At 44.3% G+C, this 72,089-nt stretch overlaps 1 protein-coding gene across 1 annotated transcript; it reads left to right on the top strand.

Annotated features, from left to right (window-relative positions):
• Positions 1-16,297: 16,297 nt before the first annotated feature.
• Positions 16,298-58,856, top strand: MATN1 (matrilin 1). Its single transcript, XM_077837930.1, has 8 exons — positions 16,298-16,385; positions 21,259-21,605; positions 43,886-44,108; positions 47,559-47,684; positions 49,928-50,335; positions 55,700-55,852; positions 56,768-56,848; positions 58,807-58,856. The coding sequence occupies exons 1-8, from the start codon at positions 16,298-16,300 to the stop codon at positions 58,854-58,856; spliced, it is 1,476 nt and encodes a 491-aa protein (XP_077694056.1).
• Positions 58,857-72,089: the final 13,233 nt, after the last annotated feature.

The following is a 72,089-nucleotide window of genomic DNA, read 5'->3' as shown; positions in this document are numbered from 1 at the left end:
ATATTTCTGCCAGGGTTCACACCAGAAAGTGGCCAGCAACCTCCTTTCAGCACTGTGGGAGGGAAGGGACAGGAGTGGCTTCCAGTCTCAGGGGAGGAGGGGTGGGGAAAGGGTGACCTAGCTCCTGTCTTTGCAGAGCTGATCTCTGCACCCCCCCCTCCTCTTGCCCCTCCCCGCCACCCCCACCCCCTGCTGGAAGCGGCTTGTCTCTTCCTGCCCGCACAGTGTCGAAAGGCAACTAACACCTCCAAGTTGCTGCTGGCTGCCAACATTACCCAGCCTCCTCCGGCTACAGTATGGGCAGGAAGGGGTTAAGCCCTATGGATCTATTGTGCACCAGGGCCCAGGGAATCTGACTGCAGGGGCTTCAGCAAACCTGGCCAGAGAGGTGTCTCAGCAGGGAGGGGCAGGTGCTTACAGGAAGGAGCAGCCCCACGCTTCCTGGCGGCAGGACCCAGGGTAAGTGGGAGGGGCAGGTGAAGAGGGTGCTAAGCCCCTGCCCCGGGGGCTGCTGTGGAGCCTGTAGGTTCGGGGCATGAACAGGCTGCAGATCAGTTCCCCACCACCGCTCCACTCTTAGTTGAGGGGCAGAGAGGCTTCCCTGTGCCAGCACTGTGCGGGGGCTTTGGCACACGCAGGGCTTGGCGCCTCCTGGCCAGCGCCCCAGGCTGGAGGATCTTGGGCTTTCCTGGGGTGCCAACCCAGCCAGAGGCAGTGGGGGAAGGAAGGAACTGCCGGGCAGGCTGTTGGGGAGTTGAGTGCTCTGACCAGGGGCTGGTTCTCCGCACAATGCTGGGAGCAGGACATGCTCCACTGGGGTGGGGTGATATGGAGGAGCAGCAGGGTTGGGGCTGGGGGTGAAGGGGCAAGACAGGAAGAGGACTGCAAGAGGGGGAGCACATAAAGTGCCGATGGGTGGGCAGCAGAGGCGACCTGTAACCAGCCGCCACCTGGTACCTGCCCACACTCACCAAACTCGCAGCGCGCAGCCAGTGCTGGCCAGAAATAGGATGGGAGTGGGGTCCTGTTGGCCAACAGCTGGCATGTAGCAGGGGCTGCGCTGGTGGACCAGGAGGGGGAGCAGCCGGCCCAATGTGCTGCATCTTTGCCCCGCCTCCAGCCTTACACACCCACCCCCACCGTTGGTCACTGGACCCCCAACTCACAGCTGGCGAGGGGTCGGCTGGCAAGCAGGGATCCAGTCAGCAGCAGGACCCACCAATACTAATGGGGGAGAGATAGAAAATATGGGACAATTTGCGCATTTTAAAGAAAAAATCGGGACATCTGCAGGAGAGCTTAAATACGGGACTGTCCCTTTAAAAACGGGATGTCTGGTCACCCTACCAATGTTACAGTGGCTGCCTGCAGAGTTGAGATACATTGATCCATGAAGTTAGAACTGCCGCAGCCTGCTCTATGTCCGTTAATGCTAGAAATTGACAACTGCAATATTGCATCAAGCAAACCCCTTTTTATGTAGCCATCTATGGTATTTCTATGGTCCCCATTGCCAGAATGTGTCTGGACACAAATGTTGCAACCATTTCTGTGAGCATAAGTTGCTCCATAATGCTTCTTCTGTGCTTTTGTGACCCTGAGCCCATTTAGTATTGCGTCTTCCTTCCAGAACATCATTCTTCTTATGATGTTTGCTCCCGTTCGCCTGGATTTAGCTGGTATGGTGTCTCACGCACCTTGCAGAAGAAGAAGGGCTGCTCGAATAGGGAGTATCAATTTTAAAAAGAAAGTTCTTTCGTTGTTGTTGTATTAAAAATAAATCTAGAAAAATCCGAAGTGTGAGACTGTAACTCAGCCTTCTACATTTCTTTTCATAACCTTACTAAAAGATTACATGAAAATTCAAATTCCCTATGAAGAGTAGGAGGACTTGTGGGACCTTAGAGACTAATAAATTTATTTGAGCATAAGCTTTCGTTAGCTACAGCTCACTTCATCGGATGCATTCAGTGAAAAATACAGTGGGGAGATTTTATATACACAGAGAACATGAAACAATGAGTGTTACCATACACACTGTAACAAGAGTGATCAGGTAAGGTGAGCTATTACCAGCAGGAGAGCGGGAGGTGGGGGGGAACCTTTTGTAGTGATAATCAAGGTGGGCCATTTTCAGCAGTTGACAAGAACATCTGAGGAACAGTGTGGGGGGGGGGGTGGAAATCAACATGGGGAAATAGTTTTATTTTGTGTAATGACCCCTCCACTCCCAGTCTCTATTCAAGCCTAAGTTAATTGTATCCAGTTTGCAAATTAATTCCAATTCAGCAGTCTCTCTTTGGAGTCTGTTTTTGAAGGTTTTTTGTTGAAGAATTGCCACTTTTAGGTCTGTAATAGAGTGACCAAAGAGACTGAAATGTTCTCCAACTGGTTTTTGAATGTTATAATTCTTGAAGTCTGATTTGTGTCCATTTATTCTTTTATGTAGAGACTGTCCAGTTTAGCCAATGTACGTGGCAGAGGGGCATTGCTGGCACATGATGGCATATATCACATTGGTAGATGTGCAAGTGAATGAGCCTCTGATAGTGTGGCTGATGTTATTAGGCCCTATGATGGTGTCCCCTGAATAGATATGTGGACACAGTTGGCAACGGGTGGTGTTACAGCCAAGATCTACAGCCAAGCTCTGCGATACAACCGCATTTGCTCCAACCCCTCAGACAGAGAGAAACACCTACAAGATCTCTATCAAGCATTCTTACAACTACAATACCCAACTGCTGAAGTGAAGAAACAGATTGACAGAGCCAGAAGAGTACCCAGAAGTTACCTACTACAGGACAGGCCCAATAAAGAAAATAACAGAATGCCACTAGCCATCACCTTCAGTCCCCAACTAAAACCTCTCCAACACATCATCAAGGATCTACAACCTATCCTGAAGGACGACCCATTACTCTCACAGATCTTGGGAGACAGGCCAGTCCTTGCTTACAGACAGCCCCCCAACCTGAAGCAAATACTTACCAGCAACCACACACCACACAACAGAACCACTAACCCAGGAACCTATCCTTGCAAGAAAGCCCGTTGCCAACTGTGTCCACATTCACATATCTTAGTCTCTAAGGTGCCACAAGTACTCCTTTTCTTTTTGCGGATACAGACTAACACGGCTGCTATCTGAAACCTATGAAGAGTGTATCACATATACTAAGAGTATCAGCTAATAAACACAGTGGGCCAAATTCACTCTGGTATAATTGCTCTGGATCTATATTGGGGATACATTTGGATGGCTGTGTCACCTAATATATTGTGACAATATGATCATGACTTTGTGTCCCAGTACGGTATTGTATCTAACAGCGAATTAATCATGCTCACAGCTACATGGGGAAAAGTCATGCCTTTTCATTTCTCATTATGCAAAGCACACAGAATCAGGATTATGTTCCACATTAAATGCTCCCCACAAAAGTCGAGGAGAGGGAATACATGATCATTCTGGGTAACAGCATGGAACGGTTAACATGACAATGACTCGACTGCTTCAAGCATTGCAAGGTGAGTTCCAAAGGAAGGATAGGTGGAGTGGAGACACCGGAGTAGGACTCGGACTCAGGACATCTCAGGTCAATTCTTGGCTCTGCCACAGACTTGCTTGGTCAATCCACTTAATCTCTCTGGCTCAATTCCCATTTGTGAAGTGAAGAAAATAATCTTCCCTCCGACCCTGTGTCTTTAGACCCTTTGTATTTAGATTGTAAATTCTTTGTGGCAAAGACTGTTGGTCTCTGTGGCTACGTCGGCACCACAAGCTAGGGGTGTGATTCCCTTGCTCACGTACACATGGTCACAGTAGCTCTCATGGAGCTAGCATGAGTACAAATGGCAGCACAAACATGGTAGCAGCAGCGTACTCATGGCTGAGTCGTGCTGAGGACATATTCACTGGTTTCAGGCGGGTTTGTACTCATCCCCACACAGCCAGGCCTCCACTACCATGCCTGTGGCTACACTGCTATTTATACCCACAAGTATGTATACACAAGCAGGGGACTCACACCCCTAGCTAGCAGTGTAGACATAACCTGTGTGCATTCAGCTCCTACTACCAGAAGCCCTGATCTCAGCTGGGATATTAAATAACATTCATGGCCCAAATGACCAATAAAAGCAACAATTTTACCAGCTACGAATTCAGGCAGGTTTCTTTAATGTGCAAAGGGTTAACTTCTCTTTAAAAAACCTGATCTGAAAAAAGAAACGTGATTAAGTGGAGGAGGGATATTTTAAGCGCTACATTGCATGTTGGATCTGTCACTGGAAGACGCGTTTACTGAAAGCATGAGATACTGGTGGTTTCTGTTCCCATGAGCTTGTGTGAATATTTATGCACCTGTTTTGACCTGTTTCTGCTCAGACCTGTCCTCCAGCCCAACTGATCAGATGGTGGAGTGGATGAGGGAACCCCATACATAATATGGGCTGCTCCGAATTTATTGAATAAAGAGCCATGGTGTGGACCTATGGTTGGGAGTCAGGCCAAATATCTGTCCATGTTAAAAAGTCACAGTTATGGAAACAACCCTGATAAAAGAGTCTGTCTCAATTAACCAGCCTCTCTGTCTCACTTAGCCTCTCAGAATCACTGAGTCAACAACAAATGAATTTGAACGGCGGTATGAAGGGGTGTGGGAGATCATCGCCTGAAACAAGAGATCCTAACAGCTAAAACTAAAACTAAAATTGGCTTCTGGAATGTGAGAACCATGTGGGACACTGAGTAAAGTAGTTAGAGAAATTACTTGGTTCAATATTAATATTCTCGGGCGAGGAAATGAGCTGGACTGGTTGTGGACTCCATTCAGATGGGATCACAGTACCCTGTTCAGGAAGGCAAGATGGTCTCACAGAGGGAACTGGAGTACTCCTCGACAAAAAGGCAACTCAAGAGCTACAAGAATGGGAACCCATGCTAAAGTAAGTGTCGTCAGATGTTCAGCTGCAAGTGTGTGTTCTCCCCGTGTGCTGTCCCACCTCTGCACAGACAGCCGAAACAGCAGACCTCGAGTGAACCGCCCAATGACTACAAGATCCGTTAAAGGTATGAAGGCAGCCAGCCAAGTTTATTGTCAACGAAGCAAGATCCTAACTCCCCGGATCAATGTCTACAGTTACGCTAGCACATGGATGCCTATGACAATGGACGCAACTCAGTGAATGGCGGGATTTTCCATTCCACCTACACACCTTCCAATGAACATGCTGAACAAGTAAAAGATGTTCTACAGCAAGTTGCAAGATGTATTAAACCAGGCCTATGCTTGTGATATCATTCTGGTTATGGGTGAGTTGAATTGCCAAGTTGGTAACAATAACCTCGGATATGAGCATTGTTTGGGTAAACGTGGAATTGAGGGGTACACAGACAACAGTGAAAGAATCATAGAATCATAGAATAGAATCATAGAATATCAGGGTTGGAAGGGACCTCAGGAGGTCATCTAGTCCAACCCCCTGCTCAAAGCAGGACCAATCCCCAATTAAAGATTTACTAAGCTGTATAGTATGTATAACCTGTGCACTGGAGGAGACACTTTTCCCTCAACACGGGAAACACAAACTAACATGGAAGTCAGATGATACTGAGAAACAACTGGGTCACATTGCCATCAGCAGATGATGGTGATCACTGCTGGATACATGATCGCTTACAAGGGCTGATGTAGGAAGTGATTGTCATTGGAACAGTTAGAATAAAGCTCAAAAGGCAAACTAATAAGAAAAGAGAACTGGAATTTGATGTGACAAAACCGTCTAACCCAGGAATCGGAAGGGACTTTAAAATCCAGCTCTCAAATGGATTCCAAGAGCAGTGGGTAATGAATGATGACATAGAGGAACAATGGGCTCACTTTAGCAATGTCTGCTGAGAAACTGCCGCATCTTCACTAGAACCAACAGGATCAAGGAAACAAGAGCAGATATAGCCACACACATGGAAATTGATTGAAGAAAGAAAAGCCTTAAAAAGGAGGCAAACACAGGTGAGACAAGAAGAGCGATGCATTCTGCTACAGGAGTATGCAGAGGAAGAAAAAAAGATAAAGAAGTTGTGTTGGAAAAATAACAGCTCCTGGCTTGACAAAAAACATGAGAGAAGCCAAAGAAGTGAGGAGTGACTCGAAGAAGCTGTTCCAGGGTATGTAAGAATTTGTCATCACAGTTCCAGAGTCAAGGTGACATCATAAAAGCTAAAGATGAAAGACTGTTAACAATGGAATCAGAACAAAAGGAGAGAGGGCCTGAACATTTTAATGACATACACAACCAACCAGAGCCAACAGTTCCAGTCGATGGATGTGAAGAAGAAGGTGAAGAAGGACATATCTCACTGATCGGCATTTCAGAAGCAGAAATAGAGGAAGCAGTTAAGCAGTTAAAAATGGCAAAGTGCCAGGTCAAGATAAGATCACTGCTGAAAGGCTTAATGCCAGGGAAGAAGTGGTAGTACGTGAAATATGCAAACTTTGTAATATAGTCTGGGAGAAAGAATGCTGCCCAGAGGAGTGGAAGAAAGATATGATCTGTAAATTACCAAAGTAAGGAAACCAGCTCGTGTGTGATAACATCAAGGCGTAATGTCACTGCTCCATACCCAGACAAGTGTTCTGCAGTTTACTACTGAAACTGGTTCTAGATGAAAAACTACATACCGAGCAAGCAGCCTGTAGTTTGAAAAGACTGTGTATAGATCACCTCTTTACCCTGAGATGAATGACTGAGAAAGAGCTTGCTTACCAGAGAAGATTTGTCTTGAACTTTATAGATTTTAACAAAACTTTCGACTGCATTTACAGAGAGGCTCTATGGAAGATCTTGTGACAACAAGGCCTTCCTAAAACCACAGTGTCACTAGCTAAGATGCTGTATGAACGTTCAAAATGCTGTGTAATGACAGAAAGTGGAGAGACTGACAGATCTGATATTATCACTGAAGTGCAACAAGGGTGCATTTTATCACCTCTTCTTTTCTGAATTGTGATAGATTATATGATGCAAAAAGCAACACCAAAGGAAGATAAAGGAATTAGAAGAAAATATCAAGTTATCGACTGTGCAGATGACATTGTTCTGTTGGACACAGATGATCAAGCTATGAAAAAGACCATTAGCAATGTCAAACATAGGGCGCAAACTAGAGTTAAGAATCAACCAGAAGAAAATGAAGGTCATGACTGTTGAAAGAGGAGTCAGCAATGAAGGTGCCAGTGAGGAATATGGCATGGCTAAAGAGTTTGTGTATCATGGAAGCACAATTAGTGCCAATGACCAACTCAAAAAGAAGGTGGAAGCAAGAATTGGGAGGCAAGTGGAATCTTCTTGAGACTGGCAAATATCTGGAAAACTAGGACATGCGTACAAGAACCAAGATAAAGTTAAACAATACCATTGTGATACTCACATTGTTATATGCTTCTGAGTCTCGCCAAATACTAGTAGCCCACTGAAGGAAACAATAGATTTCATAGGAGATGCTTGCAAAGAAAACTTTGTGTCTGCTGGTGGGATAAAGTACCAAGCGCTGATGTGTTACAAAGGACTGGTCAGCAGACTGTAGAGACAAAGATTTGATAAAGAAGGCTGGTGTGTTTGGACATGTTGTACAGATGTCAAAAAACTGTCTTTCTAGACAAGCCCTGGATGGGATACCAGCTGGTGGAAAACAGAAGAGAGGAAGACAACAGATGACATATAAGAAAACCACTGAGACGCATGCTGCTGTCCTGGAAACAGACTCTAATGGAGCAAGAAATGTGGCATATTAGACAGATGGAGGTGGATCTGGACTGCCACATGTGTCATAAGGAATGAGAGCATATACTTAATTAATTAATTAAAATAATAATAATACCCCAATGCAGGTTAAAGGGCATAAATACAATGGGGCATTCTCCTGCACTTAGTTTGGAGGCGAGCTACCGTGACTGTGGCATCCTATTAACTCTTATGAATCATGTCAACTCCTTTGTCCTCATATAGCTCCTGTCTTCCAAGCTTCTTGGGAGCTAAGGAGGCAGCATCCTTAACACAACCTACCCAGCAACAGCAGAGCCTCTCTGTGGCAGTACCACATGCAGACCATCCCCTCCATTGGTGGGGGGAGGTGACCTATGGATCTGTATAGTCATGGATCCACCCCCAGAAGCCAGCCTCATTCCTCCCCAGACCCGGTCTGGGCAGTCGTGCTCCATAGTGCAGAGAGAATATGACTATCCAGCACAGCTGTCCTAAATCCTGCCTTCTCTGTGCAATGGACCTGTACCGAGTTCACAAAATCCAAGGTCGTCTGTGCACCTACCTCTTAAGATAGATAGGCAAGTGTTACCATTGCCAATTCACAGATGGGGAAATTGAGGCCCAAAGAGAGGCAGTGACCTCCCAAGGTCATACAGTAGGTCAGTGGCAGTGCCAGGAATAGAACCAAGGTGTCCTGTTGATTCCTAATCCCCTAGAGGGGATGTGGCTAAACTGAGAATATACGGCAATTTTGGTAATTAGAATTGATCCCTTTGAAATGAACGTGACCTATAAAATACATAAATAGTTGTTAGCTGTAAAAAGCATTTCCCATTTCTAGCATCAGAGCTAAGTAATATTTACCAGCTATTTAAAGCATAAAGGATAAACATTCACTCGCTGTTTTGGTCGTAAAAGTTATTCAAAAGGTCTATATTTAAGGCCATACATTTCTCCCCAGCTTCCCGCCTTTCCCATTGTTTGTTTAAGCCTTACAGATCCCACCCTGCCAAAAACAGTATTAATTTCCTGAGGAAAGTGGTTTGACAATAAACATTCTCCCTGATAAAAAACCAGACTAAAAGTGGCTGCTCCACTCCCTTTAAACCAGCAGTGAAACAGAATCATTGTGGGGAGAAAACATTGGAATTTGATTTTGGGTAAATGGAAGCATCAGACACAAAATTTCCCCGTGTATTTTTGAGGCTGAGTCAAGCTCAGTAACACTGAAATGGGAACATCAAAGGAAGCCTTTTTTTAAATTTAACAGTTAAAAGAGTGCGAAGGTGTTTTGCTAAAACAGTCACGTTTTTCTGGTGGCTTGAGGGGAAGTAAGTTATGTTTACCAGAGGAACCATATTTATTTTGACTAACATAAAAATCAACAGTAAACTACTCAGTGTTTTGCTGGCTTTCCCAACCGGAGCCTTCTCCTTTACTCCACGACTTAGGTGGCCAATTAACATGACTTTAGCCACATCTCCGGATTCCTTCTAGAAAATATTTATGTTAGAGGACTCAGAACACAGGCAACCATGTGTAAAATCTAGCTCTGAGGGGACAGTTCCCTAAACATTGGGGAAGTTTGGATTAAAAAACCTACAGCTTAAGCCAGCGCTTCTCAACTTTTTCAGCTTGATGGTGACCCCTTATTTGAAGTAAAAAAAAATTCATGGTGCTTTTACATTTACTGCAAAAGAAAAATAACATAAATGATAACAGTGCTAAGCCTACATCATGTATTTGTGTGTGCATTTCAAAAAGGTGACCGAGAAGTCTTAATCTTGAAGAGTCAGGGTCTGTGGAGAATGGGAAAGCAAGATTTTCTTTGCTTAAAACTGGATGGAAATCAGAAATGTCCATTTTATGGAAAATTCCAGTTTTTTGAAAACAGATATTTGGTCTGAACCAGAATGAAAAGCTAAATTTTATTAATTTCCTGCTAAATAGAAATTGAAAAATAAATTGATTCAAGACCATCAAAACATTGGGTCTTTCAGCGATGTCAAAATGATTCACGTCAATGATGTCAAATCATCTCATTGCAGTAATGTCTAAATGTTTCATTTCAATAAGGTAAAAATGTTTTGTTTTGACTTTATCATCTTCAAATCAGCAGGGCCTGGTGCTATTGACACGGTCTCCCACAGTATTCTTGTCAGCAAGTTAAAGAAGTATTGGCTGGATGAATGCACTATAAGGTGGGTAGAAAGTTGGCTAGATTGTCGGGCTCAACGGGTAGTGATCAATGGCTCCATGTCTAGTTGGCAGCCGGTGTCAAGTGGAGTGCCCCAGGGGTCGGTCCTGGGGCCGATTTTGTTCAATATCTTCATAAATGATCTGGAGGATGGTGTGGATTGCACTCTCAGAAAATTTGCGGATGATACTAAACTAGGAGGAGTGGTAGATATGCTGGAGAGCAGGGATAGGATACAGAGGGACCTAGACAAATTGGAGGATTGGGCCAAAAGAAATCTGATGAGGTTCAATAAGGATAAGTGCAGGGTCCTGCACTTAGGACGGAAGAACCCAATGCACCGCTACAGACTAGGGACCGAATGGCTAGGCAGCAGTTCTGCGGAAAAGGACCTAGGGGTGACAGTGGACGAGAAGCTGGATATGAGTCAACAGTGTGCCCTTGTTGCCAAGAAGGCCAATGGCATTTTGGCATGTATAAGTAGGGGCATAGCCAGTAGATCGAGGGACGTGATCGTTCCCCTCTATTCGACATTGGTGAGGCCTCATCTGGAGTACTGTGTCCAGTTTTGGGCCCCACACTACAAGAAGGATGTGGAGAAACTGGAGAGAGTCCAGCGAAGGGCAACAAAAATGATTAGGGGTCTGGAACACATGACTTATGAGGAGAGGCTGAGGGAACTGGGATTGTTTAGTCTGCAGAAGAGAAGAATGAGGGGGGATTTGATAGCTGCTTTCAACTACCTGAGAGGTGGTTCCAGAGAGGATGGTTCTAGACTATTCTCAGTGTAGAAGAGGACAGGACCAGGAGTAATGGTCTCAAGTTGCAGTGGGGAAGGTTTAAGTTGGATATTAGGAAAAACTTTTTCACTAGGAGGGTGGTGAAACACTGGAATACGTTACCTAGGGTGGTGGTAGAATCTCCTTCCTTAAAAGTTTTTAAGGTCAGGCTTGACAAAGCCCTGGCTGGGATGATTTAATTGGGGATTGGTCCTGCTTTGAGCAGGGGGTTGGACTAGATGACCTCCTGAGGTCCCTTCCAACCCTGATATTCTATGATTCTATGAGTCTATTCACCTGAGGGTACAGAAGGAATTCGCTGAAGAAATTTCAGAGCCACTGGCAATAATATTGGCAAACTCATTGATGACAGGACAGGTCCTGGAAGACTGGAGAAGGGCTAACGTAGTGCCCATCCCTAAAATGGATAAAAAGGAGGAGCCAGGGAACTATAAACAGGTCAGGCGGACTTTGATATCTGGGAAGCTACTAGATCAATGTATAACATATTTCATTTGCAAATACGTGAAGGATGAATGGGTGATCACTAGCAACCAGCATGGATTTACCAAGAACAAATCATGCCAAACCAGCTTGATTTCCTTCTTTGGTTTGGCGGATGGGGGAATGCTGTGGACTTAATATATCTGGACTTCAGCAATGCTTTTGACACAGTCTCACATAACATTCTGATAAGTAAACTGGAGAAATGCGGGCTCAGCAGAACTGCCATCAATGGATACACAATTGGTTAAACAACTGCAAATGAAGAGTAACTATTAATAGAATGATGTCAGATTGGAGGGAGGTCTCAAGGGGGGTTCCACAGGGATCTGTTCTGGGTCTGGTGTCATTTAACATCTTTATTAGTGACCTGGATGTAGGTCTAGAGAGCATACTGATCAAGTTTGCAAATGACACAAAGCTGTGCGGGAGTGGGGATTGCCAACACTTTGGAGTATAGAGCTAAAATTCAGATGGATCTTGATAAATTGGAAAACTGGGCTATAGACAACAAAATGAAATTCAGCAAAGACAAATGTAAGGTGCTACACTTAGGGAAGAAAATCCAAATGCACAAATACAGAAGCGGGGGGGAAACTGGCTTGGCAGCAGCACTGCTGAGAAGGATCTGGGAGCTGTGGATTACAACCTCAACATGAGTCAGCAATGCGATGCTGCTGCTGCAAAAAAGCAAAGGCATTGCGTGAAAGTCAGAGGAAGTGATAGTACCACTCGGCGCTGGTTAGGCCTCAGCTGGAGGACTGTGTCCAGTTTTGGTCACCAATGTATAGAAAGGATATAGAGAAACTGGAAAGGATCTAGAGGTGAGGGACAAAGATGATCAAAGAGGTGGAATGCAAGTCAGATATGAGCAAAGGCTGAAGGAACTGGGTATGTTTAATTTGGAATAAAGGAGATTAAAAGGGGACAAGATAGCAGTCTTCAAATACTTGAAAGGCTTTCATAAAAAAGATGGAGAAAAGTTGTCCTCTCTTGCCACAGAGGGCAGGACAAGAGGCAGTTGGTTCAAACTACAGCCTGGCAGATTTAGATGACTGGAGAAACTGGATTCATTGGCACGTCTCAAGGGAACTTGATGACTGAAGGAAACAGGAGCAAATCAGAAACAGAACTGTGTAAATGAACTAATAATGATCATACTTACAAAACTCTTGTGCAGCTTTTTCCATCCACAAATCTCCATGTGCTTTACAAAGGAAGGGGAAGTATTGTTATTCCCATGGCACAGATGGAGAAACTGAGGCAATGAATGACTGAATAAAATCCAGGTTTCTCGACCGCCCCCCCCCCCCGCCCGCAGCTAATGCCCTATGCTTTGAGCCACGCTGCCCCTGTGAAGTTCATTCTAATTCAGTCTCCCATTCACTTGTGAGAAGAAATCATGACAATGATTATGCAGAGGGTGGGATTGCTAGCTATGGACATGCCTGGGTTCCACAGCCTTACTAGGAACTTTTCATGATTATTATTATTTTTATTACCACAGCACCTAGGAGTCTTAGCCATGGACCAGGACCACACTGCACTAGGCGCTGTTTAAGCACAGAACAAAAAGACAGTCCCTGCCCAAGAGAGCTGACCATCTAAGTATAGGGGAAGAAACAACAGATGGAAACAGGCAGTGAAGTAGAAGGCAACAATGAGAGTCTGCATGATAAGCTGTTGTCTCAGCACACCACAGGCCTAACTGTTGACAAGATTTTTGCAGGCATCGCAGCATCGGAGAGTTTTAGGGAGGGATTGGAAGGTGGAGAATGAGGTGGCTTTGTGGATGTTTATGGGGAGCTCCCCCCACAAGCGTGAGGGACAGCAGGGGAGAAAGCACGAATATGCTTGTTGCAAAATTTAACAAGTGGACAATGGAGGCTGACGTCACAGGTAAATTGTGTGGTGTGACCAGGATTTCCCATGGGTCAGCTGCAACGTTAGTGTCTTTAGGCAAATACAGCTTGAGATCTCTTTGGAACAGAGATATTGGCCCCTCTGTAGAAAACTTTATGCAGGAGATGTAAAGGGGCCATGTCACCATGTGCCCAGCTCATTGCTTCTGCTTTTGTCCCTTCTCCAAGGAGCCCAGGGTAGAGGTTAGAAACATGTATCAAAGTTGCTGATCCCCTCTTGCCTGGTTGCTTGAGGAACTTGACACTGAATTTTGCTCCTGAACTGAACTCTTGAGTAAGATCTACAGGGACCCCTAAGACTGAGACACTGGGCAATGTATTTCTCTTTGCCATTTCCCACAACCTTCACACTCTGCTTTCTTTGGTAAAGAGGGGTTAACACATATGAACTTTGCCATTACCTCTAAACAGTTGACTTCAAAGAGGGCAGGGTTGGTCCTGATGTAGTACCTTGATTCAAAGCTCCTTGGACATAGAAGGAATGAGCCGGATCTAGTATTTGAAACAAGTGCTTCTTCAGTAAAGAGGAGTGTGTATGTGTATGTGTATGTGAGGGAGAGAGAGAACAATCTTCTATGCTTCTGGAAACATGAAACCTACAATAGCTGCCCTACAGAATGGGGCCAGCTTAATCCTTTAATGGTTTATCTATTTGTGTTGTGAGTGGCCTTGGGAAGAGCCCTAAATGCATATTTTCCTCTGGAAAAATTGGATCCAGTGTTTTAGTTTTCTGAGGCCCGGGGAAAAATTATGGTTCATATTTTAAAAATAAACATTTCTTTTAAAGATCTATAAATGCAGACGTATGGTATCCAAAATGCCTCTGCCCTTACCCTGTTTTCAAAGCTTTAATGTTGTGTGTGTGCCCCAACCTCCGTAGTGAAAAATATCACCTGAAATGTATTTATCTTTCTTTGCTAATTAGCAGAAAAATGACACAGAGAAACCTTATATTTTCTTCGGCAAGAACGGCCATAGAGACTTCATTTATGGAGGGATCTGAATGATCCCCATTCATGGCCAGCAATACCGTCTGCACCAATAGTTCTTTGTGTGCCAAGCAGAGTGAAAGGAAAAAAAGCCATATTTTACATATATATATATATATATATATATAAATGGGGGTGGAAGCAAAAAACACATGTATTTTAATTCCATTTTGTTCCCTGATACTATCTGTAGTTATGTGGGGGTGGGGGTATATGTGTGCGTCTGCAAGTGTGTGTATATGTGTTTGTGTGTATGTGTGTGAATGTATATATGAGTGTATAAATGCATTTGTGTGGATGTATATTTGTGTATGTGTGCCTATGTAGATATTATAATAATACCTAGCTCTTATATATAGCTTTGTGTGTGCACGCATATGTATATGTGTGTGTGTTTTCCCATGGTAATCTGCAGCCAAATTCTCCCAATCTTGCTCACCTTAAATAGCAATTCCTCTGTGAGTCAGCCTCATTTATCTCAGTGGAGCTACCTGTGAAATAAGATGCCACTCACCATGAGCAAGAGCAGTAGATTTGGGGCCCCAGGGTATGGCTACACTGAAAATAAAAAGCCCACAGCAGCAAGTCTCGGAGCATGGGCCAACTGACTTGGGCTCACGGGGATCGTGCTATGTGGCTAAAAATAGCAGTGCAGATGTTCAGGCTGGGGCTAAAACCTGCCGAGATGGGAGGATCTCAGAGCCCAGGCTTCCTCCTGCAAAATTTTGTTGGTGAGTTTATCCATTTCTCATCAAGATGTTGATGGCTTTGAAATGTTCTGGCCAGCTCTTCTAAGGCCAGCTTGTGCTTTCCTTACTCACGACTCACTTGAGTAGCACCTTGTTCTGTGTGATGGCCCATTGATTTCATGGGGGGGGGGCACTTGTGGAGTAAAGTGCTACTCAGCATAATAATGGCGGAATTGGCCTCCTCTGGATCTGAAGGTGGTTTGCTGAGGCTCGGGGATCATACAGTGTCAGTGAAATGAATGAATGCTTAAGGTGGTGAATGGATGGCTGGATAGATGAGACTGGCAGATCACTTGCAGCCTAAAGGCATTTATCAACTAACATGCAAGCATTGTTATGTTACTTTGTGATGAATGCATCTACTTACTATTAATGTATTAACATAGCCCGCTAAATCTGCATAGTGCTTTATGGATACTGAAGACATCTGATTCCTATTCACTCAGCGCATCATGGGTTTTATTTGTCTGTTTAGATTGTCAGCTGCTTGTGGCAGTCACTGTATCTTCTTCTAGGTTTGGGCAGAACCTGCTAAAAACAATAAATCATACAGTATTCTAATCTATCGATTTATTTAGTTTTACTAATCTATCTATCTATCCTTTGCTGTTGATATCTCCTGGTTTACTTCTCTCGCTCTCTATTTTCAGTATCCTAAAGAGTACAATTTTTATAATGGATGTAACAATTTACCCCTGAAGTTAACTCATTCTGTTTCACATTACTTTGACTGTGTCTCACTGAGCTATGATTCCAGTCCTTTCATTCCTCTCTGCTCCCTCACTCCTACTTTAGCAGATTGATATTTTTGCCTGCAGATTAGTAAAAAGAAGTGGGGGGGAGGGGCCCACCACAAGGCAGATGTTTCCTAAACCCTGAGGTCTGCATTTCATGTGCCGAGCTGGATATCTAAGGGTTTGTGTGACCTGGTTCTTGCCCCGCTCTCCCACCCCCTCCAGTCTCAGGAAGGATGCTAGCCCCATACACCGCAGACCATTGGCTTAGTGCAGCAAACACCGGGCTAGGCAGATTAAAGCCCGCGAATGACAGGTTAACCCCTTTCCCCAACCTGCTTTCACTGGCCCCACTGTCAAGGTCTCAGATTCTCCACATTCCGGGCAGTTGCGGGTCCCCTTTATTACTTCCCATCCCTAGCCGAGCAATGAACCCCTTGTGGAAAGCCCCAGGGGCTGGGCAAAGCCAGGAGACCCTTCGTGTCATTCAAAGTTTTCTTCTTCTTTTCCTCCCTCCCCACCTCCAACCTTGCCCTCCCCCCAGGTATTTCACAAGTGTCAGAGGCTGGCCTGCTGCCCCTCTGAGGAGTGGCATGTTAATACCTCTGCCCAAGACTCTTGCCTGCCACTCTGCCTCCAGCTTCTGAGCAATCATGGACAGGATTTTCTCTGGCTTCTTGCTCTCTGCGTTTCTTCTCTTCCAGGATTACGGCATTTACGGGGCTCCCCCTCAGCCCAGAGGTAAGTGAAGAGGTCAGTTTGTTTGTGGTACCTTCTCACCACCCGAAGCCATTCCACTCGGGCGGATGTGAACACAGGGGGGATAAAGGGAGAAAAACGACACCAAACAGATTGCAGGACTGTGCAAAGAATCTTTTGCAAATAGTTGACCAAGGCAGCAAAATCCTGATGTCTGTGCTGCATTCTCCTGTTTGCTTCGTTACTTTGCAATAATAGCCGCGTGCATGGCACAGACACAGTTAACAGAAAGCTGCTTCAGTGTGTCTTCAGCATAGTATGAGGTCCAGTTCCTTTTAGCTGGAGGAGGCACTGCCATTAAAGGAGATGTCTTGTGCCCTTTTTATCTCCTGAATAGAACTCGCTTCTTCTCTCAAAGCGTTCCTCAAAGAGCTGGTTTTGTTTGGGAAATTCAAGGAGCAAATTGGCCTGGATTGATCAGACATTCCTAGCTCTGGTTCACCTTTCCGAGTAAAGTGGAATGGATTGGTTTTGAGGTTGGTCCTTATTAAGGTTTTAATGTAGTCCTTTTTCAAGCAAACTTCCAGTGAATTCCCTTCAGTTTGTTGAAGTCAATGGTAGATTTTGCCTGAATTGGGATGACAGGATTTGCCTTAGAGGCAAGCTGTTCAAGAGATACCCTGTGAGCATCCTTAAAGAAGGATGGTTAATTTTAATGTCTGCAAATCCTCATTTCCCAGCTACAAAATACTTGACAATGGTAGGCAGCCAGTGTGCTGAGTTCACTGCCTATCATGCTGAACAATACTGTCACATTGTTTCCTTGTACTCCAGTCTGTCTGTCTACACCTTTTGTCTCTGGCCTTTGGGGCAGGGGCTGTCGGCGTCTTCGGTGTTTTTAAAGCACCTAGAACAGTGAGGTTCTGGTCATGTTGGGGGCTCTTAGACACTGTGGTATTACAAATAATATATAATAAATGAACAGGTGTTGAATTCAAAAGGAAAAGCTAATAGTGAAAAAGATTTGTACAAATGGTAAAGAAATCAGTCCATTAACTGATCCAGTAGGGACTGGATGAAGTTACAGACAACAATTAATGTTCAGCCAACCTATGGCTGCAGGAGGTGGTCAAGACAAATATTGGGGCTGGATTTGTAAAAGGGTTGAGTGATTTTAGGACATTTAAAAACATTTATACCTGTGCAGATCACAAAATGATCAGGGTAATGTGACTACATGCTGCAGAGCATAAGGTAGCCACGCAGAGAAAGGAAATGTTTTTGCAGACTGTCCAACTGATCAGCTTTGTGAAGAGATGGTATCTCTACACCTGAACCATCCAGTACTAGATATTACCAGAGTCAGGAAATGACAGATGGATCATTCATCCAATCCACTATATTTCTAGTATGATTGAATGCTGCTTGCAATATAAATATGTTTTAATTCTGCGTTACCAACAGTTTTCTGTTTCTTCTAATTAAACCAGCACCATGGTGCTTCCGCAAACTCTGTTTCATTGCCATAAGGGCTTGACTATTATAAAAGTTATTACAGAATAAGGTAGACAATGGATTTAAAGTGGAGTATCTACTCTGGAATAAGTCCACATGTGGCCATTCTTATTCCAAAATAAAAATGTTGTTTTTGGTTTAATTTAATCCACTTTCAAAATCAATTAAGCTATTTTGGAAAAAGGCACTTATGCCAGAATGAAAGTGTCTATATGTGGAGTTATTCAAGACTAATTGTTTTGGAATAGCTCTTCCTGAATAGCTCCATGTGTTGACAAGCCCTAAGACTAGGGAGCCTTCTGGGGCTGGACACAATTAGCTAGACTTGCTTTTGATTTTTCAATACTCTCTCTTTATTTCCCCATAAATACATTTTAATTTCATAAGAAGAGATACAAAAAAAAGTTATTTGGGACAAAAATACAAAAGCGCTTTGTGAAAAAGTTGATTCCAAAATCTTTTATTGGCTCAGTCAGTCCTTATCCCACACTTCAATGCTTTGGTACAACACTTCTTTCTTGGCAGCAGTTAACAATTATAAAAAAAATACAAATGGTGGTTAGGGCACTGGAGTGGGAATCAGGAGACTTATTGTCCATTCCTTGATCCACTAAGGACAGACTGCATGACCTTGGGCAAAGCTCATGGCCTCAGTTTCCCTACCTATAAAATGGGTATAATGACACTTCATAAAGTTCTTTTTTGGTCTAAGAATTAAAGCACTATGTAAGCTTGATTATAAACAGACGTTTTCTACTTCCTGCAATGAAATATGACAGTGAAGTGAAACCAACCCCCCGGCAGTAAATGGTTACTTTTCAGTGGAAACCAGTGTGTCCTACTGACTAACTCCTCCTTGCATCCCTCCTGCACATTGCGTTGTTTAGAGATACATTATTCTGAAGCCAGTGACACATTCAGCACTAGAGTCTTTCAGGAAACCCACCTGATGATCTCTCCTCATGGACGTATAGCAGGATATTTGTTTTCATCTGTCTAATAGCGTGAAAGCTCAGTTACATTTCACACTGATGACCAACTCCAATATCTATGTCTTAATTTTTGCTGGTCAAAAAGCTTGTCTGACAGAACTTTTCCCCTGTATCGCAGAACCTGTATCCTCCTCCTGTGTGAAAATGAAATATTAACAGAGAATATGAGAACAGAACCTCACAGAGGCAGGCTAAATGGGGCAATTTGGGAAAATGTTCATAAAAATATCAACCCTTTTTATTTATTTATTTTTTTTGGTCACAGTTTGAAATTTTGATGAAAAATGTCATCAAAATGGTCAATTTTGAGAAATTCCATCCAGCTGCAGGACAGAGCATCTTGACCACCAATAGTTTTCTCCATCATGTTTATTATTGATCTTACCAAGGGAACATGGAAGTTACATGGGGAATATGTCATCTTACGTCAATCTATTTTACATTTTCACACCGATTCTCTTGTCTAGTGCAGCCTTATTCTTTACAGTATGATCACCAGTGCTTTGTGATGTGATGCCAAGAGGAAAAGTTCATAAATTCATAGATACTAAGGTCAGAAGGGACCATTATGATCATCTAGTCTGACCTCCTGCACAACGCAGGCCACAGAATCTCACCTACCCACTCCTGCAAAAAACCTCTCACCTATGTCTGAGCTATTGAAGTCCTCAAATCATGGTTTAAAGACTTCAAGGAGCAGAGAATCCTCCAGCAAGTGACCCGTGGCCCATGCTACAGAGGAAGGCGAAAAACCTCCAGGGCCTCTTCCAATCTGCCCTGGAGGAAAATTCCTTCCCGACCCCAAATATGGCGATCAGCTAAACCCTGAGCATATGGGCAAGATTCACCAGCCAGATACCCAGGAAAGAATTTTCTGTAGTAACTCAGATCCCACCCCATCTAACATCCCATCACAGGCCATTGGGCGCCTATTTACCATGAATATATAAAGATCAATTAATTACAAAAATCATGTTATCCCATCATACCATCTCCTCCATAAACTTATCGAGTTTAATCTTAAAGCCAGATAGATCTTTTGCCCCCACTGCTTCCCTTGGAAGGCTATTCCAAAACTTCACTCCTCTGATGGTTAGAAACCTTCGTCTAATTTCAAGTCTAAACTTCCTGGTGGCCAGTTTATATCCATTTGTTCTTGTGTCCACATTGGTACTGAGCTTAAATAATTCCTCTCCCTCTCCGGTATTTATCCCTCTGATATATTTATAGAGAGCAATCATATCTCCCCTCAGCCTTCTTTTAGTTAGGCTAAACAAGCCAAGCTCCTTGAGTCTCCTTTCATAAGACAAGTTTTCCATTGTGATTTAATGCAGCGGCTCTCAACCTTTCCAGATTACTGTACCCTTTTCACGAGTCTGATTTGTCTTGCGTACCCCCAAGTTACACCTGACTAAAAACTACTTACTTACACAATCAGACATAAACATACAAACGTGTCGCAGCACACTGTTATTGAAAAATTGCTGACTTTCTCATTTTTACCATGTAATTATAAAATAAATCAACTGGACTATAAACATTGTACTTACATTTCAGTATACAGTATATAGAGCAGTAGAACCAAATCATTGGCTGTATGAAATTTTAGTTTGTACTGACTTTGATAGGGCTTTTTCTGTAGCCTGTTGTAAAACTAGGCAAATCTCTAGATGAGTTGATCTACCCCTTGGAAGACCTCTGTATACCCCCAGGGATACATGTACCCCTAGTTGAGAACCACTGCTTTAAGGGTTAAACCAGGGGGTTATATGAGTCAGGAATCCTGGGTTCTATTTTCACCTCTACTGACCCCCTGGAGCTTTGAGGTAGTTATTTAATGGCTAGGTGTGCCTCTGTTTATCTGTCTGTGAAGTGGCAATAACAATACCTATTGCACAGACTTGTTGTGGGAATTTATGTATTAATTTTTGCAAAGCGTTTGAAGGGCATCTGATCAAGGTGCTTCAGACAGTTGGTTTGCCCCTCTGCTGTTTTACTCCAGTGTGACTGCACTGAGTTTCATCAGCATAACAGCATAAACCTGGAGTGGTGAATCCAGCCCTACAAATGCCAAATATTATCTCATCACCTCTGTGCATTATAAGTACACATATTTGTACACGGTGTTATGTTTTTAACCAATACAAATACTTTTCTAAAAAGTATAAACTTTATAAACTTTGATTAATTAGTTCCCACTTTGCCCCTATGAGATAAGTAAGTATTTATCATCATCCCATTGGTTTTACAAATGACACCCAGTTCTCTGCCATAACCCAGTAGAACCCTATCTCCCCACAAGAACCAGGAAGTCTTGAGTCCCCAGCATCCTGCTCTGATCCCTGAACCTCACTAGTTTTTCTGTAGCCTTATTTCTTCATCTTTCTCTTCCCACTTTTCTCGTGCAGGTGCTCTGTGTAGGACGAGACCCTCCGACCTGGTGTTCATCATAGACAGCTCCCGGAGCGTGCGCCCCCATGAATTTGAGCAGGTCAAAGTATTCTTGTCCCAGGTCATCGAGTCCCTAGATGTGGGCCCCAATGCCACTCGGGTGGGGGTGATCAATTATGCCAGCACAGTCAAGAATGAGTTCTCCCTCAAGACCCACTGGACCAAAGCCAGCCTGCTGCAAGCAGTCCGCAAGATCAAGCCTCTCTCCACGGGCACCATGACGGGCTTGGCAATCCAGTTTGCCATCAATAGGGCGTTCAGCGACTCAGAAGGGGCCCGTGTGAGGTCTCCTGAGATTAATAAGGTAAGTGAATTATCTGCTGAGCTGCTGCATTGGGAGAAGTCAGTGTTGCTCTCCCTGATGGTACCACTCCTCCCACCCATTCCCCTTCCTTCTGTCTAATCAGAAACTGGAAACATTGAAGAAAATGGCCAAAGTCCCCCACAAGATATTAGGGATGGGGAAAAAGTGATTGTTATCTCTGTGGCAATGGCCGTCTTTACTAATATCCCATCCAAGGAAAATACACTAAAGGACCTTTAATTTTGCAGTGGCAAGGAGGTTGGTTTTCTAAGACAGATAGAGCAATCGGGGACTCAATTCTCATAGAAAGTCAGCGGGATCTTCGCCTCGGATCCTCAAAGGTATGCAGGTGCCTAATTCCCATTTATTTCAATGGGAGTTAGGTGCCTAATTCACTTTGACGATCTGGGCCTTGGTGCCTCACTTTTCTTTGTGCCTTTGCAAACCCCCACCTCGAACTCACAAGGTAGAAAATGTCAGAATTAAGGTTGCCCTGGAAACCTTAATTCCCCCATACCTCCAGCCCACTCCTTGTCTGTCTTGACTATTGAGATGGCGAGACCACCTCTTTCTATATGCATGTAGTGAGTGTGGGGCAGCGAGATCATGGTCTAGGTTGGTATTTAACATAGGAATGGCCACATTGGGTCAGACCAAAGGTCCCTTTAGCCCAGTATCCTGTCTTCTGACAGTGGCCAATGCCAGATGCCCCAGAGGAAATGAACAGAACAGGGAATCATCAAGTGATCCATCCATCCCCAGTTGCCCAGAGGCTAGGGACACCATCCCTGCCCATCCTGGCTAATAGCCATTGATGGACCTAGCCTCCATGAACTTACCTAGTTTTTTTTTGAAGCTCTACCATATAACAACAACAGCATCTGCTTTCCCCTGACTCGTCATCTCTGAAATTGGCTACACCTGCCTCAGCTCAATGACAGCCGGGGGGGAAACTCTCCCTTCTGTGCATGCAGAAAGCTTGTTTCATTAACAGCTTGCATTTTAACTAAACATTAGTCATGACGCAGCCTGGGCCTGCATGCCTAAAGCTGGCTCCCCAGGCTCTCTGCTAGCAAGACAGGAGCAGAAAAATAAGCAAGGACTTAAAATGGGCAACCAGAGCTTCTGTGCCAACCAATCAGGAAACCAGCTGTTTGAAGAAGGCTTTTTTCCCCAACTCTAAAATTTCTGGAATGTCAGTTTCTTTCCTTTCCCCTCTGCTGCCAGCAGAGGAATGGGGAAGCCAGTAATGTGGAGTTGTGTGCAAAACAGAGAGGGTAAAGAAGCCAAAGGCAGCAAAAACAAACAACCAAAAAAGCCAACAACCAACAAAGCCTAAATGCAAGAAATACACTCTGGTAAAAATGTGACCACACCTGAAAAAAAAAACAAAAAAACCCCGACACTAGCATTTTAAAGGCTGTGGTAGCCAGAAATTAACTAGACACTACTGAAAAATGGTGCCAATGGATGGGGATCAGATCTCTTCATGGACCTACTTCTATGCCCCCTGTCACTCTAGCATCAGCGCACCTAACAAATACAATTGGATTTACCTCACGTGAGTCTTTTATCCCCAAGTTCACAGAGGGGAAACTGAGGCTCAGATATTGAAGGCGGGATTTTCAAAAGCACTCAGTATTTTGGTCTAAGTCTTACTGACTTAGTGGGAGCACATATGGGCCAAAACTGAGCACTTTTGAAAATCTAACTTTCCCAAGGTCACACAGTAAATCTGTGGCTGAGAACCTATATCTTCTGAAGCTCAGCCCGGTGCCATAATCACAAAAACATCCTTCCTGTAGAAGTGAGAGCGGGGACCTGGAAGCCAGGATTCCTGGCTTCTGTTTTCACTTTTGCCATTGACTGAGTGTGTGACTTTGGGTAAGGCACTTAGGGTTGAAGTGTGGGCAGATGTAAAATGGTGTAAAGTGTAATAACCTTTTCTCCCACACAGGGCTATTGCGAAACCTAATTTTAATGATGCTTCATGCCTAATGTAATGACACTCAACTCACCAATGGATATAAGGCAGTGCATAATAGCTTGGTATTATTATTACTATTAGTAGTAGTAGTAATAATTAATGTTTGTAAAGTGCTTTGAGATTCTTGGATGATCCTGGTTATGATTCTGGCCAAGTTAGTACAAATAGAATAAGAATGGACTCAACTTTAATCTTTTTTTGGAGATTCAAAGTTGTTCATTCTGTCACACAGGTATATTTTGTCTTTCCCTGCTTTCAGGTGTTACTCATGGAAACAGAAATGGTAAAATTACCCAAGAGAGGCAGCATGGGGTGATGTATTTATCCCTGTTAGAAACAGGACAGCTATCTAACATATTGTGTTTATACCGTTCCGCTCACTGAAGCATGGTATCTAGGTGAAAAGAAAAGGAATACTTGTGGCACCTTAGCTGACCCAATGGTATTTGCAGCCCAAGTCCCAAATGGCTTCAAACTCATCCTGGGCTCATTCAGATCCAAACTGTCCTTCGGGCCTTTTGGAGTTTGTTCACCACTGGGTTAAAAGAGGAGATTTTAGAGTCTTCCTTCCTTGTCCCCAGGGCCAGATTAAAATGAAATAAGGCACAGATCCACCAGCAGTCTGGAGATGCACAAAACCCATCGCTTTCATCTCCCACCTCATCATCTCTGCTTTCCTTCCATGTACGGAATTTTCTACCCTGTGAGCTTTTAGAAGCCCGTCACTTCTCGAGTCCTCATCCCTGTGGACACTTTTGACAAAAATGATTTTTTTTCCCGATTGGCCAACATTTTTCACATTTTCATCCAAACAATCGAAACCCCAAAATTCTTCAGTTTAAAAATGTAAAATTTGATTTTCAGTGATCGAAAATGGCCCTGTTTTGTCTAAGAAAATCCATGTAAAATGCTCAATCCACACTCCATGCCTGCGGATGGGGCATGCGGGCCCTTATCACTGAATGCAGTGCTGTGCACACACATTGTCTGACTTGCCACTACATGTCTAGCATTGCCAGCTTCCAGGCCAACAGGGGTTATAAAGAAATTCCTGCATCGCAGAGAGCAGCTCCTTACAGCACCACCGCTCCTTCATCCCACACTTGAAGGCTCCTTCCGAATGCAGATCCTAGGGCATCAAAATTCCTGCTTTAATCTGCTAGGGAACTCTCCTCCCCTCCCCCAGAGCTTTATTCCCTGAAGCCAAACACCATGAATGCATTGGCAGTGGTCCTGTGGAACTGCGAATAGCTTCAGGAAACTTTTTCCCTCCTCTTTGAACCTGACTCCAGCTCACCCCCTAAAGAGCAGTTCCATGCTCGCATAAGAAACTTTATCCCCAGCAAGACCTTTCCAGGGAGAGACAGTAGAAGCAGCAGCGGGAGCAGGGGACAATGAAGGAAGGATATTAATGTTTCTAGAAAAGCCCTCCTGTCAGTTAGCTAGTAGCCCAGCGCAGCTTGGAGTTGGCAAACTAGATTGAAAACTCAATCAAATAGTGACAAAGACAGGGCCTCCTTACAGCTGGGTCTCCCAAGCTCTCTAGCAAACATAGTTGTTTCTTCACTGAGAGATGGCTGGGCATGTTCCAAAATCTTAGGTAACTTTCTGCTCAGTGTAATATGATTTTACTTTATTATGTGCTAAAGAACAGTGCACTCTATTGTCTGATACTGGCCTTTGGGAAGAGAATGCCAGGCAGATACTCACATTCCTGCAAGCCTGTCTACAATGGATAATTCACAGTGTAACAATAAAAAAAAAAATGAAAATCCAGCAATCACATACTACAGTATTTTTGTCTAGTCTTAGGAAGAGCCATTGCAAAAACCTAAAGCAGAGCAGAAAACAATGGACTAGATTCCTTCCTGGTGTAACTCAATGGGAGATGCTTTGTGACCCTTTATACCAGGGCTGGATTTGGTCCAATTTTTGTGATAAGGAAAAAAGTTAGCGACTACCTATTTGTTAAAAAGAAAAGGCAGACTTGTGGCACCTTAGAGACTAACAATGTATTTGAGCATAAGCTTTCATGAGCTACAAGTACTCCTTTTCTTTTTGCGGATACAGACTAACACGGCTGCTACTCTGATATCTATTTATTGGCTCTATCACAAATGATTTCCCTCCTTTTTTCTGAGATGCCATTCTGTAATAATGATGATGCAGGACTAAAATGGGGTCAAATATTTTTATCTAAATATGTTTTTTAAAAGAGAAATGGTTTTGCTGTCCAAAGAAACATTTTTATGGAAAATTTTCATTTTAGTCAAAATGTGCCTCTTTAAAATGTGCCTCTTTAGTCTTTAATGTGCCCACTAAAAGAGTAAGCAAATTTTTAACTGAAAAATTTTACATTTTTGGAAAATAAATGAATTTGTGTTTTTTACAAAATAATAAATTTTCATTTGGTTGAAAGTTTTCAGTCTGGTCATCTTAAAGAGAGAATGTAAACCAAACATTTTTAAAATATTTTTTTGTCTTCTGGGAGAAAAAGAAAAATCAAATATTTGGATTTCAAAGCTCCCACACAAAATTTCAGTTTTTGGATTTGGTTATTCATTGAAAAAGAAATGAACAAAAACGTTTGGGAAATATCTTTAGAAAAACCAACAGCTAAAGAACATCACACAAAACATTAGCATTTCTTTCTCTGCTGTATGGAGGACCAAGTCTCACTCAGTGAATCCACATCACAAGTGCCCTGATTCAACGCCAAAACCTCTACAAAACCCCACTGAACTGAACAATCCAGCTTGACTTGTCTTGCTTCTTACATCTCTATTGATAACCAGGAAGCTGCAGCTGGAACCGAATGTGCAGGGTGAGGTAGAACAGAACCCAGCTCCCAGAGCTTCCCAGAGCTGTATCAACTCCTGATGGACTACCAGAAGTAACACTTGCTTTTGCAAATGAGATCAGCAGTTGTGACTGACAGGATGGAGAGCAGATTCATCTCTGGTTTCACTCTGCTGAAGTTAAAGGTGCTACGCCAGGATCAATTTGGTCCATGACATGCAAGAAGGTCCTGTTTTACAGTCGCTTTTCCAACCCTAATCAAAGTTCAGTTGAAGGATCTGAGTGTGTGTCGTATAAGCGTGTACACACGCACACACACATAATATGGACTGATATATAGGAGCCAGTGACTCATATTTTCTTCCGCAGGTCTTGTCTTTGAAACAGAAACCGGGACTTAGATTTGTGCTACTGCTGCATCATTGCAGGTGGGCAGAAACCTCAGCTGCCCTGCAATTCACGTGTGTGTGTCCTCTGCAAGTAAACCATTCAAGGCAATGTCACTCCAACCCATCTCTTCCCCAGTACTGTCTTTCTCCAGACAATGTAGGACAGTACTAGCCAAAAGGAATTATTCCCACAGACAGATTTCAGTGGTGCTGACTAAGCTGAACCCACTTTCAGTTTTCAAGTGCTACTGAATTAATTTAATCTCTGCTATTTTCTGAGGCCAGGTTCTGAGTTAGAGGGTGATAGAGGGAGCTTGGCAATCTGCCACAAGGAATAGGATGACAAAGGAACACAGTGGGATTTCATAGAATCATAGAAATGTTGGGTTGGAAGGGACCTTGGGAGGTCATCAAGTCCAGCACCCTGCGCTGAGGCAGGACCAAGTAAACCTAGGCCAGCCCCGACAGGTGTTTGTCCAACCTGGTCTTAAAAACCTCCAGTGACGGGGATTCCACAATTGGTAGCCTATTCCAGAGCTTAACTCCCCTTCTAGTTAGAAAGTTTTTCCTAACAGCTAACCTAAATCTCTCTGGCTGCAGATTAAGCCCATTACTTCTTGTCCTGCCTTCAGTGGCTCACAGTTCAATTGCTTGTAACAGCCTTTAACGTATTTGAAGACTTATCAGGTCCCTTCTCAGTTTTATTTCTAAAGACTAATCATGTCCAGTTTTTTAAATCTTTTCTCATAGGTCAGGTTGTCTAAAACATTGATGGTTTTTGTTGCTCTCTTCTGGACTCTCTCCAACTTACCACCATCTTGACTAAAGGACGGCACCCAGAATTAGACACAGTACTCCAGCTGAGGCCACACCAGTGCTGAGAAGAGAGGAACAATTACTCCTGTGTCTTCCATATGACATTCCTGTTAAGACACCCCAGAGTGACATTTGCCTTTTTTGCAACTGCATCACATTATTGACTCACATTGAATTTGTGCTCCACTAACGCTCCCAGATCCTTTTCAGCGGTGCTACCACCTTGCCAATCATTCCCCATTTTGTAGTTGCATTTGATTTTTCCTTCCTAAGTCTGGCTGTTCTTACCACGAATACCATGGAGAAAATGAATAAGGAAATATTTACTCCTTCACATAACACAAGAACCATGGGTCACCCAATAAGTGAAGTACTTTGCACTTGTCTTGGTTGAATTTCATCTTGTGGATTTCAGACCAATTATCTAATTTGTCAAGATCGTTTTGAAATCTAATCTGGACTTTGTATTTCTCTGGCACCTTCCATCTAGGGATCCCTGCGCTCTTTGCAAATATTTATAAATTCAGCCTCACAGCCAAAGTCAACCCTAGCACAACTCCACCAACCTCCACAGAGTTACCCCAGTGATTATTATGGACCATTTTCCTCATTTAAAAGATGAAGGGAGCTGAAAAACAGAATAAGTAAGGCCAACTCGTTCAAACTAGGCTGCCTAAAATTAGGCACCTAAAGTCATATTTAGGGACCTTGGAAAGTGACTGGATTTTCATTCCTCATGTTTCCAGAGCTAACTGAGAATCTCAGCCACTGGGAGCTGCGGGCAGCCGTGCCTGTGGACGGTCAATGTAAACAAACTGTCTCGCGGCCCACCAGCAGATTACCCCGATGGGCTGCATGTGGCCCGCGGGATGCAGGTTGCCCACCACTGATCTAGACCATCCCTGGCATGTGTCTGTCTAACCAGTTCTTAAAAACCTCTAATGATGAAGATTCCACAACCCCTCTGGGTAATTTGTTTCAGTGCTTAACCACCCTGACAGTTAGGAAGTTTTTCCTAATTTCTATCCTATATCTCCCTTGCTGCAATTTAAGCACATTAGTTCTGGTCCTGTCCTCAGTGGATAACAAGGACAATTTATCACCTTCCTCTTTATAACAACCTTCTATGTACTTGAAGACTTATGTCCACCCTCGCTCTTCTCCAGACTAAACAACCCCCCCTTTTCTTTCAATCTTCCCTCATAGGTCATGTTTTCTATACCTTATATCGTTTTTTGCTCTCTTCTGGATTTCCTCCAATTTGTCCACATCTTTGCTGAAGTATGGTGCCCAGACACAGTACTCCATTTGAGGCCCCATCAATGCTGGGTAGAGTGGAAGAATTACTTCTTGTGTCTCGCTTACAACACTCCTGGTAATACATCCCAGAATGATGTTCGCTTTTTTTGCAACAGTGTTATATTGTGGACTCATATTTAGTTTCTGATCTACTATAACAGTACTCCTTCCTAGGCAGTCATTTCCCATTTTGTATTTGTGCAACTGATTGTTCCTTCCTAACTGGAGTACTTTGCATTTGTCTTTATTGAATTTCATCCTATTTATTTCAGACCATTTCTCCAGTTTGTTAAGATAATTTTGAATTCTAATTGTGATGGATTGGATCACAGACTTTGGGACTGCCACCCGATGTGCGGAAACTACCTCTGAGCCTGTTTTCCCTGCCAGCTTGGGACTTCAGTGCCCTGCCTGGTTGTGCCAGACATGCTAGCCTGCTACAAACACAGACCCAGGTCTGAACTACATCCCCCCAAAGCTGCAAGCTTAACTGAAAACAGCTTAAGAAGTGTTCTTGCCTCCAACACTCAGATACCCAACTCTCAATGGGGTCCAAACGCCAAATAAACCTCATAAATTGTTCGCCCTCTATAACACTGATAGAGAGATATGCACAGCTGTTTGTCTCCCCCCCTCCCCCCCAGTATTAATACATACTCTGGATTCATTAATAAGTAAAAAGTGATTTTATTAAATACAAAAGGTAGGATTAAGTGGTTCCAAGTAATAACAGACAGAACAAAGTAAATTACCAGAAAAAATAAAATAAAACACGCAAATCTAAGTCTAATACAGTAAGAAAGTGATTACAGATGAAATCTCACCCTCAGAGATATTCCAATAAGCTTCTTTTACAGACTAGTCTCCTTCTAGTCTGCATCCAGCAGTCACTCCCACCCCACTAGTTACTGTCACAGAATCACAGAATAGAATCACAGGGTTGGAAGGGACCTCAGGAGGTCATCTAGTCCAAGCCCCTGCTCAAAGCAGGACCAATCCCCAATTTTTGACCCAGATCCCTAAATGGCTCCCTCAAGGCTTGAACTCACAACCCTGGGTTTAGCAGGCCAATGCTCAAACCACTGAGCTATCCCTCCCCACTTTGTTCCCATTTCTTTCAGGCATCTCCTTGGGGTGGAGAGACTATCTCTTGAGCCAGCAGAAGACAAAATGGAGGGGGTTTCCCAAGGACTTATATAGTTTCTCTCTTGTGGGTGGAAATCCCTCTCCCCCCGCGTAGAATCCAGCTACAAAATGGAGTTTTGGAGTCACATGGGAAAGTCACATGTCCATGCATGACTCAGTTTTCTACAGGATGTTCCCAGGAAAGCTCAGATGTGGACTGGCGTCTATCAAGGTTCATTGTTAACCAAGTACTCCCAATTACTTGAATAACACCTTCACACAATGGTGACCAAATCTACCTTAGGTGCTTTCTACACCAAACACTTTAAATACAAGCATAGAGCCAATGCTCAAACTTCAGATATAAAAATGATACACACATACAAATAGGATGAATACATGTAGAAGAACATAACCTTTGCAAAGATGTTACATGGCATATCTAGCATTAAACATATTCCAGTTATGTCATATTTACACTCATAAGCCTATTTCCATAAAGCATTATGGGGTGCAACGTCACACTAATTGTGTCCTCCAAAGCGCTTGCAACCCCTCCCAGCTTAGTATTGTCCGGAAACTTTATAAGTGTACTCTCTATGCCATTAGCTAAAACATTTATGAAGCTACTGAATAAAACCAGACTCAGGACAGATCCCTGTGGGACCCCACCTGATATGCCCTTCCAGCTTGACTGTGAACCATTGGTAATTGCTCTCTGAGTACATAGTTTTTCAACCAGCTGTGCACCCCTTTTATAGCAGGTTTGTCTAGCCTATGTTTCGCTAGATTGCTTATGAGAAAGTCATGTGAGACAGTATCAAAAATCTTCCTAAAGTCAAGATATATCCCCACCCACAAGGATAGTTATCCTGTCAAAGAAGGATATGAGTTTGACATGATTTGTTCTTGACAAACCCCTGTTGATTGTTATTTATCACTATTCTATTCTAGGGGCTTACAAATTGATTTTTTGATTATTTGCTCCATTATCTTTCCAGGTACTGAAGTTAAGCTGATTGGTCTGTAATTCCCTGGGTTGTTCTTATTCCCCTTTTTATAGATTCACACTATATTTGCCCTTTTCCAGTCCTCTGGGATCTCTCCCATCCACCATGAGATCTCAAAAGATAATTGCTAATGGGTAAGAGATCTTTTCAACCAGTTCCGTAAGTATTCTACGATGCATTTTGTCAGACCCTGAGACTTGGAGACATCCAGCTTGTCTAAGTAATACTTAATTTTTTCTTTCTCTATTTTAGCCTCAGATCCTACCCCATTTATACAGATGTTTACTATGTTAGTCTTTCGATCAGTGATAACATTTCTGGTGCAGAGCAGGGTGATGGGTTTTCCTTTCACCTTTCCCAGTTTTTCCTTATTTTTTTAAAATTGATTGCTGATTAATAAATTGCATTTGCTTTGAGCTGTATGTAGTGATCAGTGGGTCAGGGAAGCATCCAGTGCAGAGAGAGCACCCAGGAGTGGGGACACCCTAGCCCCTGCCCTAAGTGACCACGACAAGGTTGGGGGTCAAGCCCCCCAGGAATCCTGGGCCCAGCCTTGTTGAGGTTATGAGGAGTCTGCCACACAGGAGAGTGGAAGGGGAGCCCTCGAGGTAAGGCAGGCCTCTGGGTAAAGGAATTGGAAGCGAAAACTCAAATCCTTTCACAAGCCCGTTTCATTGGGTTAGTGTATAAAAGACGGAAGAGTCCCCCACAATAGCGGGACCATTCCCCCACTTAGATATATTTGAGTTTCAGATCGTTAAAGGTCTCATGGTTAATCCAGGATGGGGGTACGGGGAGTTGAATCTCTATGGACCATTTGGTCTTCGGCTTCTTTGTTGACAGTGCCAGCAAGAGTGCCAGTTAGTACCAAATTGTGGTGGTGGTTTTTGAGACTTGCGTTCATCAAATGCACCTTATGCAGGCCACAAAACAGCTGTCGGACGGTGTCAAAGCCCTTGTCTAGCTCTGCCTTCTCAATACACACTAGGATGCTATGCTTGAATCCCATGTGCAGGATCCCAAGTGTTTTTAAGCTTTCTTGAGTCTGAGCAGAGTTTAGGAACATTTTTGGGGGGCAGATCCTCTGGGGAGCACCCTATTCTGAGAGCTGAGACCCCCACCATCTAGCTACCTAGTGCTGGCTCCTCCAGACTCCCCAGTAGCCTCTGCTCACCCTTTCCCCGAGCTCCAACCTCACGGGCACTCTGATTACACTTGACCTCTCCGGGGGCACATGATAATTGAAGCACATAACACACAGACTTTGCAAATGGGTTCCCAAACCAGTCACTCTCTACTGCAGACAGCACAAAAAATATACAGATCCAGACAAAACAATAAAACACCAGTATGACCTTTCCTCTCCACTCTGGAGCATTCTTCAGGATTTGGGTCAGTGTCCTTTCTGGATTCCAAATCCTCTCTCCTGGACCTCTCTTCTCATGGCTTCTCCACTGAAGCATGTTGTCTGCTCTCTCTCTCCGGTCCAGCCAGCTTCCTTTGACCTTGGCTGGTTCCTTGGTCAAAAAATATCCCCTTTCCCTCCAAAATCCTGTGCCTTTGTTTTACTGATGTTTAATTGCACTGGGTGCCTGTGAGAGGATAAACTGAAGTATCTGACTGGCCTTTTCTATACCATTATTATTATATATACTTCCACCTTATCCTCTCTTCCTCTACTTCTTTTCAGATTAAATAAATAGCTACAGGCTTTTTATTTCCTTCTCATATGAAACACACCCATCACTCAATCCGACTTTGCCCCACAGACCTCTCTCCATTTTTCTCTATCTTCTTCAGCCCTTCTCTAATTCAGCTGTCTATTTTAAGATGAGGAGACCAAGGCTGGGTTGAGGTTAGGATGTACCATTGATTTATATAATGCCATTATAATATTTTCCATATCCTTCTCTGTTCCTTTGTTTAATATAGCCTGACATTGATATGCTGCTTTGACTATTGTGCACAGTGAACAGACAGCTTTCTTGTCAGGATCTTTATCCCACTAATCCATTCCAAGTAGTTTAACATAATTCCTTCCAATGTGCATTATTGCCCTGCTCTGGTCTGTGCTGCCATCCATATCACCCCAGTTCTTCTGAGCTCTTCACAATTCCCCTTCATTTTTACTAGCCTAAAAAATGTCACCCCATCAGCAAATCAGGCTAACACACAGTTCATCCCATTGAGCTACAGCAATTTACATCAACTCAGGACCCACCCCATAAAGTCAATTCTTAGTCCTCATTCCTGAGCACACCGCTAGGTAGAGAACTGGCCATTTTCCCCTTGCTTTATCTTCCTATCTCTCAGCCAGATCTTTATTCACTGCAGGTCTTTCCATTTCTTTTTCATTCTCCACGGTTATGGAGTTTCCTAGTGTGTCATGGGAGGGACTTTATAGACAGACATTTTGCAGTTTTTACTTCCTTTTTTAAATGCTTTGTTCTTGTTATCATCATCTTTCAAGACTGAAGTTCTTGTTTTCCCATCTTGTGAGCCAAATTCCATCCTGGCTACACCCACTGTATTCAGTGGGGCTGACCGGTTAGAATTCTAAACAATGCAGGTGTAAGTGGGGGAACAGTCCCGCTCTTGTGGGGAACTGTCCTGGCTTCTGCACTACCCCGGTGAAGTGGGCTAGTGAAAGGATCTGAGTCCTCGCTCCCACTTCCTTTACCCAATGGCCTCCCTGCCCTTGAGGACTCCCCTTCCACTCTCCTGTCTGGCAGAGTCCTCGCAACCCCAACAAGGCTGGGCCCAGGATTCCTGGGTGGGGGTCAACCCCCAACCCTGCTGTGGTCACCTAGGACAGGGGCTAGGGTGTCCCCACTCCGGGGTACTCTCTCTGCACTGGGCACTTCTCTGACCCACTGACCATTACATACAAGTTAAAGCAAATGCAAGTTATTTAATCAACAATTAATTTTAAAAAGAATAAGGAAAAATGGGAAAGGTGAAAGGAAACACATCAACCCACTCTGTGGCAGGGAACATCACAAACAGCGTCTCTGGAGTGTCCGGGCAGTTCACAGTCTGTTCCTTGTAAGTCCCAGGCCCCTTCTCAGGCCCTGGCTTTGCTGCAGGGATGCTGTGGGTTGGACACTTGCTCTGGTGGTGGCCACAGGCTCTCAGGCTCTAAGAGGTAGGACCCTTCTGCCCAGTGCCGCCCCCGCCCTGTACGGGTTATGATCCAAGCCTGGCCTGCAGAGCCTCTTGGCTGAGGCGTCTCCCTGTGCTGGGCCCGCTGCCCAGGGTCCCCCGCGGTCTCCCCAGCTGCTCACCGCACCCAGCTCCAGACGGCTCCAGCCCCAGCTCCACTCGGTCTCTGCACTGCTGCTGCTGCTCTGCCTCCAGCTCCCTGGGCTGCTTCTCTGGCCCCTCTGGCTCTGGTTGCTGCAGCTCTGCTCCCAGGACAGGTCTGATCTGCCGGCTGCTTCTGTGACTCTGCTCCCAGCACTGACCTGCTTCCTGGGCTGCTTTTCTGGCCCCTCTGGCTCTGGTTGCTGCAGTTCTGCTCCCAGGACAGGGTCTGCTCTCCCTGGGGCACTTTTCTGGTCCCTCGGGATCTGGCCCAGCTCTGCTCCCTGGCTTAGCTCGGCCCCACTCTGTCTGACCCAGGCAAATCCAGCTCACAGGGAGAACGGGACCTCCCTGGCCTCCTGACTCCCTGATTAGCCTGCCCGCCCTGTCATTCAGGCTCACCTGGAGCATTGGCCTCTCCCCATTTGTCCTGGAGGTTGTCAGTCTCAGGGTCCTGATTTCTCATAGACCCTTCCCCTTTTAGTACTGGGAGCTAGCCAATCAAAACACCCCCACTGAATGTTAGTAAGGGGGCAGCAGTCCCCTTACACAGGTGCTGGGCTAATTCTGCTTCTGTTAAAGTCAATAGAAAAAACTGCTATTGACTACAGCAGGAGCAGAGCAAGGTCAAAACCTCATGCTTTTGAAAATCCACACCAGTGTTTCCAGATGTCTAGAACATGTGCTAGGAGGACCCCAAGAGCATTGGCCCAGCTGTGCTCCCAGAGGGAAGAGGCATAAAAGGACCACGGTAAATATATTTGTTTTACATCTCTCCTGTAGCCCAAAGCAAAGGTCTGGCTACTCCACCACCAAAGGCTGCAGGGACTGTGGCCTATTACTGTCTTCCTTTAGGAACAGCAAGAATTGGATCATCATAAGGAAAGTGATCAGGAACAGCCAGCATGGATTCACCAAGGGAAGGTCATGCCTGACTAATCTAATCGCCTTTTATCATGAGATTACTGGTTCTGTGGATGAAGGGAAAGCAGTGGATGTATTGTTTCTTGACTTTAGCAAAGCTTTTGACACGGTCTCCCACAGTATTCTTGTCAGCAAGTTAAGGAAGTATGGGCTGGATGAATGCACTATAGGGTGGGTAGAAAGCTGGCTAGATTGTCGGGCTCAACGGGTAGTGATCAATGGCTCCATGTCTAGTTGGCAGCCGGCATCAAGTGGAGTGCCCCAGGGGTCGGTCCTGGGGCCGGTTTTGTTCAATATCTTCATAAATGATCTGGAGGATGGTGTGGATTGCACTCTCAGCAAATTTGCGGACGATACTAAACTGGGAGGAGTGGTAGATACGCTGGAGGGGAGGGATAGGATACAGAAGGACCTAGACAAATTGGAGGATTGGGCCAAAAGAAATCTGATGAGGTTCAATAAGGATAAGTGCAGGGTCCTGCACTTAGGACGGAAGAATCCAATGCACCGCTACAGACTAGGGACCGAATGGCTAGGCAGCAGTTCTGCGGAAAAGGACCTAGGGGTGACAGTGGACGAGAAGCTGGATATGAGTCAGCAGTGTGCCCTTGTTGCCAAGAAGGCCAATGGCATTTTGGGATGTATACATAGGGGCATAGCGAGCAGATCGAGGGACGTGATCGTCCCCCTCTATTCGACATTGGTGAGGCCTCATCTGGAGTACTGTGTCCAGTTTTGGGCCCCACACTACAAGAAGGATGTGGATAAATTGGAGAGAGTCCAGCGAAGGGCAACAAAAATGATTAGGGGTCTAGAACACATGACTTATGAGGAGAGGCTGAGGGAGCTGGGATTGTTTAGCCTGCAGAAGAGAAGAATGAGGGGGGATTTGATAGCTGCTTTCAACTACCTGAAAGGGGGTTCCAAAGAGGATGGCTCTAGACTGTTCTCAATGGTAGCAGATGACAGAACGAGGAGTAATGGTCTCAAGTTGCAGTGGGGGAGGTTTAGATTGGATATTAGGAAAAACTTTTTCACTAAGAGGGTGGTGAAACACTGGAATGCGTTGCCTAGGGAGGTGGTGGAATCTCCTTCCTTGGAAGTTTTTAAGGTCAGGCTTGACAAAGCCCTGGCTGGGATGATTTAACTGGGAATTGGTCCTGCTTCGAGCAGGGGGTTGGACTAGATGACCTTCAGGGGTCCCTTCCAACCCTGATATTCTATGTTTCTATGATTCTATGATATTGCAAAGAACATTACAAAAGTGAGGAGGGTATTCACATATTCATTCGCCTGACAAGGTGTGGGGACTGCATTCATTGCTACAGTGAGAACCCTTGAAAACATCCAGTTATGCCTTCAGTATTTAGATATGCCTGCCTCAGAATCCACAGGATTGCCTCCACGTCCCTATACTGATGTGAGGAATACCTTGGAATTGCTGCAAATACGGATTTATCCTAGTTCGCTAAGGGCTAGATCATGTCACTAGAGCACAGGCCTTGGTAAGGGGCAGTGGCCTGCTGCCCACCCCTGGAGCAGTGCAGGGAGGAGTCTGGAGTTGGGACAATCAGAGACTTGTAGAGAAAGTGAACCATAATGGTGGAAATTTTTGAACCTCAAAAAATGTAAGGTTCAGTTCAGAGTCAGTTGGGGGCTAGGGTGGCGATTCAGCTCAGCTATTTTATCAAACCAGTTTATCCATCCCTCATACTTCTCTGATTATGACCCTCTGCACTTGTCATAGGCTCCCCCTACTACAGACCCTCTTCTCAGCCCACTCAGCAAGGCTGCTATGTCACTATTAGCACAGCATCACCTAGTGGCCCTGGTGTGTCTTTGGCTCTTTACCCAAGAAAAACACTACAAAGAAACCACACAGGCTCTGTTTCATGTACCGCATGCTGGGCAACAACATGAGCGACTCCCTGCTTGTAAAACAAAACTGGCTCTTTATTAAGAGCTAATGACAGAGATGCTGCAACTCCAGCCAGTGTCCCAGCCATGTGCACACAGAATGACTTCCTGGTGCTTCCTCCAAATGCTTCCTCCTTGCAACCTGTGCTCCTCCCTCCAAGTTCATGCAGGTTGCTAGACTCAGGTGGATCCCAAATATACACAAACATGAGGGCCTAGTTACATATGAATTGCTGCTCTTGTTGGTTTCTGACCATTTTTCTACCACATCGAATACAGTGAGCACAGCTAGAGAACTCAGAAAATATATTTAAAGGGTTATTATCCTATTTCTATAAACTAGAGGCCCCAACTGAGGCCAGGGCTCCATTACACCAGGCACTGGAGATACACAGAGTGAGAGGATACACCTGCACTTGGAGCGGGAGGTGTGATTCTCAGCTTGTGTGGACATACGCATGCTGGCTCCTATGGAGTTAGTCCACTAAAAATAGCAGTGCAGCTGGGGCATGGGCTAGCTGTACTGAGTACAAATCCACTGGACCTCCACCGCTCACTGCTGCTTGTACTATCCCACCGATACTGTTTTTTAGCATGCTGGCTCCATAAGAGCTAGCATGGGTATGTCTACATGAGCTGGGGCTCACCCCCCTAGCTCCAGATGTAGATATAGCCACAGACAGTTCCAGCATGCCAGAGAAATGCTGGGGTGGGGGAAAGGAGAAAGAGACACACTGATTGGCCCAAAATCACAGAGCAGGTCACTGGCAAAACTGGGACAAGAACACAGGTGTCCTGATGTCCAGCCTGAGTTCGAGCCACAACGCCCTGCTGCATCCCCAGCATGCAACGCTAAACACAGGCTCAAGCAGTAAAGCTCAGGAACTGATGTGAATTTTGGGTCCTCAGCTGCTCAGAGCTTGAGTCCTAATTTCCATTGAATCCAGGCTTCTGGTTGGATATCAGACATCCCCAGGGATCAGATTTGTGGTTTTGGTTCAGGCCCATATCCGATCTGTGCAGGTTGTCAATGGGCTTAAAGAATCACAGAATCATAGAATATCAGGGTTGGAAGGGACCTCAGGAGGTCATCTAATCCAACCCCCTGCTCAAAGCAGGACCAATCCCCAACTAAATCATCTCAGCCAGGGCTTTCTCAAGCCTCACTTTAAAAACTTCTAAGGAAGGAGATTCCACCACCTCCCTAGGTAACGCATTCCAGTGTTTCACCACCCTCCTAGTGAAAAAGTTTTTCCTAATATCCAACCTAAACCTCCCCCACTGCAACTTGAGACGTTACTCAGTAATGGAAGTGGAATTACTGATTACACAGACAATCCAGGAAGTTTTTGGAAAATGTAGGGGACAATTTCCTGGTGCAAGTGCTGGAGGAACCAACTAGGGGCAGAGCTCTTCTTGACCTGCTGCTCACAAACTGGGAAGAATTAGTAGGGGAAGCAAAAGTGGATGGGAACCTGGGAGGCAGTGACCATGAGATGGTCGAGTTCAGGATCCTGACACAAGGAAGAAAGGAAAGCAGCAGAATACGGACCCTGGACTTCAGAAAAGCAGACTTTGACTTCCTCAGGGAACTGATGGGCAAGATCCCCTGGGAGAATAACATGAGGGGGAAAGTTGTCCAGGAGAGCTGGTTGCATTTTAAAGAATCCTTATTGAGGTTACAGGGACAAACCATCCCGATGTGTAGAAAGAATAGTAAATATGGCAGACGACCAGCTTGGCTTCACAGTGAAATCCTTGCTGATCTTAAACACAAAAAAGAAGCTTACAAGAAGTGGAAGATTGGCCAAATGACCAGGGATGAGTATAAAAATATTGCTCGGGCATGCAGGAGTGAAATCAGGAAGGCCAAATCACACCTGGAGTTGCAGCTAGCAAGAGATGTTAAGAGTAACAAGAAGGGTTTCTTCAGGTATGTTACCAACAAGAAGAAAGTCAAGGAAAGTGTGGGCCCCTTACTGAATGAGGGAGGCAACCTAGTGACAGAGGATGTGGAAAAAGCTAATGTACTCAATGCTTTTTTTGCCTCTGTTTTCAAGAACAAGGTTAGCTCCCAGCCTGCTGCACTGGGCAGCACAGCATGGGGAGGAGGTGACCAGCCCCCTGTGGAGAAAGAAGTGGTTCAGGACTATTTAGAAAAGCTGGACGAGCACAAGTCCATGGGGCCAGATGCGTTCCATCCGAGAGTGCTAAAGGAGTTGGCGGATGTGATTGCAGAGCCATTGGCCATTATCTTTGAAAACTCATGGCGATCCGGGGAAGTCCCGGACCGCTGGAAAAAGGCTAATGTAGTGGCCATCTTTAAAAAAGGGAAGAAGGAGGATCCTGGGAACTACAGGCCAGTCAGCCTCACCTCAGTCCCTGGAAAAATCATGGAGCAGGTCCTCAAGGAATCAATTCTGAAGCACTTAGAGGAGAGGAAAGTGATCAGGAACGGTCAGCATGGATTCACCAAGGGCAAGTCATGCCTGACTAATCTAATTGCCTTTTATGATGAGATAACTGGCTCTATGGATGAAGGGAAAGCAGTGGACGTGTTGTTCCTTGACTTTAGCAAAGCTTTTGACACTGTCTCCCACAGTATTCTTGCCAGCAAGTTAAAGAAGTATTGGCTGGATGAATGGACTCTAAGGTGGGTAGAAAGCTGGCTAGATTGTCGGGCTCAACGGGTAGTGATCGATGGCTCCATGTCTAGTTGGCAGCCAGTATCAAGTGGAGTGCTCCAGGGGTCGGTCCTCTGGCCGGTTTTGTTAAATATCTTCATAAATGATCTGAAGGATGGTGTGGATTGCACCCTCAGCAAGTTTGCAGATGACACTAAACTGGGAGGAGTGGTAGATACACTGGAGGGTAGGGATAGGATACAGAGGGCCCTAAACAAATTGGAGGATTGGGCCAAAAGAAATCTGATGAGGTTCAACAAGGACAAGTGCAGAGTCCTGCACTTAGGACGGAAGAATCCAATGCACCGCTACAGACTAGGGACCAAATGGCTAGGCAGCAGTTCTGCAGAAAAGGACCTATTGTTTACAGTGGACAAGAAGCTGGATATGAGTCAACAGTGTGCCCTTGTTGCCAAGAAGGCCAATGGCATTTTAGGCTGTATAAGTAGGGGCATTGCCAGCAGATTGAGGGATGTGATCGTTCCCCTCTATTCGACACTGGTGAGGCCTCATCTGCAGTACTGTGTCCAGTTTTGGGCCCCACACTACAAGAAGGATGTGGAAAATTTGAAAGAATCCAGCGGAGGGCAACAAAAATGATTAGGGGACTGGAATACATGTGTTATGAGGAGAGGCTGAGGGAACTGGGGATGTTTAGTCTACGGAAGAGAAGAATGAGGTGGGATTTGATAGCGGCTTTCAACTACCTGAAAGGGGGTTCCAAAGAGGATGGCTCTAGACTGTTCTCAGTGGTAGCACATGACAGAAGAAGGAGTAATGGTCTCAAGTTGCAGTGGGGGAGATTTAGGTTGGATATTAGGAAAAACTTTTTCACTAGGAGGGTGGTGAAACACTGGAATGCGTTACCTAGAGAGGTGGTGGAATCTCCTTCCTTAGAAGTTTTTAAGGTCAGGCTTGACAAAGCCCTGGCTGGGATGATTTAATTGGGGATCGGTCCTGCTTTGAGCAGGGGGTTGGACTAGATGACCTCCTGAGGTCCCTTCCAACCCTGATATTCTATGATTCTATGATTAGCCTGGGAGCTTCACTTCACTTATCTGCCTCAGACAAAGAAAATGCAAGGAATGCATCCAACTGCTAGTGATAGATGTTGTTAGAGAGACACTTAACCACTGACAGAACCCTGTTCATTGGGTACTGTCCCTCACTAAAACTAATTGATAATGCATCATGTTGATAAGCTGTAATCAGTAGCAGCGCATCTCAGAGCCACAGCGCATGAAAGCAAAGCTGTTTATGCTGCCATTTGCTCAGTGGCATTTTTCACAGAGAGTTGCTGAATCAATGGCTCTCTCTTCTGGCAGAAAGAATGGATTGCATGGGTAGTTTCTGCAGAAACAGAAGGTAGGGGAGCACTGCTTGACTTTGGCTGATATTTCTATTGAAGCTGCAAGTCAGTAAAGGAAGAAAGAACGTTACATCTCAGTGGAATGTTATTTCTCTCCTGATAGAGACTAATCTTACAGCGTGCAGTGATGATTTTCACAGATTAATCGTTTTCACACCCACATTTCCAGAATCTGGCCAGAAGCAGAAGAGCTGAACCACGAGAAACTGTGCTTGCAATATTTCTGTCACCATTGGAAATAGCAAACGCCAGAGATCTTGTGCTCTTGTTAGGTTTCAAATAGAGCTGTCCGAAAGACAACAATATCATTTAGCAGCAATGTGGTGGAGCTCCTTAGGTGTAGCTGTGCCAATGCAGCATTGTAAGTGTAGACCTGCCCTTAGAATGATCTGGGATGATAAACTCTACTCTGAATAAGGCAGAGCAGGGACTTGAAGGTCTTCTACATCCTTGCTTACTGCTATAACCACCAGGTTGTTGAGCGTGAGACATTCTGTCTCTGATGAAAAAAGCACTATCTATGTCATTGCAAAGAGGAGTGAGGAAATAATGTGCTTTTAGCGAAATTTCATTTCAACCAAAATGTTCCAATCAGCTGTAGTTTTAACTCCAATTTTTACAGCTCCCAAAAGGTTAAGGTCATTCCACTAAGCGCATGAATTTATGGGCACTTATCAGAATAGAAGGCTCACATCTTTTGAGGTTTGCTCATCTTTGATATAAACCAAGGGCCAGATCCTGGCATCAGATGAGATTGCCCCCCACAGCAATGGAGGGCAGCCTTAAAGCTACCCTAACTAAGCAACTGGTGAGTTCTCTATCCAAGTTCTCTCTGATTAGCCCTGACTAAATAATAGATTGTTCGGTTCAATGGCCGAACTGAAGATATGGATAAACATTGGTTTGTTTTGAACTGAAACTGCGGGATTTTTGTTTTTGCTTTCCAAAAAGAAAAACTGAAAACATTTAATATGGGTCAAAAGGAAACATTTTTCAAAATGACATGTCACCTCAAACATTTTTGACATTTTTCATTCTGAAAATGTCATTTGAAATCAACAAAACTGTCATTTAAAAATTATAGTTTCAAAATGGCTCTTTTCATTTTTTAAAAATGAACCATTTCTGACATTTTTGTTTTCATTTTAGTTTAGATTAATAGATTCATAGATACTAAGGTCAGAAGGGACCATTATGATCATCTAGTCCGACCTCCTGCACAACGCAGGCCACAGAATCTCACCCACCCACTCCTGCGACAAACCTCTCACCTATGTCTGAGCTATTGAAGTCCTCAAATTGTGGTTTAAAGACTTCCAGGAGCAGAGAATCCTCCAGCAAGTGACCCGTGCCCCATGCTACAGAGGAAGGCGAAAAACCTTCAGGGCCTCTTCCAATCTGTCCTGGAGGAAAATTCCTTCCCGACCCCAAATATGGCGATCAGCTAAACCCTGAGCATATGGGCAAGATTCACCAGCCAGATACCCAGGAAAGAATTTTCTGTAGTAACTCAGATCCCACCCCATCTAACATCCCATCAGGCCTATTTACCATGAATATTTAAAGATCAATTAATTACCAAAATCATAATTATCCCATCATACCATTTTGTCTGAAACGATTTGCTAGATTTTACCCAAATTCATGAATAGTTTTGATACCCCCAAAAATGCATTTCTTGGTGAATTTACTGTTTGCCAAAAACATTCCCCCTGCTCTACTTGTGATTTCTATTGTGTAAATGTGAAGGTGAATAATACACAAGCGATGGAGTATGGTAGTAAATGCTGATTCTCAGCTTAAACTTAATGACCTGTGTGTTGATGGGTCACTGAAAATTCTACTGCTGCGGTTCAATTAGCTATTTCTTGAATTTTTCTTCTCACATTTCTTTATCTTCTCTATTACCAAGGGCATTTGCCTGTGAAACAGATTTGATTTGGTTTAGCAGTTCACTCAGCTTCATTGAAGCCAATGATAATTTTGCCATTGACTTAAATGTGCCTGTATCTTACCCCTGCTGTTTATAGCGGGGACCTAGGAGTCAAAAATGTTGACTCTGTCACTAACCTTAAGCAAGCCATTTCTTCTCTCTATGCCTCAGTTTTCCCATCTGTAAAATGGAGATAAAGCTTAATCATCTAATGTTTGCCAAGTGCTTTGATATCCTCAGATGGAGTTAAAGGCACTGTTATCGGCCCAATTCCCTCCTCCAGCCTTACTTAGTCAGAACTCCCATTGACTTCAGCAGGAGTTTCGGGTGAGCAATAACTGTTGAGTTTGATCCAGTGTTAATGCTGTGTGTTAAGAAGGCTGTCTTTACTCCGTTTTCCTTAAATCTGGTATCATCCAGCCAACCCCTATTTAAGATGTTTAAGATAATGTCAATTTAACCCCTGCAGCCCAGAAATGAACAAACCATGGTGGCAGACAAAATGGCCATGCTGATTTTCTGGTGTGTTGTGGGGAAAGGAAATAATGGTTCCACTTTTTGTACGGGGCTTTAACTCCACGGATATGAAGAAGTTAGTTATTGAGCCAGATTCCTCCCTAAGCAAACACTATGCTCACATCCATGTTGTAGAAAAACTACCGTGCTGGATTGCAGGGGGACAGTCCATCATCTCTTCTCTTTGCTTCCCTTCCTCTTCTCCTTAGGTGGCAATCATTGTGACAGACGGACGCCCCCAGGATGGTGTGAAGGATGTATCAGCAAGGGCAAGAGCCCTTGGCATTGAGCTGTTTGCCATCGGCGTGGGCCGAGTGGACATGAACACTCTTCGGCAAATGGCCAGCGAGCCGCTGGATGAGCACGTGGACTATGTAGAGAGCTACAGCGTCATTGAGAAACTGGCCACGAAATTTCAAGAGGCCTTCTGTGGTAAGTCCTAAAGGAGCAACAAAAGGATCTGAGGTAGGGGGCATACCTTCCTTGTTGAACAGACAGGAACAAAGGAACATAGCAATTACCAGACTGAATCCGAACAGAAGTCCATGTAGCCCAGTGTTGTGTCCAACTGTGGCCATTATTAACGGTTTCAGAGGAAGGTGGAGGACATTCTTGAGGGGACAATGGAATAATCACCCCATAAGGGAAATCTCCTTCTAACCCCCAGCTATGAGTTTTAGGAATCAGGAAGCTTCATATCCCTTACATTATTAAATAGTATCTAATATAATGGTGGGTGTTCTATTTCCTCTGTAATAATTTTAAAAAAATCCTTCGGAGGTCTTGGTTTCAATAGTGTCTATTGGCAGTTAGCTCCACAGGTTCGTTACGTGTTTTTTCAATAAAAGTATTCTGAGCTCTCTAGCTCCTAGCTGGCTGAAAAAAATGAAAAGGGAAACATTGACCTTTCCCTCCTTTCTTTCCCCCCAAATTAGAAAAATTCCAAATTTGAAAAATCTCTGCCAATCAGGCAGTAGAACCACTCCAAAAAAGGGGGGGAGGCTGAAATGTCACAATGTCGTGAAAACGTATCCTCCTTTTTTTTTTGTTTTTCAAATTTCAACTGTTGGAGAAATTTCAAAAATCTGTAATCTCAGGGTGAAATCTTCAGTTGCTTCAGAAACTTCCATTGACTTGACTTGGGCCAGGATTTCACCCTCAAGGTTTTATCTGGATGTCCATTCCCTTAGTATCTGAACACCTGGTTTTCAATACTGTATGTGCAACTGCATCTGATTAAAAGACACCTGGCTCACGTTAGATTCAACATTGATACCGCCGCACACAGCCTGGGCACCATGCTGCTCTTAGTTACCCTCACACATTTTCAGCAGAAAGATTGAATCATGACCTGTTACACATCAGTCGCAGAGCATCTCATAGTTCTGTCTCTATCCCTGTGTATCTCCTTCAGCTCTTTATTGTGTCACACCTTTCCCAAACTGTGGCCCACATCCGTTAGCAGGAAGGGTGTGTGAAATCCCTGGGCCTGTTCAGTTGACACGGGAAATGAGTATTTTTGCAGCTGCATTCTACAGTTTTGTTTGAAATAGCAATGCCCTCTCATGAGGTTCAGTGTTGTGTTTGGTGATCACTCCGGACCAAATCCTTGAAGGCTCCTAACTTCCAGTGAAATCAATGGGATTTAGGAGCCTAAATACCTTTGAGGGTCTGGGCCTCAATGCTTGCCAGAGATCTCCTTTATTTTGTGTCCAGATGCAACACCTGTGAATGACAACAAGAGCTTCACAGCACCTTCCCCAGATTCTCGGCCTGGGAAGCTCAGCCCTTAAAGGCACAGTCCCCAGCTATCACAAGTGTTACTTGTAGGTGTGAATAGGAGTTTGCAGGAGATTCATACTCTCATAATATGTATTACAGTAGCTCGAAGAGGCACCATCCAAACACAAGAAGATAGTCCCTGGCCCAAAGAGCTTACAATCTAACTACACAAACAAAGTCTAGGAACAGACATAGGAACCAACTTACCCAAAGTCAAATGCCATCTGACTTGTTATGGAGACCATGACTGCCTCAGTTTCCCTGACTATAAAATGGAGCTAATGTGCCGCTGAGCCAGCAGAAGCTAGTACATAGAACAAAAAGAAAAGGAGTACTTGTGGCACCTTAGAGACTAACCAATTTATTTGAGCATGAGCTTTCGTGAGCTACAGCTCACTTCATCGGATGAAGTGAGCTGTAGCTCACGAAAGCTCATGCTCAAATAAATTGGTTAGTCTCTAAGGTGCCACAAGTACTCCTTTTCTTTTTGCGAATACAGACTAACACGGCTGTTACTCTGAAACCTGTACATAGAACAGGGGCTGGGTGGCAAAAGACCTGAGTTCTGTTCCCAGGACTTCACCTCACTGCTTTATTTTCCCCAGTGATGAAATGATGATGATACTTATCTCCCTTTGTGAAGGTCTTAGAGATCCACAAGGAGGAGGATTCACCTTGGTGCACCAGGACAGCTCAAGGTCTAGGCAACTTAAGGCCTATTTTGAGCACTCAAGTGGGACTTAAATGGTGCATAGTTCCTGTCTGTATCCTCTGCCCAGGGGTGAATTTGCTCTTTTCTACACTGCAGATGTGCTAACACACTCATTATGGTAGGGTTGCTTATAAATGCTAGGGGTTAACATTTCTTTGTTTAGAACAATCAGAAGGCTTGAGCATTCTTGTATTTGTACTCCTCCTCCTCCCCTTCTGTCTCTCCCCCCACCCCATATATATGGACCAGATGGAAAGTCTCCCATTGACTTTAATGGACTTTGAATCAGGCCCTGTGGTTGTGGTAGAGCCAGGTAAATACTGACATACACTATTTCCTACAAATACTTGCCTGGTTTGTAAATGAATTGGTTCCCCCAGATTTGTTACACCTTTGTGTTTGCTTTCGATCAACACTGATGCACTCGGGCCTGATTTTCAGAGCTGAGTACTGGATGTGCCTACTGACTTCAATTCCAGTTTGGTTTGCTCAGGCCCAGGTCAAGTTCTACCGGCACTTGTGTTCGCAGACAGAAAATTTAAAGCTGAATGTGCAAGTATTACTGTAAAATGAACTTTAAGTTTGCTTGTGCACCAATCTAAGCAGAGAACAGCAATGATCTCATGTGATTTATTGGACTAAGCACAACTAACCCATACTGCTGGAAGAGTGAATGTTGGCTATTCACAGTTATTCATGGTCAATTCAAAGAATAACAAAAATTACAAAATTTTCATTAAACAATGTTGAATAGTGAAGTAAATTGTGGTCTACTGCTGTGGGTGTTGGAGAAAGAGTTGTCCAGTAGATAGGGTATTGCACTCGAACTGTGGAGACCTTGGCTCTATTCCTGGCTCTGCCACTAAGTTGCATGACATAAGAACATAAGAATGGCCATACTGGATCCGATCAAAGGTCCATCTAGCTCAGTATCCTGTCTTCTGACAGTGGCCAATGCCAGGTGCCCCAGAGAGACCCTGAGCAAGTCACTGTCTCTGTGTGCCTCAGTTTCCCCATCTGAAAAATCAAGATAATAACTCTTATTTCCCTTGGTGCTTTAAGATCTGCAGCATAAAAGAACATTAAAACAGCCATACTGGGTAAGACCAATGATGCATCTAGCCCAGTATCCTGTCTTCCGACAGTGGCCAGTGCCAGATGCTTCAGGAGGAATGAACAGAACAGGCAATCATCCTGCTATGAGCAATGTGTTATTAAATGAGGACTTATTATTGGCTCAACTTGAGTTTATAGAAGGGGAGAACATTAAAGCACATGCTGTGCAGGCAGATAGAGGAACACAAGTCTCGTGCCGTCTTTGGTCAAAGCAGCCTTGACACTTTCCCCTTCTGGGTCAATGTGTTTTTATTCTGTATCTTTCCTTACAGATCTGTCAGACCTCTGTGCCTCTGGAGACCATGACTGTCAGCAGATATGTGTCAGCACACCCGGGTCATACACCTGTGCTTGCAAAGAGGGCTTCACATTGAACAACGATGGGAAAACCTGCAGCGGTAAATACCATTGTGCACTCCGATATGAATGCAGCAGTGCGGTGATATGTCAGGGGGTTGTTAAGATAAAAGCAGGGTAAAAGAATAGTACCTTCATCTCAATCCCACAGGTTGTTCACCACTGAGAATTTAACAAAGTAGCTCTCCCCTAGGAAGGATCCTTACAGACTCAGGGCCTAACCGAAAGCTCACTGACGTCAATAGGGATCTTTCCATTGACTCAAACGTGCTTTGGATTAGGCTCTTGGACTGATTTACACTCTTAGCAGAAATAGTTCCTGGAAGGCACCCCGCATCGTCCAAGCAGGGGCAGATTAATCATGGGCCCCATAGATCTGTGGGACTGAACCCCAGCACGCAGAGCCCCGAGGCCCAAATGAAGCCATAGACCCATGTGGGACCATCTCCCTGCTCGAAGAGTGGGGCGCTGGGAGGGGCAGGAGGTGGATGCTTTGGTAAGGGTTCGGTTGCCTCTTGCCTACACCCTTCCTCAGTGTAAGACCAGAGTAACTGTGATAGCGTTGCCTCTTGCCTCTGAAGTTAGTCAGCAGCCACGCTATGCACTGAGTGTGAGGCGTGATCGAAGGCAACAAAGGGGATTTACCATCACTCGCTGTGTCAGGGTCCAGTGACTTCATGGCTCTGAGATTTCTGGCAGAGCAAAACCTTCTAGTGTGTGCTCCATTCAATGCTCCCTTTTAATCCTCATACGGTCACTGCCAGTTTGAAGAAGAGACACACTGAGTAATGTGAAATAAGAAGTTTGTTAGTGGCAGAGCCGAAACCCACCCTTGGGAACATTCACGCCATTCTCATTGGCTAACCTTTTCTGGACACACCCATGAGGAGACATAATGTGACTCCAGGAACTATCACTCCTCTGGACTCCTGTGTTCTAATCACTGCCTCACCAAGGATGCATTTTGGGAGTTGGGATTTGGGAGGGTCCCATGACACCAATTCACAGAATAGACCAATGCCTGTTGTTAAAATTCCCCAGTGCACACAGATTAAATGCTCCTACCTCATCTATTCCCCCATGGCCAATACATCCCCCCTCATGGAAAGCCTGGGAGGACAAATAGACTGCAATGGGTTTTGAGGTTCAGCCAATCACATTCTCTAGCCTACCGCAGAGGCTCAAACAATTATTATGTTCACTGTGCATGGAGATCCCAAGACGAAAGGCACTGTATACCTGCCAGTGAAAAGCTTTATTATTATTGTTATTATTATTAATTATTAGAGTTGGTTTGAATATTTTTGTCAAACTTTTTTTAAGGAAAAATTAATTTTGTCCAAAATGAACAAAAAATCTTTTTGATCAATTTTTGTTGTTAAAAATAGGAGTACTTGTGGCACCTTAGAGACTAACAAATTTATTAGAGCATAAGCTTTTGTGAGCTAAAGCCCACTTCATCAGATGCATAGAATGGAACATATAGTAAGATATATATATACACATACCGATAAGTTGGAAGTTACCATACAAACTGTGAGAGGCTAATTAGTTAAGATGAGTTATTACCAGCAGGAGAAAAAAAAATTTTGTAGTGATGATAATTAGAGCTTATGCTCTAATGAATTTGTTAGTCTCTAAGGTGTCACAAGTTCTCCTGTTCTTTTTGAAGATACAGACTAACACGGCTGCTACTCTGAAACCTGTTGTTAAAAACGGAAACCAAAAAACCCAAAATTTTTCTGTACAAGTTTTTGGATTCCAGTAAAATAATTTGGATTTTGAGTTTTGAAAACTGAAATTTTTTTCAACTAAAACCCAAACTTTTAACTGAAAACAGTTTTCAAAAACTGAACAAACAATAGTTTTTGGTTTTTAAATTAAAAATTTTCATGGGAAATTTTGAAATAATATTGAACAGTTGTGTCTAAAATAATTGTCCTTTTTCAAACAGCTATTATTAATTATTATTATATGATTACCAAGGAATGCTTCTACACAGCCAGATACCACATGGTCACCAAAAGCTTTGATGGCATCATAAAATCACTGGCACTGGCATAAACTGAATATCTAGCCAGACCAACTTAAGGACCTAGGTCGAGATTTATCTGAGCGGTGCTATATCTGCAAGGAAGCTATGTGCTTTTGAGATTTACTATGATTATGAGTATGGCTTTATTATTAATAAAGCCATACTGGTTTTTGTTTTCTCTCTCTCTGGTTAATTGGGAGCTGAACTTCTCACCTGTTCCCTTTGCCCTGTTCTGTTGTTTCTCCCTAGCCTGCAGTGGTGGATCTGCCACTGACCTTGTGTTCCTGATTGATGGCTCCAAGAGCGTGCGGCCGGAGAACTTTGAGCTTGTGAAGAAGTTCATCAACCAGATTGTGGATTCATTGGATGTCTCCGATCAAAATGCTCGCGTGGGCCTGGTCCAGTACTCCAGCTCTGTCAGGCAGGAGTTCCCGCTGGGACGGTACAACAACAAGAAGGACATCAAGGCAGCAGTGAAAAGGATGTCCTACATGGAGAAAGGAACCATGACAGGCCTAGCGCTGAGGCATCTCACTGAAAAGTCCTTTGATCCCTCCAGTGGAGCAAGACCTGGCGTACCCAAGGTGGGCATTGTCTTCACGGATGGACGGTCACAAGATTACATCAGCGATGCTGCCAAGAAAGCCAAGGATTCAGGTAGGCCTCCAGAATTCAGTGGCATTGGTTTTCCTTTGGGTCAAGTATTGGTCTATGTATGATGCTGATTGGCAGTCCCAGAAACCGATGTTCTCCATTCACCATAGAACATGGGCATCAGTAGGGCAAAACTTCGGCCTACATTGTCTCAACCCCTGTCCACGTGCTTCAGTGCTGACTTAGAAGGCCCCTAATGTGGGAAAGGGGGATTTTCAGAGGGGCTTTGACTTTCAATGGGAGCTGGGTAGCTAACTCCCATAGTCCCTTTAGAAGGCCCATCCTCTGTCTCTATTCTGTGTCAGTCATTGGCCTCTTTCTGAGTCTACCAGCAAAGGAACCAGTTAGCACCTGTATGACAGAAGTTCTGTTCTTTTGAGCCTTTTTAAACGGTGAATTCTTCCCTCTCTGGCTATCAGTACTCAGTCCTAGTGCAAAGTTTAAACTAAGCTCTGCAGGCTACACCCTTCCTCAGTGTAAGACCAGAGTAACTGTGATAACTTCAGGGGACATACTGGGGGCTTATATTGGTGTGACTGAGAGCAGGGTGTGGCTCGGTGCATTTGTTCTGGAAGGAATTTGCTTCAGAAATTACTGATCCCCATTTCACTGGGAGAATGGAAGTTCTGTTGCTCAACCTTTACTCCAGGGACACCACATCATAGAATCATAGAATATCAGGGTTGGAAGAGTCCTCAGGAGGTCATCTAGTCCAACCCCCTGCTCAAAGCAGGACCAATCCCCAACTAAATCATCCCAGCCAGGGCTTTGTCAAGCCTGATCTTAAAAACGTCAAAGGAAAGAGATTCCACCACATTCCTACGTAACGCATTCCAGTGCTTCACCACCCTCCTAGTGAAAAAGTTTTTCCTAATATCCAACCTAAACCTCCCCCACTGCAACTTGAGACTATTACTCCTTGTTCTGTCACCTGCTACCACTGAGAACAGTCTAGATCCATCCTCTTTGGAACCCCCTTTCAGGTAGTTGAAAGCAGCTGTCAAATCCCCACTCATTCTTCTCTTCCACAGACTAAACAATCCCAGTTACCTCAGCCTCTCCTCATAAGTCATGTGTTCTAGTCCCCTAATAATTGTTGTTGCCCTCCGCTGGACACTTTCCAATTTTTTCACATCCTTCTTGTAGTGTGGGGCCCAAAACTGGACACAGTACTCCAGATGAGACCTCACCAATGTCAAACAGAGGGGAATGATCACATCCCTCGATCTGCTGGCAATGCCCCTACTTATACATCCCAAAGTGCGATTGGCCTTCTTGGCAACAAGGGCACACTGTTGACTCATGTCTAGCTTCTCGTCCACTGTAACCTCTAGGTCCTTCTCTGCAGAACTGCTGCCTAGCCACTCGGTCCCCAGCCTGTAGCGGTGCATGGGATTCTTCCATCCTAAGTGCAGGACTCTGCACTTGTCCTTGTTGAACCTCATCAGATTTCTTTTGGCCCAATCCTCCAATTTGTCTAGGGCCGTCTGTATCCTATCCCTACCCTCCAGCGTATCTACCTCTCCTCCCAGTTTAGTGTCATCTGCAAACTTGCTGAGGGTGCAATCCGCGCCATCCTCCAGATCATTAATGAAGATATTGAACAAAACCTCCCCAGGACCGATCCTTGGGGCACTCCACTTGATACCAGCTGCCAACTAGACATGGAGCCATTGATCACTACTCGTTTGGCCCGACAATCTAGCCAGCTTTCTATCCACTTTATAGTCCATTCATCCAGCCCATACTTCTTTAACTAGACATGAGAGCAATCCTCTGCAGTGCTGGGCTTTGACTTCTGTGTTTGTTAGGTTGGTTGGGTTTCTTGTTGTCTCACATGACAATCGCACTTCCTCACATGTTCAGTTCCCACCCAGTGATGGATCTGGGGGGACAATAGGCTGACTGTGCAGTTCTGCTTAGTGCTCTAAACCACCTTTCATTCCTGGGGATGCACAAAGGCCAAACTGGCTCATGGCACAAATTGGAGCAGCCACAGGACAGCTCTAACTTATGACAGCTAGCATGCTCCCATAGGGTCATTCCACCCACCTAGGATGGGGAGAGCATCACGATCCAGGTCTGCACTATCTTGCCCTCAGCATTGTTCTTCACTGTACCCCAACACTCCCTGTATGCCAGAGTGGTGAAAGGAGGTGGTGTTAAAATGCATCCACTGCCTTTATATCTGCTGAAGATTCCCTCTGGCTGGGGAGAATTCTCAGCAGCCTATTTCATGCTGAGTTAGGGCCCCTTCACGCCATGCACAACACAATTCTGGGGGCAACTGAGCATCTGACCTTATATTTATCATAAAAGTCACTGTCAGCATCAGCTGCCTTCATGGTGGGGAAAAATAAGTTCATGGAGGATAAGACCATCAATGGCTATTAGCCAAGATGATCAGGGAATACAACCCCATGCTCCAGGTGTCCCTAACCCTCCAACTGCCAAAAGCTGGGACTGGGTGACAGTGGATCGGTCACTCAAAGTTGCTCTGTTCTGTCCATTCCCTCTAAAGCATCTGGCACTGGCCTCTGTCAAATATAGTATAGCCAATGGCCATTGAAAGGAAGTATAGTATAGCCAATGGCCATTGAAAGGAAACCCACAGAGAACGTATTTGATGACAGCAGCACTGAGAACTAGACAATTTTTTAAAAAGTATCAGGGGGATAAATAAACCAGCCTCACAGATTAAGTAGCAGCAAGGTCCAACTGTCTAATTACGAACCAATGGGTAAAATTCACACCTGCACAAGGAACAAGCACCACTTTAATTCCACTTAAGCCCTCAAATTAGGCCTTAAATGGCACTTAAGGGATGCATGGGCCTTATGTTGGCCCTTCACACAAGGGTGAATTCTGTCGAAGTATGAACCATGCCAGCATTCATTGGGGACCATACACTAAGAACCCATTAGGCACATGTAAGCGGTATGGGGACTGAGCAGGAGACACATTTCTGCTGCCAGCTTCCAGTGGGTTAAAAAAATTAGAAAAGAAAAAGATACTTTAAAGACCTTGAAACATAAATATCTTGTGAGCCACCCTCTTTTGCTGAAAAACTCAGCAAACTCTTTTGCCCAAGTTCCTTGTATCCTGTTTTTTACTGAGTTAAATGGACATGGCCCTTGGGGATATGCTCATGAGTTGCTAAATGCTTCACCTCTTTTAATCTTTGGTCTTGACCATTGGACCTGACTGAGGGCTGGTGCCTAATAATGAAGATCAAACATGAGAGCAAGGATAATTGACATTTGAGAAGCATGTTGACAGGACATGTGGGATACTGTATACAGAGTATGCATATATTGTGTACAGAGTCCACAGTATGCATCCGATGAAGTGAGCTGTAGCTCACGAAAGCTCATGCTCAAATAAATTGGTTAGTCTCTAAGGTGCCACAAGTACTCCTTTTCTTTTTGCGAATACAGACTAACACGGCTGTTTTTCTGAAACCTGTATACAGAGTGTGTTTGGCTGATATATAAAAATCTTGATGTAACTCACTAACACAATTTATCTTACATAATAGTAACGGGGCCTTGAATTCTGTTTTATTATCTTTGGTTGTTGTTTTTGTTTTGTTTTTTCTATTACCAATTGTTCAGTGATCATGTTTCTTACAGGGGAAAAAATAACAGCAGCTTGTTATTACACTCTGAAAATGTTCCAGGAGCTGGAATTTAGAAGCCACATTGAAAATTCAAGTATTGTGCTTGTTTTGATCCAAAGGAACTAAGGCAACGCCATTGGGAAAAAGTTAGCGATGCTTGAATCTAAATAGGGTCAGAGATCACACAAGCATCCTGTAGTTCAGGGATAAATCTTGGCTCTATTGAAGTCAATGGCAAAACTCCCATTAATGTCAATGGGGCCATGATTTTGCCCAAGATGTGGCTTCAGACAGTTTACATGAGACCCTGCAGACCACCCAAGTACCTGCACAATTGCTCTCTCCTCACAACAGGGTTACAAACAAAACAAAAATAACACACTTGTTAGTGCCTCAAACTTAATTCTAACAGGTTATGTCTTTGCCTAAAACCGTTTCTTACTTACATCAAGCTACTAGCATCTCCAACATTCCAGCAAAAGGGAGGCAACTTTCATAAAAGGGGGCTGGCCCCTTTGTCCCTTCAGTGATAGATAACTAGGGGGTTCACTTCCCTTCTTTTTATAATCCAGTAAACCTTTGAAATGCATTCTTCTGAAGATAAAGTTCTTCTCCCCCGCTGTTTGTCTCTTCCTCTTGATTTCCCAACCCCCTGTTGATTCATATGTAAATGTAACTTCCATTGTCTCTGGCATCACCTTGCTCAATTTACACTGGAGACCCAGGCACACGGGCAAAACAACCTTCCTTTGTCTCGAACAAACAATCAAGTCTGCTCCCCAAACATATTTTAGAAACATATTTCCAGAATGCACGCATACCTCTTTACACACTAACTGTACACACATTGTGCAATAATATTAATGACCAGAGGATCACCAGCTTTCATAAAAGACCTTACTCAATGCTCTTTTATAGTGCAATAAATATTGAATACAGTCAGTTGATTCAATTTTTTATTCTTTGGTATTCAGACCCTCCTGTCCTCCCCCTTGGATGTCTGGACCCTGATTCTCACAGTTGCCTGGGACAAACATTTCAGTCATTTTGGGGTGATAACAGTTTTAAAGGGTTCTTGATTTCTTTCCTTATCTTTTCACCCAACCCATATATATAATCTCACTTTAGAACTTTTGCCACTGGATATTAAATACATCTGCCTTGGGAGATGAAAGGCAAGTGTACTTACCCAACTAGCTTTGCCCTATGAACAGCCTAGAGGTGGGTCCAAAATAAAATTCAGATCTAGCTTCAGCCTTTCCCAGAGTTCAGCGAGGGACCTGATCCACAGTTTTGGCATGGCCCCACTGTATTGAGAAGCTTGGATACAAATCCAGAGCTGTGTTTTCCCAAATTTACAGGGATTTTGGTTTGAGTTTGTTCCTGTAATACATAAACATATAAATTCTTCCTTGGTGTTCTGAGATTACTCAATATGTGCTCTTGTAGGTCAGGTGGCCTATTCTCAGGATGCACACTCTGCATTAAATGGCCATAACCACACCCATTCCACAAGACCCTACAGCCAAGGGATTTGAAAGCACAGTGACTCCATGTGCAAATGATGTGAGTGTTCTCGAGTGTCCATCTTTGAGCATTTGGTCCATGGCCCTGTACAGTGGGGGCATCCTAGTTTGTACGCAACACATCACATGATAAATGCAAAAAAAGACTTACAAGCTGGCTGGGTTCTTTTGCTGTTCCAATGAGATGGTAGCAGTAGGACTGACACTCCACATTACTTGCAGGCTTTGAGATGTTTGCTGTGGGAGTGAGCAATGCTGTTGAAGATGAATTAAGGGAAATTGCCTCAGAGCCAGTGGCAGCACACTACTTCTATACTGCTGATTTCAGTACCATCAACAAGATTGCGAAGGAATTGCCGACGAAAATCTGTGTCGGTGAGTGGGGGCGAGGGCAGGAGAATGTTTACATGTGGAAAACACTGACTCCTGAAGCAAGGAGCAAAAATACACCTAGAGATTTCCACTCACAGGTGTTGGGTTGTCGTTGTTTTTTTTTGTTTCTGTGTAGGTGTGTGGTTTTGTTGGGTTCTCTCTCTCTTTTTTTTTTTTTTTTTTTTTTGGTCGAAATTCTTTGATTGAAAAAGTGTTAGTCTGCCCAAATTATAACATTTTGCACTTCTGCCGTAGTGTTTTTCAGCCAAAGGTCTCAGCATGCTTCTAAACCAGTACTTCATTAAAACATCAAGCCTTCCTGAACTGCATCACTCAGCAATTCCTCTAGGGGACTCCATCACTGGCCAATTAAACTGGCCCTCTCACCCCTTTTGCAACCAGAGGGGCACAAAAAGACTGGACGACAGCCAAGTATCTGACTCAGATCTGTTAATTGGCTGAGAGAAGCAAGGTGCCACATTCAACTTGACGACCTTTCTGTTTGTCTGTAACACAGTCACTTTTGAACACTGCATCTGATCAATTCCAAAATTTCAGGAAATGGTGTAGTCATGAATAAGCAGAACCCTGCTGAAAATCAGAAAAGCCATATCTGGGTAATCAGAATTTTAAAAAGTATTAGGTAAATCATTGATGAAATACAAAAATTTGGATAACACACAGAGCTTGGCCTACATAAGCAATGAAGTGTGCAACCCTCTAGTTAGTTTAAAGTTAAACACAGCAATAACCATTCAGAGAATCTGGCTGAATGATGTATTGATTTCCTCCAGACTTCTGGCTGGAGAAAAAGCTTTCGCTTTATTTTACTTGCCACCATGGTTTAGGATTTGATATATTCCTTTCTTGCTCTGTCTGATGGCTGATTCATCATCACCTTTGTTCTCTTATCCACAGAGGAGGACCCATGTGAATGTAAAGCCATTGTGAAGTTCCAGACAAAAGTAGAAGACCTCATAAAGTCATTGACACGAAAACATATCCTTTAGAAGCAGCTCATTTTCACAATGTTCCATTTTCTAGAGAGAGCAGATTAGCCAGACCTTCCAGCCAGGGAGACAGATTAGTGCAATGGTCAAGAAACTGGAGTAGGAGTCAGGAGACTTGCCTTCAGTGTTGAGATTCATGGCATGCACACAGAGAAGTTAGATAAAAACATTAAATACTCTTGCCGAAAGGCTACAACATAAAACTGCTTTATTACTTAGAATTCAGCACAAGAGCACACAAGAACGGCAAAACAGAGAGAGACAAAGCAGGCTGCTCCCTATAAACAGTGTTGCAAAATTCAACCCACCTTGCTCTAGGTCTCTGCAGACTGACTCTGATCTCATGCTTTCCTGCAGAGCCCCCTAGACCACAAACTGCGCCAAGAAACTCTTTACAAATTAAAGGGCCAGCCTACAATTCCAACACTGTTTTCAGAAACACCACATTCTATATCTAGATTCTGTGCAGACATTAACAAAGAAAGCAGTCCCTGCCATAGAGAGCTCACCTTCTCCAAGACAGGCAGGACACAACAGGAGGACAAGACAGACAACTAGATTGGCACTTGCCAAACCAATGCCAGCCAATAATGATGTACAAGCACCACAGCAGAGATAGGCTTTAAGGAAGGATTTGAAAGAGGTGATGGGGGCAGATTTAGGGAGATTGATGGGGAAGTTTTCTCATTCATGAGTGACACGTTTTGTTGCATATGCCTCACATCAGCCCGAGAACAGGAGCAGGAGGCAGTGGAGTGGGAGTTAGCCTGGAAGGCTAGACAGTCAAAGGGAGTTTTGAGGAGGGACTTGAAGCAGGACTGAGGACTCCTGCCATGTCAGAGAAGGGAGGCTCTCTAAGAGCGGGTAAGCAAAGAAGCACACAAGAATAGTGGAAAGAGACAGAAGAAAGCAAGAGGCAGGGAGTGGGCAGAATAGAGTGGCCCTGCTGCAAGGTACGTGCTAAATACAAATCTACCAGCACTTCATCACAAGGAGACACTGCTTTAAGTTTCCACGGTATGTATCTGATGAAGTGAGCTGTAGCTCACGAAAGCTCATGCTCGAATAAATTGGTTAGTCTCTAAGGTGCCACAAGTACTCCTTTTCTTTTTGCTTTAAGTATGCAATTGATGCCTGTTCCTACTGAGTCAATGGCAAAATTCAAGTTCACTTCAGTGAGAACAGGAGCGTTGTACTGCTTCATAGGGAGACCTTCAATTTAGCAGACAAGGGCAGAACGAGAGCCAGTGGCTGGATGTAGAAGTTGGAGAAATTCCAGCTGGAAATAAGTTACAACTTTTTAACAGTAAGGGTAATTGATAAATTACTGGGAGAACTCACTGAGGGATAAGGTAGATTCGCCACCACTTGGTGTCTGTCCACTGAGCTTGGATGTCTTTCTAAGTCAGATGCTATAGGTCAGCCCCAAGTTACCAGACCCCACAGTGTCACTTACGGAGTAAATTCCCTCCTCTGTAGGTATCATTGGGTAAAATTCTAGGCTTGATGTTATGCAGGAGGTCAGACTATATCAATGTTTCTCAATCACTGGCTCATAACCCCAAGAGGGGACACAAAAAGCAATCACAGGGTTGCAAGGCATTGAAAATGTTATGAGAATCTAAAATAAAGAAAATCTCACTCTGAGCTTCCCGCACAAACTTATCCTTCAAGGTCATCATCTCAAAACACACACACAGATCATTGTTATGTTTTTTATTATTGCTTTTTATAGTAAACGTAAGGCAGTTGTAAAAATGTTTGACTTCAAATACAGGGTCAGCAACCTGAAAAGGTGGCGATACCATGGACTAGATTATCATAATTGGCCAGATCCTCAGCAGACATACATTGGGGTATCGCCATTGACTTTGAGTTAATCTAGTTGAGGATCTGGCATGGGAATCACTGAAATGCACTGCCATTTTTTCCTTAACTCTTGCTCACTGGAAGCTGTGACAAAAAGGATTGCAGCCCTGGAAAACAAGATCATCTAAACACCCAGAGCACTATTATATTTCTCCTTCCTAACGTAACAGAATTGTTCCAGAAGACCTTCATGCATACACAGGAGCAACTCAGTCACAGCACTACATCCAGCTTTCTAAATAAAAAAAAAAAAAAAAAAAAAAAGGAAAAAAAAGTCTAGTCTAGCTGAATTCTTTTAAAAAGGAAACATTATAATGTTAGAGCAGACATCATATTAAAGGGCAAAGCATTGTGAATCACTGGGTGCCAAAATGTGTGAATGTCCCTTGCATCCTATAGTATACATATATAAAAACCCAGAAATATATTTTTTAATCTAAAGCTTAATATATAAGGGAGGAGGGATAGCTGGGGGGAGGGATAGCTCAGTGGTTTGAGCATTGGCCTGCTAAACCCAGGGTTGTGAGTTCAATCCTTGAGGGGGCCATTTAGGGATCTGGGGCAAAAATTGAGGATTGGTCCTGCTTTGAGCAGGGGGTTAGACAAGATGATCTCCTGAGGTCCCTTCCAACTCTGATATTCTATATATATATATATATATATATTGTTACTAAGTACTTGATTATGAGTTCTGTGAATCCTTGCTGTGTTCTTTGGCATCTTTTGTTTCTGTGCATACTGAAATGTTATTTAAGAATCAAATTGGATTAAAAGCAACTTGGATCCTGAGCATGAAACCCTACCCCACAGACGACCAATGTATTATTATAAGCACAAAGCATTTATCAGTAAGTAGGTGAAACTAAGCAGTGATTGCCGAGTGTGGCATTGGAGATGTGCTAGGATGGGACACTCCTGCAGCCAGGTTCGACCCACAGCTACTGTACAGTAGACAAAAGTAAGCTCAGTTCTCCTAGTCAATTAATACCCCTGCAATGTTTTGGCTAGCCAGCACCTGTCCCATGTTTGGCCTTCCATGGTGAAGTTCTGAACTGCACAATGAACCCACCCATAGACGGTTTTATGTCACCGTAGGTAGTGCTACCAGCACCAATCCCATGGGATATGCCGTTACCCGGCTGCTGGGCTCTGTGGTTCCTTCTATCAACGTTCTCAAAAATGCAGTTATGGTGCCCTCTCTGCCTGCAGGGCACCAGCTCCCTCTTCAGCAGTCCCATGTCTGGAGGCAGCTCTGCTTTTCATATTTTGATCATCTCATTTCAATGTGCCAGACATTTAGACCCATTTCCCTTCCCGGCTGGTGGTGAGCCAGGGTATACAAACAACCATCATGGTCCAGAGGTGTCTGACGTTGCATGCCACACCGAGTTGTAGTCGCCGTGGCAGATGATGTTAAGCAGGGAGTATCCGGTCTCAGCGACGCATGCCACGTTACACATCCCTCCAAATGTGAGCATGAGTGGTTGGGTTTGGGAATTATTTTTTTTCCTATCAGAATATTTATACTTGAGAGTATGTAAAAAACTTTTCAGAATAACACAAGCCTGTTCAGAAATGTCACCACAGACAATGTTTTTGGATGGAGGAAAAAATTAAAAGTTGGCTCAAATATTTGAAAGGCTGGTTGTTTTGTGTTACTGGTTGTAATTATTTGGTTATTTATACTATTATGTATTTGTTCAGTGCCCAAAATGTGCAGTTAAATCATATAGACAGATTCACCTCTCAGATTTCTTCGACTTCTTGGACTTTGGTGTCAATCCAGCACCAATGGGCATCAGTGGAAAGACTCCCAGGAAAGGCTCCAGTGTGAGAAAGTCTATAGATTAAGTCAAGTTCCTGTCCTGAGGAGCTTGCAACCTAAAGGGCTAATTCTGCTCTCAGATATACGGGTGTAAATCTGACGTAACTCCACTGATTTCATACTTTAGCATTATACTCATGTAACCCAGCCATAATAATCCTGTAAACCCCCTAATCACATGAGTAATCCCTATCCATTGCTTTCAATGGGGCTACTTGCTTGGGTAGTATTCTATATAGTACTACAGACTGTCTTAAAGAAGAGTCATTTATTGTAGAAAACAGCTACAATTGCAGGCAATCAAACAGGCTTTCACAGTATTTGAGTCCCAGCTTTGTGTCTTTTGTTTACCATGGACTTTACCCAGCTTGGGTCTCCATACAGCAAAGAGTGACATCTAGTAGTTAAAAATGATCCTGCAACTAAATATATCAGCAGAGGTAGAGACTACTTAGGGAAGTAGGGGCATTCACTATGTTAGATGTCCAATCATCACCAACCTTCTTGGTGAAAACCAAAACAAAGAAGTCATTAAGCACCTCTGCCATTTCCACATTTTCTGTTATTGTTTTTCCCCCTTCATTGAGTAACGAGCCTACCCTGTCCTTGGTATTCCTCTTGCTTTTAATGTATTTATAGAAAGTTTTCTTGTTACCCTTTATGCCTCTAGCTAGTTTGATCTCTTTTTGTGCCTTGGCCTTTCTAATTTTGTCCCTACATACTTGTGTTATTTGTTTATATTTATCCTTTGTAATTTGACCTAGTTTCCACTTTTTGTAGGACTCTTTTTTGATTTTTAGATCATTGAAGATACCCTGGTTAAACCAGGGTGGTCTCTTGCCAGACTTCCTGTTTTTCCTACGCAGTGGGATAGTTTGCTCTTGTGCCCTTAATAATGTCTCTTGAAAAACTGCCAACTGTCTTCAATTGTTTCCCCCTTAGTCTTTCTTCCCAAGGGATCTTACCTATCAACTGAGTTGGGAAAAGTCTGCCTTCTTGAAATCGATTGTCTTTATTTTGCTGTTCTCCCTCCTACCGTTGCTTAGAATCATGAACTCTACCATTTCATGATCGCTTTCACCCAAACTGCCTTCCACTTTGAAATTCTCAACCTGTTCCTCCTTATTTGTCAAAATCAAATCTAGAACAGCCTCTCCACTAGTAGCTTTCTCCATCTTCTGAAATAAAAACTTGTCTCCAATATATTCCAAGAACTTCTTGGATAATCTGTTCCCTGCTGTGTTATTTTCCCAACAGATGTCTGAATAGCTGAAGTCCCCCATCACCACCAAGCCCTGGGCTTTGGATGATTTTGTTAGTTGTTTAAAAAAAGCCTCATCCACCTCTTCTTCCTGGTTAGCTGGTCTGTAGTAGACCCCGACCATGACATCACCCTTGGTTTTTACCCCTTTTATCCTTACCCAGAGACTTTCAACCGGTCTGTCTCCTATTTCCATCTCAACCTCAGTCCAAGTGTATACATTTTTAATATATAAGGCAACACCTCCTCCCTTTTTTCCCCTGCCTGTCCTTCCTGAGCAAGTTGTAGCCTTCTATACCAGTAATAAGTGATCATAGAATCAGAATCATAGAATATCAGGGTTGGAAGGGACCCCTGAAGGTCATCTAGTCCAACCCCCTGCTCGAAGCAGGACCAATTCCCAGTTAAATCATCCCAGCCAGGGCTTTGTCAAGCCTGACCTTAAAAACTTCTAAGGAAGGAGATTCTACCACCTCCCTAGGTAACGCATTCCAGTGTTTCACCACCCTCTTAGTGAAAAAGTTTTTCCTAATATCCAATCTAAACCTCCCCCACTGCAACTTGAGACCATTACTCCTCGTTCTGTCATCTGCTACCATTGAGAACAGTCTAGAGCCATCCTCTTTGGAACCCCCTTTCAGGTAGTTGAAAGCAGCTATCAAATCCCCCCTCATTCTTCTCTTCTGCAGGCTAAACAATCCCAGCTCCCTCAGCCTCTCCTCATAAGTCATGTGTTCTAGACCCCTAATCATTTTTGTTGCCCTTCGCTGGACTCTCTCCAATTTATCCACATCCTTCTTGTAGTGTGGGGCCCAAAACTGGACACAGTACTCCAGATGAGGCCTCACCAATGTCGAATAGAGGGGAACGATCACGTCCCTCGATCTGCTCGCTATGCCCCTACTTATACATCCCAAAATGCCATTGGCCTTCTTGGCAACAAGGGCACACTGCTGACTCATATCCAGCTTCTCGTCCACTGTCACCCCTAGGTCCTTTTCCGCAGAACTGCTGCCTAGCCATTCGGTCCCTAGTCTGTAGCGGTGCATTGGATTCTTCCATCCTAAGTGCAGGACCCTGCACTTATCCTTATTGAACCTCATCAGATTTCTTTTGGCCCAATCCTCCAATTTGTCTAGGTCCTTCTGTATCCTATCCCTCCCCTCCAGCGTATCTACCACTCCTCCCAGTTTAGTATCATCCGCAAATTTGCTGAGAGTGCAATCCACACCATCCTCCAGATCATTTATGAAGATATTGAACAAAACCGGCCCCAGGACCGACCCCTGGGGCACTCCACTTGATACCGGCTGCCAACTAGACATGGAGCCATTGATCACTACCCGTTGAGCCCGACAATCTAGCCAGCTTTCTACCCACCTTATAGTGCAGTCATCCAGCCCATACTTCCTTAACTTGCTGACAAGAATACTGTGGGAGACCGTGTCAAAAGCTTTGCTAAAGTCAAGAAACAATACATCCACTGCTTTTCCCTTCATCCACAGAACCAGTTGTATTAGTTGTCATACAGAACCAGTTGTCATAGTTGTATTTATTTACTAGCATTTCGAGTTCTTCCTGCTTATTTCCCATACTTCTCGCATTAGTATACAGACATCTAAGATACTGATTCCCCCTCCCCCATCCAGTTCTGTCTTGTGTCTCTCTTGTCCCTGCTATAACAGCTCCTGCTCTCCCCAAATTCTGACCCTTCTCCCAGGTCTCCATGTTTTTGACTAACCTGTGGGCTTTGTTCACCTTTCCCCTTCCAACTTAGTTTAAAGCCCTCCTCACTAGGTTAGCCAGCCTGTATCCAAATATTCTCTTCCCCTTCCTCTATAGGTGGACCCTCATCTCTTTCCATTGTCAAGGAAGCCGAAGCCCTCCTGGAGACACCATCTTTGCAGCCAGGCATTCACCTCCAGGATGTACCTGTCTCTGCCTGGACCCCTACCCTTGACCAGAGGATCAAACAGAACACCACCTGTGCTCCCAACTCCTGCACCCTCACTCCCAGAGCCCTGTAGTCACTTCTGGTCTGTTAAGGGTCATACCTCGCAGTATCATTAGTGCCCACATGGATGAGTAGCACGGGGTAGTAAGAGGGCCAGATGATCCTCGACAATCCCTCCATAACATCTCAGATACGGGCCCCTGGCAGGCAGCATACCTCCCAGGATGCCATGTCAGGGCAACAGATGGGTGCCTCCGTCCCACTCAGAAGAGAGTCACCAACCACCACTACCCTACATTTCCTTCTGAAAGTGGTGGCTGCGATCCTCCCAGCCTTGGAGGTACATGGCTTCTCCTCCTCCTCTGGGGGTGATTCCTCATTGCTCGTTGCCAGGGCAGCATATCGGTTTTCCATCACCATGGTGGATGGGTTGGAAGTAGGGGTGGAGCACTGCCTGCTGCCAGAAGTAAGCAGTAAACAGTGTCCTCCCTGTGACAGAGCCATATCCTCCTCCCCCAGTGTGTGACAGCAATCCTCTGCAGCTGGATAGATTCCTCAGCCTTGGATGTCTCCATATGAATACTCTCGAGGAATTCCTCGTGGGCACGGATGCTCCTCAGCCCAGTCACCTCCTCCTATAGCTCTCCCACCTGCTTCCTGAGAGATTCCACCAGCAGGCACCTTTCACATTGGATGGTCCCGCAGCCTGGCTTTCTGTGAGTTGGAAATGCAGGCCACAGTCTCAGCAAATCTGTACCAGGATCTGGGTAGAGACATCCATGGTCAGGTTCTCTGTCTGGATACAGGAGCAGGTGGAGGAGACAGGAGCAGCATTGGCACTAGCGATGAGGCCCTTCCTAACCATAGCAATTATATTACGTCTCCTTCCCACAAACTTCCTCTCAAACTCCCCTGTTTGGGGTCCCTGTTCGCTAGCTCCCCTTGGTTGCTTAGCCTCTGGCTTTTAAGGCCTTCTCTCCTAGGTCAACCCTACCCCCTCATTAATCACACAGGGTGAGGGTGATCAGAAGGCTGATTGAGGCTGATCAAAGATGATCAAGGATGATCCAGGGAACAAAGGCTCAAACAGTCCCCAGACACACAATCCCAACTGACCCTGTAACTGAAATAACCTGAAAGAAAAAGAAAAACACAAAAAGCCAAACAAACTCATTCACCCCAAGATTGGTACTCGCACCTTGTTCATTCAGCAGTGGTATCTCCTTCTCGCCCTCTCAAACTCCCCTGTTTGCTAGCTCCCCTTGGTCACTTGGCCTCTGGATTGCAAGGGAAATTTTGCAGGTAAAAACACTTGCAATGCATATTTATGTGGTTCTAGTTTGGAGGCCTGAGTTGAAATTTACCCCAAAAGATGTCAAAGATGCAGGAAATATTTGATAGTGCTCATCAAGATGGCCATTGTCTTCACTGGGTGTTGGATTGGACCCTAAGAGTTCACTTATTCCCCATGGCACAATATGCATAGTGATGAATCAGAGTTTTACTGGCAGTCACAAAGCTATCTGGAGAGATGCTAGTTAGTTTCCTGGCTAGATAAAAATGCCAAGCGAGAACGGGGCTTTTAGAGATTGAGAGCAAGCAGATTGCATAAACACTGGGAGGGGACAAAGGAAAAAAAGAAATGGAAGGAAAATCTAGAAATCACACAACTATGAATGTTCTGAGCCCAGAGAATGCAAGGGGAGTCTGACAGGGAGGTGTGACAAGAAGTGGGGATATGTTCTCAGCTATAAGAACGAGGAGGACTTGTGGAACCTTAGAGACTAACAAATTTAGTTGAGCATAAGCTTTCATGAGCTAAAACCCACTTCATTGGATGCATGCAGTGGAAAATACGTTAGGAAGATATATATATATATATACACAGAGAACATGAAACCATGGGTGTTGCCATACCAACTATAATGGGAGTAATCAGTTAAGGTGAGCTATTATCAGCGGGAGGAAAAAAAAACCCTTTTGTAGTGATAATCAGGATGGCCCATTTCCAACAGTTGACAAGAAGGTGTGAGTAACAATAGGGGGAAAAATAAGCATGGGGAAATAATTTTTAGTTTGTGTAATGACGCATCCACTCCCAGTCTTTATTCAAGCCTAATTTAATGGTGTCCAGTTTGCAAATTAATTCCAGTTCTGCAGTTTCTCATTGGAGTCTGTTTCTGAAGTTTTTTGTTGTAGTATTGGCACTTTTAGGTCTGTAATCGAGGGACCAGGGAGATGGAAGTGTTCTCCGACTGGTTTTTGAACATTATAATTCTTGACGTCTGATTTGTGTCCATTTATTCTTTTACGTAGAGACTGTCCAGTTTGGCCAGTGTACATGGCTGAGGGGCATTGCAATGGACACAAATCAGACGTCAAGAATTGTAACATTCAAAAACCAGTCGGAGAACACTTCCATCTCCCTGGTCACTCGATTACAGACCAAAAAGTGCCAATACTGCAGAACTGGACACAGGATTCCAGCAGCAGTCGCACCAGTGCCAAATACAGAGGAAAAATAAGCTCTCGACTACTACTGGAGATTCCCCTGTTTATGCATCCCAGGATCACATTAGTTCTTTTAGCCACAGCATCACACTAGGAACACACATCCAGCTGATTCGTCCACCACGACCCCCACATCTTTTTCACAGTCGCTGCTTCCCAAGACAGAGTCCCCCAGCCTGTAAGTCTGGCCTGAGGTCTGAGGTCCTAGATGAATATATTTACATTTCTCTGTATCCAAAGGACTGAAGCTGTGACAGACCGGGCGGGGGGGGGGGGGAGGAGGCTCACCCCACCCCCTTTCAGACACCTAGCAATCCAGAGGGACTATGATACAGTGTCTGTACCAACTGCATGTCCAGCCACATTGACCGGGCCAGAATCTGCCCCATGATCCATGATCAGTGAGATGCAACTCCTCAGCTAGTATGCACAGTCAGTGCAATTCTTTGTTTTATAGTTTTGTGAACATAGGGCCAGATCTCACTTCCACCGAATTCCTGAATATGTGGGCAAGTCTATCCAGGGTGCAAACACCTCCCTTGTTCATCTCGTTCTCCCCAAGAGGGATTATTGCTGGTTTTATAATCTTTGCTCAAATTTTAATGGAATAAAATGACCCCCGATAAAGCGTTTCCCCTAATGGTCCTAAATTTTAACAAAGTTTGGTCCTGAGTTCCAAATTTCCTTCCACACCTTACATGGTATCTCTCTCCCCACACCTATCTCTGGTTTAATCATAAAATTACCTTTTCCCTTATGCCTGCTGGTATCAGGACCTATTAAATATATATTTGAAGTTAATCTTTTATTTCCCAAAATAGCCCTGGCTATCATTCCATACTATGTGGTAACTCGAGTAATTACTTTCTTCCTGTTAGCTGATGTAACTAATTTATAGATACGCTGATGAAAACAGAAGTGTCAAGTGATTAAATTGAAGTTTGACCTCTGGAAAGTTCAGAAAGTCATTTCCCTTGTGCGGCTGGTTTATTAATTTTATGCCTGCCTAAACGCTCTAGCAACTGAATCTGTGAGTTTCCAAAGGGCGCCGGCACTCTTTCAACATGTGTAAGTCCCTAGCGCACATTCACTTTTTTGTATTTCCAGACTGCAGTGCTTGACATGTGCAAATTCCCCACCTACCCTTCTGTGTGCACATATTGTGCACGCTTGAATAATGTGTCACACGTCCCTCTAGCAGCCTGTGTGTATGGAGTGTAAGAGCCAGCTATTTATATTATGGTAGCATGCAAAGACCCCAGTGGGGACCACAGCCTCATTGTGCTAGGTGCTGTACAAATGCAAAGTACAAGACAATTTCTGCCCAAAATAAATAAAGGGTATGAGGGGAAGTGACTTTCCCAAAATCACGCAGCAAAACAGTAGCAGAACTAGGAATAGACCCTCTCCTCTTTTGCTTTCTAGTGCAAATACTAAGCACGGTCACTCTTACCAGCTAACATAAGGCTGCTGGAGCTACCTGCAAAGGTGCTGGAACTAGGGGTGTTCCCACACCCCTGCCTTGAAGGGGTTTCCATGATACACTGGGTTCGCAGTTTGGTTCAATGGCTCTCAGCACCCCACTATACAATTTCTTCCAGCAGCTCTGCCTACCTGTCTTCTTCGGAAACCTGCCTGGTTTCCTGCCAGCTTACCCGCCCAGCTACTTGGCAGCCTGCCTGGCATGCCGATAGAGAGCCTGGAGCCTGGAAGCCCTGGGAATCCAATCTCAAGAGCTTCCAGATCCAGCTTCACATCTTCTTTGCATCCTAGGGTTTCTAGGGTCCCTGGCTCAGGGGCAGCCCAGCAGGCAGACTGTCCCGCAGCTGGGGCTCCGTTCCCTTTTACAAAGAATTTCAGAATTTTTGGTTTCATTCCATTTAAGAATAACTAAAGCCTTTGTGGAAATGTGATTACCTTTCTCTGTCCAGCTGTATTATCTCTGCCTCTGGTCTAATATACAGAATAAACTGTAATAGAGCCACAGAAAACTGTAACATCAGAACTGCTAAAAACATACACAAGTTCCCAGCATTAGCACTGATTTAAAAAAAAATCCAAATGATAAAGCCATTCTAAATGTATTGCCAGAGCTCTGACCCTTAGAAAATTCATCATTAAAATAATTGCATATGGCAACAGAGGGAAATGCAGAATAACTTTCATTATCATTTTCAGGCTGTTGAATTATCTTTCCAGATAACCAATCGGATATAAAATGACAAATGGTCATTTGCACAACATAAATTTATCAGCACCTTAAAAGGTGAATTACTGCTGAGGATGGGGACAGGTGAAAGACGCAGCTTCTTATAAAGGGACAGTAAAGTAATGGCAGTTCTGGGACAAGGCTTGGATCATGCCATGCATTTGAGAAAAATAATAATATTGCTGCCAATAGCTCGCCGTTCGTTAGCAGCAATTAGAAAGTGCTCGTGTCGCAAAGTGCTAGTGACAGGTGTTACCGAGCCAGAAGCCTTTGCTTTTAATTTTAGGTGGTTTGATTTGATTGCTGACGGCCTTGTGTTGTCAATATAAAAGTCTTGCCTGGGAAAAGCACCTTCAGGTGAGGCACCTTCTTGGTGTTGGTAACACGAGTGAGATCTTTCACTTCACCTTCTGGGGACAGGGGACGTTTCTGCCTGTCTATCAGCCCGTGTTGCAGGTGGAAATGCGAAGGGATCAGTTAAGACCAAAGTGATTTTTTTTTCTAGACATGTAGTTCCAGTGTTGCCAACTCCCATGAGTTTATCACCAGTCTCTAGATATCTGATGTTTTATTTCAAGGCCCAGCTGCAAGCATGAAGGACCTTGGCCATTTGATTTACTGTAGAGCAGATCAGGCAGGTTGGCGTAGGAACTTTGGGCAGCTTTTCAGAAGTGACGAGTTATGTTAGATGCCTGTTTTTCAGGGCCCAACTTGAGACACTACCGGGGATGGTTGCCCAGCGTGGGCCTCATGTTGCACCGACAGGATGTCAGAAGTCATGCACCCAACAGCTGAGACACCCCCAAATCCAGTGCTGCCTTTGAAACCCTTGGCCTTTGCTTTACATCCCCTTAATGAAGGGATGCATCCGTCTGAACAGGTGGCAGGTTAAAATCATGCTAGAACAGTACGAACGACTTTATGGGGTCACTCTTCTGAACATCACGCAGGGTAAATTCCCCAGTCTAGCCACTCACGCAAGACGAATTAAACTTTCCCAATTATCAGAGGCTGGTTAAGCTAATGGATGGCTTAAAAAAAGGCAGGGGAATATCTGCTGCTTGTGAAAGATTAACATCCCTGGCCATCAAACTCCCCTATTTATCCACAGTGTGGGCAACCTTCCCCCTCACACAGCCACCCACCAGTGGGCCGTTCTGTGCTGTGTTTCTGGTATGTGCTGGCCCTAAAGCCAGCACTTTAAGGATTCACTAGTGTAGAGAGCATCCCATGCCATTCCTCTCCCTGCTGCCAGGGTAGAGGACATGGCTGGGCTTTCCCTGTGTTCCACTGCTCCCCACCCACTGCAGCATCCCAGTGTCTCCAGCCTCAAATGGCAAACAATCATGAATCCAGTCCCCACATCCCCCAAATTGGTTTAGATATCATGGTTTTTTCTAAAGCAATAAATGTGTGGGTTCTTTTTCGTTGCCCTCTGGCTTTTGAGTCTTTAGAACACACCCTCTTTATGGTTTCAAGCTTTTCTCTGTAACTATATCATACGAGGAGTCTCACCAGGAGTCGGGAGTCAGACCAGGTCCAATAACAGCAGGTCAGAGTCTGAGACAGGCCAGAGGACAAACCAAGAGTCAGGTGGCAGGAGGCAGGCAGAGGCAGGTTACCAGATCAGCAGCAGGCAGTAAGAGCAGGTATCACAGGAGAAGCAGTCAAAAGCAGGGAGAATCCAGTTGCATGGACATCATCCTGTTCCTGCAAGTGGGTTAAATAGAGGCTGGGATCCAAGAGGTCTCCTGGGGCTCCACCAATCAAATCCCAGGACTGGAGTCCTCTGTTAGAGTCCAGCTGCTATTCTACCAGCTGTTAGCAGGCTACTAGGTGGCAGGTTGGGCCTCTCTTGCACTTCAGAGCCCTGTGGACCAGCATTTGAGACGCACGGTCTGAGAAATCATGAGGACTATAAACTTGCTTCTTTTTTAAATGAACACTGAGATTCTTCTATGCCAGATCATCATTCGAGAAGCTGGGACTTTAAGGAAGATTCAAAAACCTGTGAGACTTGCTATAAAATCAAAGGAGTTGACAACACTAAAAACCCTTTGGGTTGTTTGCAGCTGGCACAACTGATAGCAGCTAGTAATAAATGTGATCAACGCACAACTTGGCAGGGTTTGCATCAATGCCCCAGCAGTGGGAGTCTCTACAGATGTGTAGAGCCCTGCCCAGATACAAAATTTGTATCCGCCTCCAATCCACAATCCACAAAAATGGTCGGTGGATATGAAGCAGACATCCGCAGATTTGCAGGGCTCTGCAAATGTGCTCTACACCACTTACAAAACCTGTGGCCATGGGCTGATGGCATTGCACCACCGGCTACAAGGCGGAGCAGTTCAACAGAGTGTCAAGTGACACTGTCTAGTAGACTAAGCCTGGTTCTTATAGTATGGGACTTCTAATACCATCTCTGACAGTGATTCTGTATATAGACTTGGGCATCTTAGCATTCTACCTTAGTTCCTTCTTCTTTATAATGGCGGTGGGGTCAGGTGGGGTTGTTTGTTGGGGTAGGGTTTTCTGATCATTAAGTAGATTAGGTTAGGGATGTTAGGATATAGATATTCAGGCCTGTCTGTAAAGGCCTATACTCTAAGAATTTAGGTGCATTCTTATCACTTAGCTACTTATAGAGGTATAAAAGAAAGAATCAAAATCACTGTCTGCCGGTGTAAGAGCCTTCTCTTACTGTGACAGTCTGAGGCCCTGTGCTTAGGCTAAGGCCTTTGGCTAAGCAGCAGAGGCAGCCATAAGCTGGGAAGCGAACGGTCACATCCTCACATTCCAACCTAGTCACATTGAAATATGGTGCTATTGGGCTGTTAGGAATACAATCCTGTCCTGATAATGCCCATCGCCTCCGGAGAAAGGGAAGTGCCTAGAAGATGTAAAAGGAAACTTAGTTTGATAGCATCCTGTCTCGCAAGAACTCACTTATCAATAGCTGGGATGTGAAATCCTCATTTCTGTGGTTGTTCTATCATTGTAGTCCCCATTTCCCTATTGTTTGTCTGTATAATCTCTGTCTGGTTCTGTGATTGTTTCTGTCTGCTGTATAATTAATTTTGCTGGGTGTAAACTAATTAAGGTAGTGGGATATAATTGGTTAAATAATCATGTTACAATATGTTAGGATTGGTTAGCAGTAAACTTCAGTAAAATGATTGGTTAAGGCATAGCTAAGCAGAACTCAAGTTTTACTATATAGTCTGCAGTCAATCAGGAAGTGGGTGTGTGTGGCTGGGTGGGGGGGAAATGGGAACAGGGAATGGGGGTGGGGAAATTGGAATCATGTTTAGCCAAGGGCAGGAATGGGAACAGGGACACAGGTAAGGCTCTGTGGTGTCAGAGCTGGGAAGGAGGACACTAAGGAAGGAAACTGGAATCATGCTTGCTGGAAGTTCACCCCAATAAACATGGGATTGTTTGCACCTTTGGACTTTGGGTATTGTTGCTCTCTTAAACAATAGGAATAGGGTCCAGGGAAGTAAGTGGGTGAAGGAATAAGCCCCCTAACAAGGGGTTTACTACAGGAGTGGGTGGGTGAGATTCTGTAGCTTGTGTTGTGCAGGAGGTCAGACTAGAA

Source organism: Eretmochelys imbricata, chromosome 19 (genome assembly GCF_965152235.1).
Source record: "Eretmochelys imbricata isolate rEreImb1 chromosome 19, rEreImb1.hap1, whole genome shotgun sequence".
Classification (NCBI taxonomy): domain Eukaryota; kingdom Metazoa; phylum Chordata; order Testudines; family Cheloniidae; genus Eretmochelys; species Eretmochelys imbricata.
Note: the sequence above shows the minus strand (reverse complement) of the source record. Positions and strands in the feature narration are given on the sequence as shown.

What these genes read in the sequence shown, in the direction of transcription:
- MATN1 (XM_077837930.1), top strand. Translation starts at nt 16,298, where the DNA reads ATGGACAGGATTTTCTCTGGCTTCTTGCTCTCTGCGTTTCTTCTCTTC. An exon ending in GGTCTCCTGAGATTAATAAG is followed by an intron (nt 21,606 to 43,885) that starts GTAAGTGAATTA and finishes TCTTCTCCTTAG; the next exon opens with GTGGCAATCATTGTGACAGA. An exon ending in ATTTCAAGAGGCCTTCTGTG is followed by an intron (nt 44,109 to 47,558) that starts GTAAGTCCTAAA and finishes CTTTCCTTACAG; the next exon opens with ATCTGTCAGACCTCTGTGCC.